A 72,089-nucleotide genomic window follows, 5' to 3' on the forward strand; every position below is an offset into this window, starting at 1 on the left:
GCCCATCATCGTTGCAGTAGGTGCTTGCTGAAGCAGGAGAGTGTCTCCTTCATCCCAAGGGAGATTCTTTCGCTCTTCTGGTTCAGGCTGAAGACAGGCTGTCTTCAGAGGATGCACGACTGGGAAACAGTTGCAGTTGCTGGCAGGAGCTGATGATACAATGTTGCAGAAGACGTCTTGCTTCTTTGTTGCAGTTTGGAGAGTTCCTGGAGGGTCTAGATGCAGTTACTTTGGTAAGAATTTGTAGTGGAGGATGCAGAGGATTCCTGCTGGAGTCTTGCAATCCAAATCTGAAGAACCACCCAAAGGAGAGACCCTAAATGGCCCTGAAAGGGGGATTGGTCAGCTACACAGGTAAGTACCTATCAGGGGATGGCTGTGACCTCACCTGCTGGCACTGGCCACTCAGATGCTCCCAGAGTTCCCTGCCAACTTGGCCTATAGATATGCTGCAGCCCAAAGGGATCCCTTGGAACCTCAATGCCAAACCTCAATGCCCTGCGTTCCTATGTACCATATATTAGGAACTTATAAGGGGGCACCAGTTAGCCAATTGTGGGTGAAATACTGGGTTTCCAATATGCAACAACCAAATTTAAAGGAGAGAGAGCATAATCACTGGGGTCCTGGTTAGCAGGATCCCAATTAACACAGTCAAGCACACTGACATCAGGCAGAAAATAGGGGTAACCATGGCAAAAGAGAGTATTTTTCGACACAACCCCCCCCCACCAAACGAGGGACGATAATGCTAACCTTCCCCAGATGAGTCTTCATTGTCTAAGTAGAACTATCTGGAGAGTCCATCTGCATTGGAGTGGTTACTCCCAGGTCTATGTTCCACTGTAAAGTCCATACCCTGTAGCGCAATGGACCACTTCAACAATTGTGGGTTTTTTCCTTTAGTTTGCTTGAGCCATAAGAGAGGTTTGTGGTATGTCTGAACAATGAAGTGAGTACCAAAGAGTTATGGTCTCAACTTCTTCAAGGCTCAGGCCACAGCAAAGACATCTCTCTATATGGCTGACCAACGCTTTTCCCTGGGGGTCAACCTTCTGCTGATTAAAGCAACTGGTTAGTCCTTCTGTATTGTGTTGTGAAAGAACTGCCACAACCTCTACGTCTGAAGCATCAGTCTGAACCTTGAACTTCTTGGAGTAGTCTGGGCTTTTTAGGATAAGTGCAGAGCACATGGCCTGCTTTAGCTCCTCAAAAGGTTTTTGACAGCTGGCTGTCCATAATTTCTTTTTAGGCATCTTCTTTGAGGTGAGGTCATTAAAAGGGGCAACCATGGAGTCATAGTTCTTAATGGCCCTCCTGTAATACCCAGTAAGACCTAGAAAGGCTCCAATCTAGGTTTGTGTTATAGTGGGGCAGTCTAAAATAGTCTAGATCTTCTCCGGCAGTGGCTGAATCTGTTCTCCACTTACTAGGTGTCCCAGATGAACCACCTTCCTCTGCCCTATCTGGCACTTTGAGGCCTTGATAGTAAGGCCTGCTTTCTGGAGAGCCTCCAAAACCTTCCATAGGTGGACTGGGTCAGGAGCTAAAGAGAGCTATATCATTTAGAAATGCTGCACTAAAGACTTCCAGACCTTGGAGGACTGTGTTCACCAACCTCTGAAAATTGGAAGGTGCATTTGTCAAACTAAAGGACATAACTGTAAACTGCTAATGCCCTCTAATGGTTGAGAAATCAGTTTTTGGTTTAGCTTCTTGTGATAATTTGATCTGCCAATACCCTGCAGTCAAATCAAAAGTGCTTAGATACTTGGCAGATATTAGTGTATCTATCAGCTCATCTGCCCTGGGTATAGGGTAAGCATCAGTATTAGGGACTGTGCTGAGCCCTCTAGAGTCTACACAGAACCTCATCTCTCTTTTCACATTTTGGGAGTGAGGGTTTGGTACCAGCCTCACTGGGCTAGCCCGGGGGCTGTTAGAGTGCTCAATCACTCCTAGGTCAAGCATTTTCTGCACTTCAGCTTTAATGTAATCTCTAACATGATCAGGTTGCCTTTAATAGGCAAACTGTCTACTGTAGAAATGTTGTGTTCACACCATGTAGTCTGTCCAGGTGCTAGAGAAAACAGTTCAGAGAACTGCCCTAGGAGGTTCCTGCAGTCCTTCATTCAGTAAGGCAGTCTACAAAGACTACTCCATCTACTGAGCCATCAGCTGCAGCATTGGAGAAGAGGTCAGGGAGAGGGTCATTCTCTTCCTTCTGTCCCTCATCAGTGGCCATGAGCAGGGCTAAGTCAGCCCTGTCACATTAAGGCTTTAGGCGGTTCACATGAAGTACTCTGAGAGGACTTCTAGGAGTGCCAAGGTCAACTAAAGAAGTAACCTTACCCTTCTTTTCCACTAGGATGTGTGATCCACTCCATTTATCTTAGAGTGCCAGTTATGCCACAGGCTCCAAGATGCACACTTTCTGCACTGTTTGGTACACTGTCAGGAAAAGACTTCTGGTCATGCCATTGCTTTTGCAATTCTTGGCTTGCCTGAAGGTTCATAGGGATCTTCTTCATGTACTCAGCCATTCTTGATCTTAGGCCAAGCACATAATACAATATATCCTATTTAAAGCGCTTCAAAGGTTTATCCCAACCCTCCTTTACAAGAGCTAATAGATCCCTAACAGCGTGACCAAAGGGGCGGTAGCCCACTCCTTTTTGGGGTACCTCCCTGTAGGCAAAGAGGAGGCATGGTAACAGGACATCCCATCTCCTCCTGAGTTTTTCAGAGTTGATAATCATGTCTTTGAGTGTTTTATTAAAATGCTCAACCAATCCATTTGTCTGGGTGACGGTAAGGTGTGGTGAATTTATAAGTTACACCACACTCTTTCCACATTGCTTTTAAGTATGCAGACATGAAGTTGCTATCCCTGTCTGATACTACCTCCTTTAAACCCACCCTGGAAAAGATTCACAGGAGGACCTTGGCCACTGCAGAGGTATAGCTTCTGGATATCTGGTTGCATAGTCCACCACTACCAGAATGAATCCGTTTCCAGAAACTGTGGGAGTGTCAAGGGGACCAACAATTTCATTCCCTACCCTTTCAAAGTGTTCCCCAACCACTGGCAGTGGGGTTAAGTTGGCAAAGGCCCATGCAGCCCTAAGATGAAGGCTCCCACGCCTCAGGAGAACAACTCAGGAAGCTGTCCATCACAGAATAGAGTGCTGGTGGCCGGAGCTGCAAGATGCACTTAGAACTTTGCGGAAGGATGCCAACAAGCCTTGGCAAATGCAAAACACGTGGTGCACGGGGGTACTGTCTTGCGTGGGGAGGCAAGCTCTTTCCTCTACCAAAGTTGGACCACTTCAGTCCACTACCTCTGATGCAGGATCCATGCAGCTCAGCAGGAGAGGGGATCTAAGCACCCGGTCCTCATTGCAGTAGGTGCGTTCTGAAGAAGGGAAGTGAATCCTTCACCCTAAGGGAGATTCCTTCACTCTTCTGGTGCAGGCTAAAGACAGGATGCACAACCAGGAAACAGTTGCAGTTGCTGGCAGGAGCTGAAGATACAATGTTGCAGAAGGCATCTTGCTTCTTTGTTGCATTTTGTAGAGTTCCTGGAGTTTACAGATGCAGTTTCTTTGTTAAGAAGTTGAAGTGGAGGATGCAGAGGATTTCTGCTGTAGTCTTGCAATCCGAATCTGAAGAGCCACCCAAAGGAGATACCCTAAATAGCCCTGAAAGGGGGATTGGTCAGCTTCACAGGTAAGCACCTATCAGGGGAGGGCTCTGACATCACCTGCTGGCACTGATCACTCAGCTGCTCCCAGAGTTCCCTGCCAACTTGGAATCCAAGATGGCAAAACCCAGGGACTACCTGGAGGAGCTCTGAGCACCACCCCTGGGGTGGTGATAGACAGGGGAGTGATCACTCTACTTTCCTTTGTCCAGTTTCACACCAGAGCAGGGACTGTGGGTCCCTGAACTGGTATAGACTGGTTTATGCAAGGAGGGAACCAAATATGCCCTTCAAAACATTTCCAGTGGCTTAGGGAGGCTACCCCTCCCATGCCTGTAACACCTATTTCCAGAGGGAGAGGTTGTAACACCCCTCTCCCAAAGGAAATCCTTTGTTCTGTCTTCCTGGGCTTCAGCTTTTCAAGCAACAGGAAGACATAAACCTGTCTGAAAGGTGACAGCAGCTGGGATGCTTGGAAGACTTCAGAAGGCTGGAATGGCTATACTGGGGGTCCTCTAAGAAGCCCCTAGAGTGCATGGAATTATACAACCAATACTTGCAAAAGCACTTGGGTATGATTCCAACATGTCTGATACCAAACATGCCTGTGTTCAGAGTTACCACTATGTAGCTGGACATAGGTAGTGAGCTATGTCCAATACAGGTGTAAAATAGCAGCCCTGCATTCACAAAGTCTGGGAAAATGGCCTGGGGGGTAGTGGGGGCACCTCTGCTAGTGCAGGGGTGCCTTCACACACAGGTACTTTGCACCCTGCCCTCAGGGCTGAAGGGCCTGCTATAGGGGTGACTTCTAAGTGACCTGGTGCAGTATAAATGGCAGTGAAGGGGTGCATGCACCTTTTCACGCAGGCTGCAATGGCAGTCCTGCAGAATCCTTTGCGTTGGCTCCCTTTGTGTGGAAAAAGATATGCTGCTGCCCATAGGGATCCACTGGAATCACAATGCCCTGGGTACCTAAGTACCATATACTAGGTACTTATAAGGGGACACCAGTATGTCAATTGTGGGTGAAATACTGGGTTACCAGTATGTAACAACCAAATTTAAAGGAGAGAGCGCGTAATCACTGGGTTTCTGGTTAGCAGGATCCCAGTGGACACAGTCAAGTACACCGGCATCAGGCAGAAAAAGAGGGTAACCATGGCAAAAAGGGATGTATGATGGAACAACTAAAGTGTTTCCAATGCATGCCTTTACAATGCGGTCTTTACAACAACTGTGTCTTCACCATGAATGCCTTTACCATGCATGCCTTTACAACAAATTTAGTTTTAAAAGCATGTTTAGTAAAGTAACATGAAAGGTAAATTCTACTCGACCTGACCCCTAAACCTGACATCATACTCCACCTGCCCAAGCCCTTAAAACTGCCCCCTCCAGCCCCTGCCCAGAGCCCTAACCCCCAGCCTAACTTGCCTGCCTTAAAACCTGTCCCAACTTTTCCTAAAAACTACCGACCCCCCATCCTACCCTAAACTCTAAACCAACCTTGGCCTAAAAATGACCCCACCAGCCCTAAAAACTACCCCTAACACTGCCCTAAACCGTAAAACCTACCCTGGCCTAAAAACCTCCCTGCCCTGCCCTAAAAACTACTCCCACTCTAGCTCTGAAACCTAAAACCTATGCTGTCCTGTCCTAAAAACTACCCCGATCCCCTGCTCTAAACCCTCAAACCTAACCTGTCCTGTCCTAAAAACTACACCTTCACCGACCCAAACCCTAAAAGCTACCTGTCCTAAAACCTATTCCGGTCTGTCCTAAAACCTACCCGAGCCCCCATCTTGAACCCTAAAACCTACCCTGCCCTGTCCTAAAAAACTACTCCACCCTCCTGCCTTCGCCCTAAACCATAAAAGCTACCTGCCCTGCCCTAATACCTACTTCACCCTGTCCTAAAAACTACTTGACCACCTGCCCTAAACCCTACACTATCCTGTCCTAAAAACTACCCCCACCCCACCCTAAACCCTAAAACCTGCCCTGTTCTAAAACCTACCTCGCTCTGCCTTAAAAACTACCAAACCCCACTCTAAACCCTAACACCTACCTTGTCCTAAACCCTACCCCACGCTGTCCTAAAATTGACCCCATTTCCTGGCCCTACACAGAGTCCTAAACCTACCAACCCTGTCCTAAAAACTACCCGACACCCACCTTCTGCCTAAATACTAAAATCTACCTTTCCCCTGTCCTAAAACCTACCCCGATCTGTCCTAAAACTGCCTGACCTCTTATCTAAACCCTAAAACCTACCCTGTCCTAAAACCTACCCCACTCTGTCCTAAAAACTACCCGAACCCCGCCTTCACTTTAAAACCTGCCCTACTCCTGTCTTAAACCTTCCCCGCACTGTCCTAAAAACGACCTGACCCCGCTCTAAACCCTAAAATCTACCCTGTCCTAAAACCTACCCCACCCTGTCCTAAAGACTACCCCAATCCCACCTTCACCCTAACACCCACCCTACTCCTGTCCTAAAACCTACCCCACGCTGTGCTAAAAACTACCCTGACCCCCGCTCTAAACCCTAAAACCTATCCAGTCCTAAAACCTACCCCACGCTGTCCTGAAAACTACCCCGTCCCACCGCCCTGTCCTAAAACCTACCCTGATCCCCCACCCTGCCTCCCCAACCCAGGCCCGACTTACCTCTCTCCTGTGGTCGCTGCTCCTTCCTGCTTGATTCCTTCCTTCCGCCTGACTCCTCTCTCTAAAATTACCAAGCATTTGCTTGGTAAACGCATGCGTAGTAAACGTATATGCGTGGTAACAGAAGCGTGGTCAATGCATTACGTTGCATTGACTGTGTTACTAGTGCTGTTCCCCAGCACAAAGAGGGTACTTTCCTACACCCCCCTCTTTGGTGAGCGGACACGGCCATCTGGGTGGCGAGCACCAAGGAGGGCTGTGATAGAATGGAGGGTGGCAGGCAAAGATGGTACTGGTCAGGTCTGCCACCACTGGGGAGAGGCCACTGGAGGAGGAATCCGATGATGTAGTGCCAGATCCGGTCTCCCTTGTGGGCACTGGGTCCCTCATTTTGGTGGTCTTGTGACCTGAGGTCCTGTGGTCAGCTGCTTCCCCCCTTGGTTCGGCCCAGTCTCCTTCACCTTCCGGTGCTGATGCTGCAAAAAGAAGGTGAAGTAAGGTCATAACAAGTACATGATGACATATCAATCACAACTCTGAGACACAAAACATACCATCATGTCAAGTGGCCTATCGCATGGAGTGACAGCAAAGTGACACCATCATCTGCCTATATAAAACCGTGCATGCCATCTGGAATCACAAAGGTAAGACATGAGCAAATCTTGGTCTCAGATAACTACAATAGCATGGATGAATTCTAGCTACCACACTAACCATAATACGATAGGTGACAACTCCACATCAAACTTGTGCCACAAGCAGCCCACTACATGAAATCAGTAGCCAGCAATTGGATACCACTGTAAGGTGCCCTACCAATTACTGACATAAGCCTATGCTCACCAGCTTGCACCACTATGATATCTCAACAATAAGTGATGTTGGTAATGAATGGCAGACAACACTGGTTCAACAACACTGGTTCAAACATGCCATACCTGGATTAGGTGACATGGACACTTTCATATACTATGGACACCTCACAACAATGTACAGCTCCACAAGTCACGCTATTCCAAAATGACCCAGATGTGCACCACGTGGTTTTGCATGGAACAACAATGAAGTCAGGGGGACATCACAGGATGGGGGACCAATCCCAGATAAATCGTAGTAAATATACTTCTTTTTTTTTTTTCCCTGCTCAGGGGCCCTGACTTGGCACGGCCATTGGGGTGGTCAGCATGGTCTTTACTAAGACAGGAGCCATGTCCATGTGGGTTGTGCGCCAGGAAATGGTGTTACGTTGTTTAGAGGCATTTTTCGGCCTCTAAACAGTGTAGTGCCATAATTTGGCGCACAAGCTCCGGTTTCCCCTACTCCTCCCCCACCCGGTTAGCATCCTTTACAAGGACGCTAATAGGGCATTAGCGCCGGCTACCGCCATTCCATAATTTTGCATGTAAAAGTGTAAATATGGCCCTCTGTTTCTAGCATTGTTCATTATCCTAATCATTGCAGCCCATGCAATTTACAGTAGATTGCAGTCTTATTAATAAAACCTATTGAAAACTTTACTGCATCTCCTTCATTGCCCGTGTGTGAACGAGACTTGTTGCTCATGTGAGAAAGGGGTAATCTCAGTTTAACCCCAAATCCCCTGACATGTCGCACTCTTGAGTCCATGCGTAAAGGTTGCCACAAACCACCTTTTGCTATTTTGGGTTTTTGGTGAGCTACTGCTTTTTAGCCAGGAGGGTTGGGCCGACAGCTGCGACTTGTTGTAGGATTGCCCTAGTTGCCTACAAACAAAAGTGCTTTCATCCCTAAACCAGCAGTCTTGCCTAGAGCAAGAGTCCAACTATGACACTGCATGCTCCACAACCTTGCACTGAAACGTCAGAACCCATATATACCAGATGAGGGGGAGGCAGCAGTTCCAGCGGGTGAGAATGCAGAAGTGCCAAGTGAGGATGACAGTGATGAGGATGACGGTGGAGACAGCCGGGCACATCTCATCAATCAGTACTTCGACTGACTGTAGGTATGTGTTGTTCTGTACAATACTTGAATCAGGGGGGTACTGGGGGGCTTATAGATGTTTGCGAAGGGTCTTTGTATGACCATCAGACAGCTCATTGGTTGCTTAGTTGTACATAGCTCAGGTGTGCACATAAATTTATACATGGAGTTGGTACTATTGTGATGATCTCCTTTGCTAATGTTTGTCACAATGCACAAACAGTGTTACTATTGTATTTAGGACATGTCTTTATAGGTCCTCATTACCATTACCTGCCTATCCCTTTTGTGTTACTTTTTTACTTTTCAGATTTCCTCACAAGGTCATGCTCATGTGGTTAATTCTGAATTTTGTCAGAGGCAGGTGGGATTTGCAGGTCTGACATATGAAGTGAACATGGATAGATACTGTATGGCATCATATTGGTGGTGTCTGAGTTACATGTCCAGACTATCAGGACAGCGGGATGGTAGTGTACTGTTCCACACAATAGACCTGTGTGCCACGTTATATGGGTCATATGTGGGGTCTTTTGTCTCTGACACATGTCATCCAGTGAAATCCATAACCTCAACCTTCCCATTGGTTTGATAATGATACTATTTAACTTGAACTTAACTGTCACTGTGTAAGACCTGGAATCTGCTGCCCATTTCCTTTTATGGGAGTAGTCCTTCTTTATAATGGATTATCTCTTCCAGGACATGCAAGAGACTGGAATTGCACACACATGTGACCACTCTTGTGCAGTCCAGCCATGCGACTCCGCTCTGGGCTTGCAGCTGCCTGGAACTGCTTATAAGTTACCTCTTCCTGAAGCTCCCTGTTTGTGCATTGAAGTTTGTTCCTCTGCGTACCAGACCTCTTGTTGGCCTGTTTTCCAGTCCTGTTCCTGCTTTCTTTCCTAGTTTGTTCCTTCTTTTCCTGGTATCATTTTCCCTTTACTTATTCCTTTTGCTTCTACCTTAGTGCCTGTAATTTCTCTTTTGTGTCTTAGACTTATCCCTTAGTTTCTGTTCTCTTTCTCTGTGATTCTTGCAGTCTCTAGTTCTCTTGTAGTTGGTCTCTTGCTTGTGACAGTTTCCTAGAATTCCTGTGTATATTTGACTGTTCTTCAGTTTTCCTTTCATAGCCTACCCCTAACGATAAGCTTCAGTTCTTAGGCTTCATTCTGGCTCTTGCTCTGTATTGTTCTCTTAGGCTAATATGTCTGGTAAGTGTACTATTAGTCCTCACCTATGTATAAGTGTTTTCCTTTTTACAGGAGTTGGCTCCTGGTTCCCAGGAGGTAATTCCTTCCCCGTCCTTTGTCAATCATTCTATGAAGTCTAAAGTGCTTATCAGTTACAGTGTGCTATTTCTGTTTTCCAGGAATTGCCACTGTGTCTCCACAAGGGCTTGTCTTGTGTATGTAAGTACAATCTTTGTTTGTGCCCTAGGGGTCCAGCAACAGAATCACTTCTGCTGCCTCATTTCTATAGGGCTTGTGGGGTGACTATCTGTAAGAGCATTGACGTTCCCTGTTGCTGTGAGAAGTTCTGAGCCTTATCTGTGTACCATCTTAGTGGTAACCCAGTGTGTTTGTCCATTAGTGGTATGTTCCCTGTTTGTTCACACTAATGTTGCTCTGCTTTCACTATCCTGTTCCTGTTCTTTAGTCTATATCTGTTCATCCCTGGCGTGTGCCTTTATCTGTTCCTCTGATTCGGTACACTGCATCCATAGGGAGATATTCTGCCTGGAGTCCTGAAAATCATACACCTTGCTGCAGTATATCAGATTAACTTGGCAGTTGGATGTCTGTTGATAGACTCATATCGTGTCTGCTTTGTAGCTTTATATTGTTCATGTTACCTCCAAGTTAGCAGTAGTTCAGTATTGAGTCACCAGCCAGCTGCAGAATGTAAAATGGAAACTGACCTGTCCATCAGCTTAGGAGTAACCATTCTTCCTGGCCATATATATCAGTTTACACCTAGTACAGCACACTGCAGATATGTGTGTTCCCCCTCGGTGAGTACCTTTCAATGGGTGATGGGAGGCAAAGCAAAGGACACAGCTGTAGCTGTGTGCTGGTGATATTGTACTGGCAGATGCCCATTGCATTGCTGTCATTGCCCTGGACTGTAAAACTGTAGCTCATTCAGGTGGGTTGAGTCGATTGTGTAGTTGACATAAAAGGATATTTTTATCAATTTTGTTGATTTAGTACACCAGAGACTGTGTGTCGCATTCTCAATATTATACAGGTTTATTATCACCTGTGATAATCATGTCAGACCTACAAGGTTTCAGCTTTGATGAGGACACTGTCCAAGCAATCCCTCAAACCCTGTCAATATTAGGAGAGGACAATAGTGGTCCTTCCAGATGCTCGAAGGAAGATTGGGATCGATTATCATCTTTGAAAAAAGAGCTAATCAAGACAGTTTTGCATGGTACAATTATGACGGAATACCTGAGGGCCAACATTTCCCCCAACGGATTAATTGTTACTAATGTACCCCATATCTTTTTACAAGACTTACCATTCAGCAATGAGTGGGCACAAATATCCTGGAAATGTACTCGTGATTGGCTGGTTTTGATCATCAATACATCTAAACACCTGGCAGATTCCATCGCTATACAAATTTCCACGATGGAAACATCCATCAAGGCTACCATCCAACTGACTCAGTTTAAGTCTCGACTAGCAGAGATAAATTCAGAACTCAACGAGATCAAGGAACATCTTACTCATCAGAAAATCACTAAATTACAGAAGGACATCAAGACATTTAGCAGAGAAAAAGTCTACCCTTTTGCCAAAGAGGATTATCACCTCGATGGTGGCTCAGAGTCTTCAAATGAAACAGGCAACCTTCCACAAAAACCTTGTGCCCATTATACAGTTCGAGTTCAGATGGTTGGAGTAGAGATGAGGAATGGAAGAAGGACCATAATCACCAGTTTTCTCAAATGAATATGGCACCTCCTTCCCTTATCCACAATTTCCAATGTGGCAACAACCTGTATACCCGTTCTTCCAACCGTGACCACAAGTACCTTACAATCCTTTTTTAGGAAGAGACCAGGCCAGGGGCAGAGGCAGAAACGTAGGAAGAGGAAATAATGTACATTGGGCACAAGAAGAACCACAGATGATAACCAGGAATCGCTGCGGTGTACCAACAAAGAAACCTTAGTTGTCAATCTGCCGGGTAAATTACTAACTCCCACTGAACTTTCAGTTCTGAACAAAGGTTTGGAATTTGTTCCCACACCCAAGGAAGAATCTTTCTGACTCAAGTCTGAAATGACTGTACTATTTTGAAAAATGTGTTTGCATTTCTTTTTCAAAGAACGCCCAGCAATGACCTTGACAGGAGACACCAATTTGAGGAATCCATCCACTTTCATGCCCCCACTGACCATGGTACCCATTGAGGTCCTTACCTTTGAGAAAGCAGTACGACATGAAATTGAACACGTACAACCTTTTCCAGCTTTCCAGAATCTATCCAACCTTGAGAGAGCAGCCATTCGCTCCCTGTCCCAGGATCCAGACATTACTATTAAACCTGCCGATAAGGGGGGAGCCATAGTGGTACTGGATACCACATTCTATAAACAAGAATGCCTGAGATTGCTTAGTGACACAACATACTATGAACATATCTCAGTTAATCCCACCCAACGATTACGACGTACTATACGAGGGATGATAATTGAAGCGGAAAGTGCTGGTTGGATTTCACATCAAGAAGCAGAATTTCTTGATACTAAAGAGCCTCGGATTCCATATTTTTACTGCCTCCATAAGAAACATAAAGGCACTCCCCCTCCTGGACGTCCAATTGTGTCAGGAATAGGATCTGTATTGCAACCTCTGTCCAAGTTCTGCAACTTTTTTCTACAACCGATCCGATAGTCCTACAGACGTCCACCTTTCTGAAAGACACTAAAGACACATTGGTTTTATTAGACCACATAAATGGCAGTGGGACTACGAACATGCTGATTTGCTTGGACGTAGAGGCACTATACACCAATATACCCCAGGATGCTACCTTGGAGGCAGTAGAGGACATCCTTGACTTGGACTTATAAGACCCCTATAAGTTTTGTCTTACAGTGTGCCAATTTAGCTCTGAAAGAAAATTTCTTACAGTTTGAAGATCACCTCTTCTACCAGATACAAGGGACATCCATTGGGAGTAGCTTTGCTCTGGGTTTAGCCTGTCTTTATATGTACACCTTTGCGAAACGCCATATCATGTCACCCTCACAACCTTGTTTCTCTCACATCCGACTGTGGCGTTGTTATAGACACGATACATTGGTAGTTTGGAAAGGTGATTCAGATCAGGCCAAGGGTTTTATTAACTGGATCAGTACTTACATTTTAGTGCTACTTTTTCCATCAAGAAAACTTCCTTTCTGGATTTACAGAATATATTGTCAGATTTCATAAGAAGACTGATAGGAATAACCTGTTGCTATTTGACAGCCACAACCCTAAATCTCTGAGGACCAATCTACCTTTTGGTCAGTTTTTAAGATAGAGGCGCAACTGTACACTGTACTGTGTAGATTTTCATACACAAGCTGATACTTTAAGCCAGAAATTGAGGGACCGTCATTATCCCAAACGGGTTATTGTGCAGGCCAAGAAGAGAGCCAACAACATACCCAGAGAAGGTCTTTTGACTGACTCTACATGTAATCCACAAACTTGATTAACATGTGTCACCACCATAACTCCTTTGAGTAACTGTTGCAAAAAGATTATCAATAAATGTTGGCCGATTCTGAATACTACTGAGGAATACCTGGAACGCCCTTTATTTGTGTTAAAATGGGCACAGAATATCAGGGATTTGTTAGTACCCATCAGACCAATACACACCAAGAAGTGTGATACTGCTTCATCTAAATCCTGGTTTGGGGTTGTAGGTCATCACCCCTGTGGAGGATGCAATTTCTGTCCTTTTCTATGAACGCCTCCAAGATTGACTCGAGGGAGACCAAGAAATCAATCAAACACACTAACTGCCGCACAAAAAACTGCATTTATATGATTGTATGCCTTTGTGACCTTCACTGTATTGGAATGACTACAAGAATGGTAAAAATACGGATCAACGAACATCGCAGCACTATTAGATGCCGACGATCCTCCACAAAACTGACTAACCATTACAATGAACAGCATCATACCCCAGATGACCTGAAATCAGACATTCTGGATTGTGTAATGAACAATAGGGAATGTACTAAAAAATTATTTGAAAAAGAACAACGTTGGTTGTATAGATTAGGTACCCACTTGATAGGACTAAATGATGATGTCCCTTGGTCCGAATTTATATAGGTCACATACTGACCTATGACTTTTTTTCCAGCTTTTCCTATATTTATTTATTTTTTAAGATGGGTGATTTTTTACATAGCTCACCCCCCCCCTTAATTACCATGCAATATCCTTTTTGGATGTCATTTCATTCCTTTTAATTAGGGATACACTTATTCATTCAATTTAGTAACTTGATTTTCATCAGATATTGATGTTTACTTCCTAAATTGTGTTGGAAGAGGGCTGCCATTGCATGCTTAAGTCCGTTTCCCCCACTTCAAGATGGCCGCTGCTTTTTTGATTTCACCGTTAGTCCTTCTTTAGTCTTTATCTTTGACGACTGGATTGTTTAAAACCCTGCCCGCCACTCCTTCTCTACACTACAGGGTGCGCAAAGCTGGGGTGGGTGTATTCGACCGGTCGGACTGTGAGAAATTAAGTGCCTTCTTTCACTCCCCTTGTGCTGTTCACAGTTTCGTGTCGGCGACTGCTGACCGGGTGCTGTTTTTGATAATTGTCGGTCTCCATGATTATGACCAAGTGGATAATTTACGATAACACGTACCCTGCACGTAATTTAGAAATCACTTGTTCCATTGTTTGTCACATTATATCTTAGATATGTCCCTTGGTGGGAGCTGTCATATTACCTCAGAAAGATACCATTTATCATAGCAATGACTAACTGGTGATCTATGGTCAGGACTGTTTACTTTATTTTTCTGATTACTAAAGATTATACGACCTTTGTTGGAGCTGTGATATATATTACCACATTGATATAGGTATTTGATTTAGATTCTCTACACTCAGTGCAATACTGTTGATAAACGTGTACCGCTGAGCAATGAGAGGTACTTATATGTTGGTAGCTTTGCGCACTCTACATTACATTATCTAATTTGAGACATATATGATATGATTTACAACTTTATTTATGATGTATGCGTTCATTACATACATTGACTGGTTTGTAAGTGTCAATAATATGAAGGAATGATCTACTAAGATTAATTCTTTACCTCCATATATATGTAGATATCCATAAGTGACTGTACCACTGAAGCTGTTTGCCATCCCTATGGGGCCGATTCTTTAGTGTGAGGAGGGTAAGGATGGTAACTATTAATAATAAGGAGTGAACATTTATTCATACTCATGACAGGTTGATCACATCACGAGGGGTTTGTTCACCAATGTGTTTTCACAAGTGCGCTTGGTATTATTTCTGTACTGTGCCTTATGTTTTGCTTTTTTCTTGCAGGTTCCTGTAACATATGGTTATTTTAGTCTATTAGAAGAGTGAGGATTAGGTAGGTTATTTAAGGTCATGACGAATCGCACCTGATCTCTATTGACTACTTGATCGAGAAACATGTTGACCTATTTTTGGACAGTATAGGGATCTCCGATCCTGCCCTTACCACATCCCCAAATTATGGGGTTTGTGATCACCTGACACCATATGTGAATATGGTAAAATAGACATCATTCTGATTTTCCCCTCACTTATTGTTTTTAATCATGACAGAGGCTTATTTTTTCAATTTATTTTTCTATTGTTAGTTTCCCCTCTAGTCATTTTTAACAGCATATTTTTTACCAATCCCACATAAATTGAACTCACCCACCGGCATAAATCCTTAATAACATATCTCCTGTAAATAGCCCCCTTGAGGGGCCCGTCGGCATTGCAGCGCCAGCCTGACGAGGAGCAAAGCCTGATGATGAAGCATTTCACCATTTGGTGAGTGAGGGCTCTTGTTTCTTATTTAGGATATTCACAGGGACCTGCTCTTTTCTCCTATTTCGGGATTAGCTTTCACTTTTTTTATTGTGTATTCAGTGTTTTGTATTCTCATTACAGTACACTGTTCTGGTTTTCCTAATGGTAGAACAGTGCCTTCTGGGAGTTGTAGTCCTGTCAGTCCCTGTACTACCCATTGCATACACAGTCACTGTGTCCCCATGTGAGTTTAGTTGACATGTGGTATGCCAGAGAGGGATATTTGGACAGTTGGACACAGGGGCGGTGAGTGTGTTGGACGTTAAGATGTCAAAAGGTGATCAATGAGCATGCAAGACAAGACTGTAGGGTGACATTTTCAGTGTTATGACTTACCAGACTCCACTCCCCCAGGTATTCCTGTCAAGCACTCAGGATGTAGGATGTCCAAGACCTTCTACTCTCATGATGTGAACATTGGGAGAGGAGGTGGGGGCCCACCGCCAGTCTTGAGGACTGCCAGTTAGTGCCTGGTGGCCATGGAATGTACCTTCCTCATTGTTCCACTTCTTCCTGATGTCCTCCCTTGTGTGTGGATAGCTGCTTACAGAATTTACCCTGTTGACTATTTTTTGCCACATCTCTATTTTCCTGGCAATAGATGTTTGTTGGACTTGTGCTCCAAATAAATGTGGCATTATTCTGTTGATTTCTGCCACTATGACCATCAACTCATTGTCTGTGAAGCAGGGATGTTTTTGTTGGGACATGCTAGTGGTGGACGACATGATAAGGTTAAAAAAATGGGTGATGAGGTGTGAGCACTGTGTTGTGAAAGGGTGGTGTCTGATGTGTGGTGAAAGGATTGTGTGATATGCATGATGTGCAGGTGTGGAATGAGTTGTATTTTGAGTGGTGAGGGGTGCCTATTCTATGGTTTCTAATTTCTGTGTGTGGTCTCTATCTAATGGTGTGTGGAGTTTTTGATGCAAAAGATTGTGGGGTGTGAAGGGGCATGTTAAATAGTGCTGTTTGTAGGTGTGACTGGGGTACAGATATGTGTCTGGTGTGTGGAATTCAAACTATCTAATGTGGTGTAGGTTATTACTGTGTAGACCACCACGTTTCGCACCACCATTGGTTTTCCGACATGGGAGAACTGCTATCGTGATTTGTGGGTCGTAATTGGTTTGGAGGATTTGTGATGGACTGGCAGTACTGGTGGTGGGACTGCCTCTTTCCCACCCCCCAGACTCCTAGCGGTTTCGGATTTTTGGCTGGGTTTAGCAGTCCTGCCTGTGTAACTTGTAATGTGGTTTTCTGTATGACCACCAACATGGCAGTCTTTTGGGAGCCGCCACTGCGGTGGTCTTATGGTCAGGCCGCCGAACTCGTAATAAGGCCTAAGTGTTTAGATTGTTGTAGCTCTTCTCTACCCTCTAAATCAATTGCAACGGCAGCGTGGTTATGCAACAGTTTGAGAAATAATCAACACACTTCAAATGACTCCTGAACTCAGTCGCTCTGTACAATAAATGCACCCACCAGATTGAAAAAGATGATTTTTACTTTTAGACAATACATATTTGGTTTGATGTTTGTTTTCCATTATTTGAAAAACTGAAAAATAAGAGAAAAAACACGTTATATTTATTGAAAATAAAAATAAAAAGTGCTATTCTTTTATCATTGTAACTGTAGAGAGAAAGAAGGTGTTGTTAATTACCTTATCCTGTTGTTAAAAAAATGTTAATTTGTTCTACTGGAAAAAAGTTATTGATGTTAAATTTACTGTTTGAAATACAAAACTTTTACTATTGTTTTAATGGATATAATTTGAGAAAATATTTGCCTGTTTTTCTCAGGTAGAGTTTTTGAAGAGTGAGTACCACCTAATGAGTTGTTGATCATTCTCATAAATTTATTTTAGGGATATTCTTCTCTTTCAGTGCGATCCCAGTGAAAAAAAGAAATGTTAAATTAATAGAAACCATGCTTTCAGACAAAGACTTGTTAAATGGTTGATTTCTGGTTTTAGCAAAAAAAACTACTGATTAAACTCCTGGTTGTAATTAAATGATTAGTTGATTTATTGACTTGAAATTGTTCAGTATGTTTCTGTTTTTTTTAAAGATCTGTTGACTACTTTCAAGCTGATATTGATGTTTGAATGTTTTGGATTTCTCAAGTTGTTTTCAAAGTTTTTACATATTCATTAAAATAAATGGAAATATTTTTCTAGCTTCCCTGTTTTGCATTTTGCTTTCTTTTTATCTTTTTTTAAAAAGGAAATTTGTTTTCGCTTTAAAACTGAAATTGCTACTGAATGAATACACAGAAATGTTATATACAAAAATGAAATTTGTAATGACTTTTCATTTTTATCGTTTATTTCAAATGCTTTAATTATGCTCTGTTATAACTCTTTTAGTGTCCAGCACTTTCCTTAACTGGAGTTAAAAAAAGTAAATCTGCCTTTTAAGTCACTTGCACCTTCCCTGAGTTGTGCCCTAACTGGAATTGTGAATAATAAATCTTCCCTCTTTAGTGATCAACACCCTCCCTGAACTGGACCTGGCCGGAGTTAGGAAACGTAAATCTGTCTCTTTTACTGGCAGCACCTTTTCCGAGATGGCCATGAGTAGTATTAGAAATAGTAAATCTGCCCCCTTCCTTGACCATGACTGGAGTTAGGAATCTTAAATCTGCCCCATCAGTGACCATCACCTTCCCAGGCATGCCCCTGACTGGTGTTGGAATAGGACATTCCCCCATTCAGTGACCAATACCTTCTCCTAGTTGGCCTTGACTGGTGCAAGTAATAGTAAATCTGCCCCTTCAGTGATCAGCACCTTCCAGAACTTAACTGTGAATTCAGTTAGCAAGAACAATGTCCACCATTCAATGACATCCACCTTCTAGTGTCAACAGTATGTATGATATCACAACTCCTTATTTTATTATAACAATCATGCAGCTATAACAATGTGCTTTCATTTTGAAAATAAAATAGAAAATATATGCATTATACTGCTTACGTCCTGTAGACCTTCAAGCAGTACCTCTAAAACCTTTTGGCCGTTCAGAAAATATATTTATTTTACATTTCAAATGTATTATCATTATTTATAGTGGTTGGTGTGTGTAGAAAGAAAGGTATTTTAGTGTGTTCATTTAATATGTTTTTACTGATTGTAGTGCAGATTGTATTTCATTTAAAAAACGAGTCTAAACAAATGAGTAGTAAAGAGGTATAGTAACAGTATGCATGAGAAAAGTAGTTGTAATGTTATTAAATGTAAATGCATGGTAAAGGCATACATGCTAAAGGCATGTGTTGTAATGTCATACAGCTGGGTGCTGGAGCTGCCGGGGATGTCTTATCAATGGAAAATGACAGGGGAGCTTACCCTGAGCTCTCGCCCATCCAGGGGCGAGAACTAGAAATCAAACTCCAGAAAAAACATAACTCGTTACAGCCATGAATGCCAAAAATGAGCATTCCTGGAGGCTAAAGCCTTCCACCAAGAGGATAAAATCTGAAAACCCAATCCAAGTCGGCTTAGATGGGCTGGTGAAAACAGCATTTCTTACCTCTATTTGTGGAGGAAGCAACCCAGTGGGCCTGAGTGCAGCAGAATCCTCTGCTGCATTCTCTGGATATGATAGAGTTCCTGGGGAAGGCTGGCACCACAGGGGAATTGCAACTGGGGGCATGCATGACATTCCCCTATTTCGATTTCGCAATTCTGTTTCCCAGTGTAGTCAGGGCCATGGAGAAAAAAATGTCCCAGGGTGTGCATGTGATGCTTCCCTCCTCAGAATCTTCATAGCCTCCAGGGAAGGCTGGGCCTTGCTGGCGAATGGAGCCTAAGTGCATTGGACACTGGTACAGCTTTTATCCCCAGGAAAGACCAGCAATCCTTGGGTAGTGTGGAGCACTGCTGTACTTTGTAAAAGAGCAACTGTGGCTAGAGCCCTGAGAGTGGTGCTGGCACTTCCGTTTCCCCTGTGCCCATGAAGAGCAAGGAGCTAACAGTGAGGAGGACCCCACCTGTGCTAATTGCCGGTGGGATAGATAAAAGGACGAAAGTTTTGTCACTGGTTGAGTAGTACTTCTCTGAACATGGATAACCAGAGCTGCAGGGGCTTCGGGGCTCTAATTGGTGAAACCACTTGGGGCCAACCACCCACAGCTAAACAAAGTGCCAGGGAGTGCCTTTACTTTGCAAAAATAAAAGTAAACAAAGTATGTAAGACCATGGCCTGAACATAAAGAACATTGTGGGCTACAATATTGCACCATAAGGCCTAGTGGGCCAGAGGTAAATTGGCATATTGGTGAAGATGACCCCATCTACAATTAGTTATGGCGATAAGGGCAGAAGGGAGAGCAACAGGGCCACCAAGAAGCCTTATTGTGAACTGAGACATGCCACTCTGTGTCTCCCAGGTATTGGTAAGAGCAACCTGGTGAGTTTTTTAAATGTGTTTGTGAGCACTCCAGGACCTCAGATTCCCAACTCTATGACTTCAGGGTGCATGAATTGTATTTCATAGGTCCTGTGGTGGCTTACTACAAATGTAAAGATAGAACTAAGGTTCATAGATTGTGTAATAGGGAATATTGAACTCTTTGTTGATAGTAGCAGAGAATCATTGCACATACTGTTGAAAGTTATTGAATGGTGGACTCATCCTGAAATATTTTAATACAAATTGCATTGCATTTAGATTATATAATCCTGCCTTTCTCCATTGTGCTGATAACCTCACAAAGCCAATAGGACTGACATTTGTTTTCTGTAGCCAGTATTTTACATTCAGCAAAAAGGCAGGTAATTTGGTTTTGGTGTTCAGGGCCTTCTACAGATCAATAAAGGTGCCTCCAAGGCGAAAGGGACAGGGTACATTTAGGCTGTTAGCTGACCTGTGAGACATTCTTTAGTGTGCAGTCCTTATCAATGTGTGGTCCTTACTACTTACTATATTGTATACTTTTTAAACTGTGTGCATAGTATTTAGGAGTGTGAGTAAGAAACAAATTTTCCTTTTTAAAAGAAAAAGTACTGATTGAACTGCAAATCACTTGGGGCTAATTATGACTTCGGCAGACAGAAAAGGCTGTCCGTGAAGTCCCGCAGACAGGTTACCGCCAGTGCGGTACCTTTCTTGCAGGACCTATTATGAGTTCCCCACTGAGTCAGCGGGCGGAAACAGAGTTTGCGCCCGCTGGCCCAGTGGGAATAGCCCACCACATTGGCAATGATGCCAATGTTGTGGGAAAAGCAGACAGTGAAAAGCTCAAGCGGGCTGGCCATGGGGGCCCCTGCTCTGCCCATGTCAAGTGCAAGGGCAGTGCAGGGCCCCCAATGGAGCCCCGAATACACTGTCTCCGCCGTCCTTTACATGGCAGTCCTATCATCATGTAATCGCCGGTGGAGAAGGGACTCGTAATCCCCAGGGCAGCGCTGGTGGATTAGGACCGCCAGCACCACAAACACTGCCATCATCGACAGCCCCTCCAGTGGAGGAAAACTGGCAGTGCTGGAGGTCTGGTCTTAATGTGGCTGTCAGACTGCCACCAGCAGGGTTGTAATGAGGCCCTCAGTGTTGTTTGTGCTGATTCTCTAGCCCACAGCACCTCCCCGGTAGAAGCTTCAGACCAGTCTGCCCCTCAATTAAGGGCTTCACATATGACGGCTCTTGGGCACCAGTTGTGAAAGACCCCATCACCCAACGTCTGTCTGGTCCCTCCTCCAGATTCCTGCCATTCAGATTTAGAATTTTTTTGCATTAACACAATTTAACATTCGGATACATAGAAAAACTATTTTTTGTCTAATCTGCACATTACTAGATTGAAACATCGCCTTTGTATACGGGTCCCGTGGCCAGATGTGTGCGTATAATAGGTATACATCCGTGGCTAAATTCATATATGAATTTCAACATTTTTTTTTCTCGACTTACCCCTGGAAAAAGGCTTGGCAAATCAGGATCATAATGTTTGTAGTGCTTCTCAGGAAAGGATCAAGCCAAAATCCCAAATACACTGAGGTCAGGGTTTTAGTCAGTCCATCAATCTTCTTCTATTTATTCAACCTCCTGTAAGGACATCTACCAAATTGTTCTCAACCTGAATAACAGAGGCGCGACAAATACATCATTTCTTAACCTTTTTATGCAACTGCATTTTTAGAACACGAAAATAATTTGTTGATATACATGGAAATATGTTCGAAACTACCGTTTGAGTAGGTTTATAATAGTATTTGCTTTTCTTTCTAAGACAGCAGCGGGGGCTTTCAGCCCTTCAACCAGTTGTAAATAGATTTCGTTTTTAACTGTCTTTTTCATAGAGACATTTATTTTCTTAAAATATGGGACTCATTTTAAAGCTTGTTTCAGACCATCTTAGTACTAAGCCATGGCCCATTCTGTTTGCAGCATGGCTTTATATCTCAGTATCCTGAAGACAAATGAAAAGAGTAAACAATCCACAGCTCAGTCACAGGACGTCTAATTACTGGTCTGAATACAACCTTGCCGTGTCCTTGAAGCATATGGGCTTTAGAAAACAACCCAAAGGAAACCCTCCTCCATGTAAAGCAGATGGAAACCTGGTAAGCCAAAATTAACAGAACAAGATGTCTGAAAATGTAATTCAATTATAATATGCAAATTAGATTTGTGAATGCAGAAATGTTAATAAATTGCACGTTTGAAAATAATCAGTCTGCCACCAGAGACATAACTGATGACACTGCAAACAATTCAATTTTGAATCAAGATAAATTCTTTCAGGAACTTGAAAGTATGTTTCAGTCATAAAGATGTATTAGCAAAAGTAAAACCTGTTTTATTAAGATGAAACTGAATTAATTGACGCTTCTGTGCGTGTGGCTGGAGTGATTGGTGGGTGTGTGACTGCAAAAATGAGTCAAATATTTTATCGACGCATGGATTAGTAGATGGATGGTATGCTGGTGTGCTAAATGAGTGTGTATAGGGATGGATGGGACAGAGGTGAATAAATTAATCCGTAGATGGATACCTAAGTACAATGATGTCTGAGTGCATGGATGGCCAAGACTAGGTTATAGTGGTCCTGGTTTTGTCTCCCATCCGTTTAGCCATTCATTTACTCAGTCATTCACCCATTTACCCTTACATAACCTCACAATTCCCTTCATACACGCATTAACTCATTATTAGATTAATCTATTCACACAAACAAACTTGCCTATTAATATATAAGCACTTTCTGATATAAACAGTGAAACACATGCAGCTTTATTACGGCTTGGTTTTCTAATAACTTGTTTTATATAGTGCTTAATATTGTTTTGCATTCTTTAAACATGTTGAATAATAGGTGTAATTATCACACAGTCTAATGGGGTTTAATGTATTAAAGACACAGGTCCGTATTCGCAAAGGTAAATTTACATGTGTAGATTTACTCAAGTGTAAATTTACTGTTTCGCATAGGTGTAATTCTGCACGTTTTTGCTATTCGACATTTGTAACTGTAGATTTACATACAATGCAGACTTACATGTCTCCTCCTCCTGAAACGATGGGGTGGATACAGAAGGTGAAGACATCTAAGATTAAATTATAGGAGTGAAGTTAATATTGGTAACTTTTCACACGTAGGTGGAACTTTCTGCCACTGAGGGGGAGATCTCTCTTTGGAAAACTATAGTTTTTTTTTATTATTATATTTTAAATATCATAAATGTTCTGATGTACAATGAAAATGTGAATTAAATGAAAATAAATATTTTGAACATAGAACTATAGAAATTATATGTGTATTAAATAATTATTCAGTGACTGATATAGAAAGGTAAGCTTAAACATTTGGGCAAGTTTACAAGCAGCCTTCCCGCCTCCCCCAAAAGAATTAAATATTTATGCTGGGCCACACACCAGGCCCTGAAGCCAACCTCTCCCTCCCCGTGCACAGCCAAAGGCCATATGCAGCGCACGGTTGGGTGGGTATAGAGGTTGGCCGCTGGGACTGGCCACAGGTAGTGGTTGGAGTAACATATAGGGGGTCATTCTAACCGCCAGGGCTAAAATGACGGGGGCACCGCCAACAGGTTGGCGGTGCCCCGCTGGGCATTCTGACCGCGGCGGTTCGGCCGCGGTCAGAAGTGGAAAACCGGCGGTCTCCCGCCGGTTTTCTGCTGCCCAAATGAATCCTCCATGGCGGCGCAGCAAGCTGCGCCGCCATGGAGGATTCTGACACCCCAGGAACAGGATGGCGGTATGGGGTGTCGCGGGGCCCCTGGGGGCCCCTGCAGTGCCCATGCCAATGGCTACATTTCAGTATGCAGATTATGCTTTTGCTTATTTGGTGTAAATCTGTATTTTTTGAGCAATTTAGGGAACTTCAAATATGCATCTCACTGGCCTTGAAGTATTTGTAGACAGAGACAAGCTTGTGCAGGGAAATGCACAGCTATGATTGGCTGCCAACACTTCAAACCAGGCAGTGTTGGCAGCTATCTTGGGACTCGGCTTCAGGGGGCAGTAACAGACCCCCATTAACCCTGGTTACAATCCCCCTCCTTGGGGGGCTCCTGCTATGTCCCTGGGTGCCAAACTCCAGGACATAGCTGTTTGCTGTTGCTTTGCTGCAGCCCTGCAGCCAAGCCACAACAAACACCCTGCAGTTTGGCAGTGGGAACCGTAAAGCAGGTCCTGCTGTCAAACAGTGGAGCTTTCATCTTTGTCCCCTGAACACGTGCAGGGGACAGAGATGAAATGCTTAGCAAGCAGGGAGCTGCTGTTGAAGCAATGGCACCACCATGGAAGGCTTAAGGCTTCACCAAGGTTCCAGATAGTTAAAATAAAACAATAAAAATAAATAAATAAATAGGGACTGCGGGGGAGCCTTTGAGGACTATCTCCGAGTTTGGCAGTCGGACCGCCAGACTGCAATGTTGGCAGTCCTGAAAATAATTCCCATTTGGGGGTCTTCCAGACTGCCCTATTATGAGTCATACAGGCAGGACCGCAGACCTCCAACTGAAAAAGGCAGACCGTCAGCAGCGCAGAGACCCTGAAATAGGGGTTCCAACTTCCAGCAATAACAGTACCGTGACCAACCACTGACTGTATTACAAGCACACAGTCGACATGGTGGCCTGCCATGACAGTAAGCCAATGGCAGTCTGAACCACAGTGGTCCATGGTCACAAAAGTCGTTCACAACTACACATTGGATGAATTTGAAATCAACACAGCTGACACACGTGGTCACATTAGACAAACCTGCAAACGACACTGTAAAATACACCCCTTCACGGGCCTCAAACCTTTTTATTTATACTGCAACACAAACAAGCCACATTATTTACCACACAGTACAAATATTAGGCACTACTTTTTTTAACATCTCACACGAAACCCGGAACACACTTTTGTCCAGTCACATCCTTTTGCCCTTCCCCTCTTTAGTGAGTCACTTTCACCCATTTTTTTTCCCACCATGGCAAGTTTAAAAAATCTCCGTCATGGTGGTTGAAATCATAACAGTAGAGCCACAATAGTTTTGAGCACAAGTCCAGCTTACTTCTCTCAGTAGGAAAATGGAAATGTGGAACATGATCATCGAGAGAGTCAATGCTGTAGGCAACACCGTGTGCACAAAAGAGGACATTAGGAAGAGGTGGCATGACCTCAGGGGCAAGGTCCGTTTCCTGGTCTCCAGCCACCAGTTGCAGGTGAAGAAAGCTGGCATTGGCCCTCCCAGTGCCCTATTACATCTTTTTCTCTGGGAGGAGAAGGTCTTGGCCATCTTGCATCCTGAGGGCTTGCCAGGAATACCTGGGGGAGTGGAATCTAGTAAGTCACAACACTAGAAATGTCACCAAAATGCTATGTCGTGCATGCTCACAGCTCACTCATTTACTGTTACTCAACTCACCAGCCCCATGTTCACCTATCTAAAGATCTTTATTGGGCAACTCACGTTTAAAGTATATTTACTTGGGGAGATGACATTTGTATAGTGTGTGTAGTACAGGAACTGACATGACTACAACTTCCAGCAGGCGCTGTTCTATAACTCCAAACACCAGACCAGCGATCACTTTTCCAAATGCCCCAGGTTTGTACATATCAACTTAAGGGTATATACCTGGGGAGATAACTTTTGTATAGTGTGTGTAGTACAAACACTGAAATGACTACAACTCCAAGCAAACACTACTCCTATAACACTAGTACAGTGGCCACATGCTACAATACATCTGTTAGTGCGCTCTCAATTGCATTGTACTGACCTGTGGGTAGAACATTGGTCAAGTGTGTATACTAGAGAGAGTGACATGACTGCAACTCACAGGAGGCACTGTTTCAGCAACTCTAAATACCAGAACAGTGGTCACTTGTCTAAAGATCACTGCCTGGCACCTCAAAACTTAAATTTACTTAGCTGGGTGGATGGCATTTGTCAAATGTGGGAAGTAGAGGCAGTGACATGACTACTAAGGCCAGGAAGGCCCTGTGTCTGTAAAACCAACCACCAGCCCAGTGTTCTCTTGTCCAAATACCACTATTTGGTAACTCTCAATTGAAGTGGACTTGCCTGGGAGGATACCATTTGTATAGTGTGTATAGTACAGTGAGTTACATGACTGTAAGTCCCAGGGGGCTCTGTTAATGTGTACTCCAACCACCAGCCCAGTGTCCTCTTCTCCAAAGACTCCTGTGCGGTAACTCACACATGAAGTGTACTCACCTGGTGGGATAACATTTGTAGGGTGTGTGTACTAGAGAGAGAGGGACATGACGGTTAATTCCAGTAGGCCCTGTTTCTTTAACTCTAAACAGCAGCACAATATTCTTATATCCAAGGACCCCTGTATCTTAACTCTCAATTGAAGCGTACGCACCTGGGAGGAAACCATTTGTATAGTGAGTTACATGACTCTAACTCCCAGGAGGCTCTCTTATTGTTATTCCAACCACCAGTCCTGTGTCCCCTTCTCCAAAGACTCCTGTTTGATAACTCACAGATGAAGTGTACTCACCTGGGGGTGTAGTATTGGTTTGATGTGTGTACTAGAGGGAGTGAAATGACTGCTAATGACATAAGGCCCAGTTTCTGTAACTACAAACACCAGCACAATGTTCTTTTCTCCAAAGCCCCTGTGTCTCAACTCTCTATTAAAATGTATTCACCTGGGTGGATGATATTTGTATAGTGTATGTAGTACAGGGCCTGACATGACTACTAAGGCCAGGAAGCACTGTTTCACTAACTCAAAACACCAGTGCAGTGTTCATGTCTCCAAAGACCCTTCTTTCAAAACTCACAAATGAAGTGTACTCACCTGTGGGAATGACATTTATCAAGTGTATGAATTAAAGGGAGTGGCATCACTGCCAAGGCCAGAAGGTTCTGTCTCTCCAAGTCCAAACACAAGCCCAGTGTTCTCATGTCCAAATACCCCTGTGTCTTAACTCTCAAATGAAGTTTACTCATCTGTGAAGGATAACATTTGTGTGGGGATGGGAAGAAGAGGGAGTGACCGAAATGCTAAGCCCAATAGGCTTCGTTTTTCTAACTCCAACCAAAAAAACAATGTTCACTTGCCCAAATCTATCTATTAATGAACTCTGAAATTAAGGTTATTCACCTGGAAGGATAACATTTGTCAAGTGTGTATAGTATGGAGAGTGACCTAATTGCAACTCCCAGGAGGTGCTGTTTCATTAAATACAAACACCAGAACCGTGTCCAAATACCCTTGTCTGCTAACTCTCAATTGGAATTTAATCATCTGGGAGGGACGAAGATACAGATCATGCTCAACTCTGAGATTTGTCTGGACACCAAGGGCCTGATGTATGAAAAGTTAGTGCCACCTTTGCATCATTTTTTGACACAAAAGCGGGAGTAAACTTCCAAAATATAGTTATATTTTTGTACGTTTACACTGCTTTTGTGTCAAAAAATGATGCAAATGTGGCACCAACCTTTCATAAATCAGGCCCCAAGTTCCATCTTGACCATCCAACCAAAGAAGAAATTATTGAGGGCAGGAAGGAAAACTTACCCGGTGTGTAAAACAGTGATCCCAAATTCCTCAAACTCAAAATGCATCACCAGAATGGTATAGGCAGCAGACACATTAACAATGCACTGACCACATGACAATTCCAGTCACATATACAACAAAGTCCTGGGTCTGACTGAAAAACAATTAACAAGCCTCAAAATGGCCAAATACATATCTTACCAAGCCATTATTTTGCCTGCAGTGGTGGCAAGATGGCATTCTCAGGTCATCCTTCTAAGGGCAAATGATCTGCACATTTTAGCAGCAGCTTGAATTATATGGAACTGGCATCCTTCACAAATGTCAGGTCAATACAACCAATATAATGGCTACTTGCCACAATAAGATTAACTGCAAAATAACTTTGTACAAGGTCTATGCTTAATGTAACTCTAAATTGTTGGAGGTAGAATCCACAATACAACCAGTAAAATTATATCTTTCACATCAAAAGGTCGAACGGCCACTGGGCACACAGAGGACACAGAAGAAACTGCCACTATCCCACTGGATGAAGCCCTTAGTGAAGAAGACACTCCTGGACATCTGGATGTGGAGGACGGTTCTGGCCCATCTGGGCTACCTTGTCAGACACCAAGAGTGAGTCTCACTTTGGCCACATCAACACCTCCTAGCCTGGTTGTCTCAACATCACATGCAACCATTCTCACCCCAACCAGTGTTCTGAGACCAGTGTCCACCATCTTGTGGCCCCCAGTCGTGGATTTTGAGTTACAATGCAACACTTACAGCAATAAGGGTCCAGGACTCAGTGGGAGAGGGCCAACCTGATGGGGTGAGGTACGTGGAAGCAATGCTGTGGGCCAGCATGTGAGGCCACTGGGGCTGCTCCTGGCCATGACACCATCAGCCACATCCTGGGGGGTCTATCAGGAGTCCCAAGGTGTGATGGGTCATATCTTGACTGAACTCTGGGAAATAAAGCAGCTTCAGAAGGACAATCATGGAATATGCGTGAACAGTGGGAGGCTCACAATACCGACATGGCCGCCCTAACAGGGCTGATGAGAGACATTAACACCATCCTTACCAGGACTCTACATCACCACTCTACCCCTTCCTTTGGCGCGTCAACACCAAGCCCTTTTTCATCTGTGCCAGCCACTGGAAGGGAGGACCTGCCAGAGGAACAAGCCCCAGACACCCCAGCCTATGTAGCAGCAGACGCCCCCACCACCACGGAAGCAGGGACATCTGGTGAAGAATCCAGGAGGTGTGGATAGCAAGACACCCGCTACTGCCAGCAAGTGACCTCCTCCTAAAGGAACTCGTTTGTATGTCACACATTCACTCTGTTGACTCATCCTCAACTACCCACCAGTTCAAATGGGAGAAGTACTTTGGACTTTGGACTCCCAGTGGTATGGTATCTACTCCAATGATTTATTTCACCATGACTCTTTAACTATTTTTCTTCTTTTCTATCCAAATTGTATTTACTATACCAGCACTGTAATATATTCACCCGTCACAAACTCATTGTCTGCTTGTTTGCTATGTAGAGATTTAAGACCATTGAACCATAAGATGAAGTCATGACTTACTTGTGCAAGGAGGGATATGTTACAGGTACACAGTGGCTTGCTCAGGATTACAACCATTACACAAGACCACATCAGTACAAGTGCCTAGTCACAACAAATATTTTATTCCAGTGTACCGCACATAGGCTGTCCACATGTCTGGACCTTTGTGAGATAAGAATGTGTGACTCATACTGAGTCAAAGTACATATTCTATGGTACAGCTCCCCAGACCATGAAAGGGAGGGATTTGTCAGACATTGCCCTGTAGAATAGGCAAATATAAAAGTGGATGCTGTCATCAGATTGAGCCTTATCACATACCGCACCAAAGTAATCCAACATCACATAATCCAAGATGCAGCCAGATGGCAGTACAAGAGTACCTGTTCACAGGCCCATTATGATTCAATGACCATACATCTAGTGGCTCACATCTACAGCTACATTCAGGCCCTACTAGAATAGTATTTAGCCAATGTGAAGGGTGAATGCATTGCTTGCAACTGATGGCTACATATTTCATGCCCACATAATAACACACATGATGCAATTGGCCCCAACGCAGCACACAAAACAAGTCCATTGTGCACTTCTGACCTTCCAACTGAACACTGTGCAAACCACCATGGCACAGGTCTCATATACCCCAAATCTGTGACCTACATTACCTGGAGCAATCCATGTCTCTTTTTTATGTCAGAACAGCATCAGATACCTGCCGATATCAAACCTCTGAAATGCCCATATGAGGATGTCTTGGTGAAGGTACCTGTACAAAGACAAAACAAGGAGTATAGGCTTGAAAACATACCTATTACATAAATCACATAGCAAAATACTGTACTGGAATTGTAATGACATGGCAATGGGACTGACACAAACAAAGCAAAATCATCAAGATGGGGATATGTCAAAGGGTAATTCTTCAAGCAGCCTTTGTCTGAATATTGCAGAATTTTAGCTTCCTATATGTTCCTAAAACACTCAACACTACACATTCTCACAGCTACAGTTCATTGTATATTCACATTCATTATATCACATGTCATACTTATACTCAATATTAAAAGTAGCTATTGATGAGATCGTCCTGCAAGCAAGCTCCTTCCTCTTCACCACTGTCATACTCACTTGGCACTTCTGGATTCTCACCTGGTGGCACTACAGGCTCCCCCTCCTCTGTGATGTACTGGATATTCAGCTGCAGGGCGATGTTCTGGAGAATGCAGCATGCCACAGTTATATGATACACTTTTCTGGGTGATTAGAGGAGGGCTCCACCAGTCCAGTCAAGACACCTAAATCTGGCCTTCAGGAGCCCAAAAGCCTGCTCCACTTGTCTTGTTCTTCCATGGGCCTAATTGAAAGAGACACCTACTGGCATGGCTGAATTCTTTAGTGGCATCAACAACAAAGGACAGTTTGGATATGCACAATCTCCGGATAAATAATGGGACATATGTGCAACAATGAGTCACTCACTTCATGATTGTAGCACCAGACATTGCATGCACACAAATAGGAGAGATGAGACTTAACAACCATCCAGGCCCTCTCTGGGTACAATGACATCAGCTAGGGTATGGTGCTGATTCGCATCATGATGGAATCATGGGCTGAACCTGGATAATGGACAGACACATGTAAAATGTAGAGATCCACCAAATGGACAACTTGCACATTGTTGGAATGGGATTTATTTCTGTTGCAGTATACTTGATCATTGCCATAGGGTGGGACAAAGCCAACATGAGTGCCATCAATGGCACCCACAATATGTGGGATGCGAGCAAAACCATAAAAGTCAACCTTCACATGGGCTAAATCCTCATGGCAGGGAAAAGGGATATAGCTGTTAAGGTCTTTCAACATTGCTGAGAGGACATCCTTCAATACCAGTCTGAACATAGGTTAAAACATACCAGCAGATAGGGCCACTGTATGTTGAAGGACAATGTTGCTAGGAAGAGAAATACTGACATCACTGGTACAAGGGTTGGTAAGCTGGATAGATAACTAATAGCTGGCATCGGATCTGGCTTCAACTGACGACATGAGTCCACTATTGTTTTCCCATTCAGATAGTAGAGCATTATGATGTAGCATTTGTCCATGGTCTGAAGGTCTGCCAGTGGATGGCAGACAGGAGGATGTCACATACTCTTTCTCCTGGGGTACCAATGTATGACAAGACATGATTTCTAACACTAGTCAGTGTGTCCACAGCAACATACATGATGCATGTCAATGATATCATGTGACAAGGCATTTCTGAATAGATAGACATGGCAATCAGTACACATCATTGCTGCAAACAACACAAGAGTCACATGTGACCCCCATGGCTTTCCACACATGTGGCACAACATGTATATGGACAAAACTTAGAGATGTGCAACACAATTGATCCTCAAAATGTGACTGGCTATCCCTAGGTCAAAATGACCATTGGCGGTGGTGGACTGTGCTCCACTGTTAATTGCTGTCTATGCCCTGCAACATACTACATTGGGGTTTGAATAGCAGGACCTACATGACAAGACAGGAAAAGCTTGTTTGTGAGGTCAACAATCCTTTTCTGCAGGTGTGACGCTGTTTATATCGCCCAATACAGCATTTCAGGCCACCAAAATGGCAGCTGCCTGACCTACACAACTGGACATTAGAAACCGCAGGCGACCGCCGGTGGAAGTCGACATGGTGGTAGGCAACTGCAAACTCAACGGACACAGTCATAGGCTAACATTGTTGCCAGTGGTGGAAGTGGGCCAATGTTTGTGTCTGCCAGCCGTGACAATCACATACGTGGCAGACGTGACCGCCAAGTTCCGCAGATTCACTCACTTGACTCCTAACACTGCTGCCAGCAGCATTTCCACATCTTGACCTGCTGTGAAGAGCAATCATGCCACATCCAGCAGGTGATAGGGCCCCTGCCATCTCTCCAGAGGAGCTGCAGGGGCTAGTTAATGAGGTCCTACCCTGTATAGACAGATTTATGGCTCACCAGAGCAGCAGGTAAGTACCTCATGTGCATAATTGTATATATCGACAAAGGAAGGAATAGAGAGGTTACTGGTCCAGTGTACGTTCTCCCAAAATGACTGTTCACACAACAATTAAGTACGCTGTTCCATATATCTAGGGAGACATTAAATGTTAAAGTCTTTTGCATCCATGCAGGTCAACGCCTCTCAAAGAAGGAACTAGGGAGAACCATGGCCAAGAAGCTGTGGACCCTGGAGGTCCACAGCTGGCAGAGCGCCCACTCCAGGAAAAGATTGGAGGACATGAGAAGAGGGTCCTGGAAATTCACTGTGTTCCAGCTAAGGCTGGCCTCCCAATGTGGGTAGGGTGCCCGTCAGACCATGACCCCCCTAATGGCCCGCAGTCTGGCAGTGGCCTACCCAGACCTTGATGGGTGTTTGAGGGGAGCAAAGCAGCCACACGGGGTAAGTACATGGCATATTCCTGCCTGTCACATTGCAAAGTGGATGTGTTAGACTCTGACAGCTCCACCTGATAATTAGGGATGAGCCATCTGTAACACAGTGCATGAGTGACTGTTTGTGTAGATATGTCATGATTTGTATACTGATGTGTCTTGCCTATTGGCCCAGGGACCTAGGACACAACTGTGTGCAAGCCCCAAACAACCTGCTCTCCAGGGACAATGCATGGCTATTTACAGTCATCAATCAAGTACTGTTTGTTGTTGCAATGTGTGCAAATTCTGTGCAACAAACAACTACTCCTCAATGTTACAGGTCAAATGTAAGGAAGTTATGGATCACTGTGCTCGGCCAAGTCTCTGGGTAAATTAGTATATTGGCATCTGCCACCCAGAGGCTATTTCTCTTCAGTGTATGATGGGTGCTGGTGACACACTGCAGTCTGTAATGTGACATACATTTGACAGAACATACATTGTAAATTGGGTGCAGCTACAGATCAATACTTCCCTTGGGAAGTGGTGAATGTCCATTGACATGATTTATGTGTCATCACTGTTATTAGCATTCCTTGTGCCTATATGTCAGCACGTGCCCCTTTCCAATTAGCAAAACATTTGTAAGCAGCTGTTTCATATATAGTCTACCTGTGTTGATAGGATGATGTATGTTGTCCCGCATACATATGTGCATAGCAAACTGAGTGTGGAATAAGCCCTTTACAATGGGGGTACATTTCATGTTGTTCCACATACAGGAGGGTGTCACCATTGTTTATTGGCTGACACATTCCCTCATGTATCATAGCATGTCAGTTTGCATGCACAAACTGCAGTAACAATGAAGCACAAGACAGGTAAGCATAGAGTTTTGAGCCACAGTGTGCATTTCTATGCCATCGATGTGGTAGCATGTAGGAAAGTGCAGACACATGTGAAATGGGCAAGGTTTATAACCTGACTGTTGGCATGCATCATGGAGTGACTTGCAGTTATGCTGAAATCGCTTGTGTATGGGTACAGGCATTCATCCACAGACAGACATCTGGGCCTACATTGGCATAATGGAGAATGTGATGCAGCTTCCAATTGGACAACATGTTGAGGGCCTTTAACAACTACTTGCAAAACTCTGGGCCTCTCCAACATCCAACATCCAAGAGACAAATGGTATCTACTGATGCACTCAGAGTATGTCACTGTAAAGGGTATCAGACATAAGTGGTAATTATCCTGGGGTTTGCTGATTCATTGTGTTGTGGATTTTGGGGACATCTTCCCCTGATATATTGCACATGATCTCTGCAGTGTCCATTTCCATGCCACATGTGTAGCCTTTCTGAGCAACATTAGTACTACCCCCCTGGCTCCATTGAGAGAAATATCAATTGGTGAATTGTGCATTGTGGAACTGGTTCCGGTGTGACATGGGAATTTCCATGTCACCTTCTCCAGGCTGTTGGACTGTTGTCAGCAACATGGTAGGATTTTGGAGCATCATTTTGTATTATAGGGTCATAGTGTATGAGACAAATAGATGGATGAATGGCCTTGTGTGGGATTTGTGGGGTGGTGATGGACAGGGGGTGGTCACTCCCCTTTCCATTGTCCAGTTTTGAGCCAGAGCAGGGACTGGGGGTACCTGAACTGGTGTAGTATAGATTATGCATGGAGGGCACCAAATGTGCCCTTCAAAGCATTTCCAGTGGCTAGTGGAGGCTACCTCGTCCAAGCCTGTAACACATATTTCCAAAGGGAGAGGGTGTAACACAACTCTCCCAAAGGAAATCCTTTGTTCTGCCTTCCTGGGCTCGAGCTTTTCAAGAAACAGGAGGGCAGAAACCTGTTTGAGAGGTGGCAGGAGCTGTGGCTGCCTGAGAAACCTCAGAGGGGTGCAATGGCAATAATGGTGGTCCTCTAAGGAGCCCCTGGAGTATATGAAATCTTACAACTAATGCTTGCAAAAGCCTTGGGGTTTGATTCCATCATGTTTCATACCAAACATGCTTATGTTCAGAGTTACCATTATGTAGCTGGGCATGGGTAGTGACCTGTGTCCAGTACACGCGTAAAATGCTGTCCCCGCACTCACAAAGTCTGGGAAAATGGTCCATAGGGTCACTTCTGCTAGTGCATGGTGCCCTCACACACAGGTACTCTGCACCCTGCCCTCAGGGCTGGAGGGTGTGCTGTAGGGGTGACTTATAAGTGACTTGGTGCAGTGTAAATGGTATTGAAAGGGTGCATGCACCTTTTCATGCAGGCTGCAATGGCAGTCCTGCAGAATGCTTTGTATGAGCTCCCTATGGGTGGCAAAAGATATGTTGCAACCCATAGGGATCCCCTGGAACCCCAGTGCCCTGGGTACCTAAGTACCATATGCTAGGGACTTATAAGGGGGCACCGGTATGCCAATTGTGGGTGAAATACTGGGTTACCATTATGCAACAACCACATTTAGAGGAGAGAGAACATAATCACTGGGGTCCTGCCTGGTTAGCAGGATCCCAGTGAGCACAGTCAGGCACACTGACATCAGGCAGAAAATGGGGGTAACCATGGCAAAAAGGGGGTACTTTCCAACAATGAGAAGGCATGGTCAACTGGGCTGGGAGCAACAGAGAGGATTGTGATAGAACTGGGGATGGGGGAAAAGGATGTTACTGGAGTATCTCACTGCATACAGCCCCACAGGCTACTAACATAGTACAGACTTCACCATTACACTTGAGTGACAATCAATGTATGGACATGTGGCCCAACAAATGCAGACTCATCCCACTTCAGAGGGTGGGTTCTGTGGTATGTACCTGTACCATGGAACACTTCTTTCAACATATGTGTCCATCCTATAGAGATGGTGTCCAACATACAAAGGCATGGATTGTACAATATCCTCTATATGACTAAGCTACTGACTCACATATCATGGCCTTCCATTGATTCAACACACTGTCTGCAGTATGGAACTATCATTTGTGCAATAAGCCAGTACAGGACAAATATGACCTGTGTGAAGGTGTCAACTGAGCTATGGGAGTAAGGAACTCGTCAGGGGTCAAAGATACACAGTGACAATTATGCTAAATGTACATATGGACTAAACTAATGATTTAACTCAATACCTTTTCCTAATCTAGTCAATCGACTGCAGCATTCATGGTATTTTTTGCCTCTAGAGCATCATATTGCCCACATACCAGGATCTGCTGGTGTGTAGGGAGTGGGCACAGTGCCACACTTGCATAGCAACAGTGACTCCCCCACAGCCTAGATAAGGTCCCTTACTGGGAAATACATTTGACAGACCCTGGTCTCTTCAGGCTGAGCATATTGAACCTACATGGCAGCCCATTCCCATCACTTGCATGCATGACAGTACATCATATGGCCATCAGCAATTTGGCATGTGGTGTGTGTGGCAACCTGTAGGGCAGAGTGAGTCAGGATATGGATTCCAGACATCAGATTAGCAAAACAAGATGTGGGTGGAAAGACCTGTGGTTATACACACATTGCTCACAAGATTCTCAAATGACAGATACAAGATGCATGCACGGCTCATGCTTTCATGCACATACATGTTGTCCAACATTTACAACAATCATGAAGATTGAGATGTTATTGGACGGCAGTAAAGTCCCCTTACCTCGTTATGTGCATCCAACACAAGGAGGATCTAGGACCCCAAAAACCTCTCGTGACACAATGTGACTGAACTTAACATGTGGTACTGACCACTAATACCTGTACATTGTACATCCCATTTATGCAATACAGACTGCAACAACAGGCACACAGGAAGTCTAACTGGCACACAGGGGCAACTGTAGCCTATGAGGGAAAGGATGGTGAAGTACAGAGAATACTGTGCACATGACGTACGCACTTGCTTCTCTGGTGAGTCATGGACCTGTCCATAAAGGGGTGAAACCTAATTGGCAAGCCTCTCCAGATCCTATCACCTTCTGGTCGTGGCATGATTGCTCCAAGAGGCGGCACACAGCAGTTCAGGTTGCGGAGGTACTGCTGGCAGCAGTGTCAGGTGTCAAGTGAGTGAATGTGCACAACATGGCAGTCACATCTGCCATGTACGCGGTCGTCCCCTCTGGAGGACACAGCCATTGGGCTGTGACCACCCCGCAACAATGTTAGCATATGGCTGTGTCCGCCGTGTTTGCAGCCCCGATAGCGACTTCCCCCAGCATTCACGGGCAGTTCCTAATGCCCAGTGGAGTAGGTCTAAACTGTGTTACTCCTACAATACATGTTTTGTTGCATCACAAACATCCTTATCATGTCTTGGCATGTAGGTCCTTGTATTCAACCACCATTTTAGTATGTTGCTGGGCACAGATGTCATTTTACAGTGGTGCATGGCCCACCACCGCCAATGTTCATTTTGGTGTTCGGAATATGCAGTCACATTTCGAGGGGCAATAGTGTTGCACATCTATGAGTTTTGTCCAAATCCATGTTTTGTACAGATGTATTGAAAACCATGGGGGTCACATGTGACGCTTGTGTAGTTGTTAGCTGTGATGTGCAATGGGTATCATGCATATCCAGTCAGAAATTCTTTGTCACATGATATCATTGCCATGAATCGCATATGTTGCTATGGATACAATGACTAATGTTACAACTCATGTCTGTCACACATAAATATCCTGGGAGAGGGAGGATGTGACAACCTCCTGTCTACCATCAACTGCCAGAGCTCAATGGAAGAACGCCATGTTATCATGTTTTACCACCTGAATAGGCAAACAATAGTGGACTTATGCCGTCAGTTGGAGCCAGATCTGAGGCAAGCTATTAGTTATCCCACCTGCATACCACCCTTTGCATGAGCCACGTTGTTATTGCACTTTCTAGCCACAAGGTCCTGCCAACATAGAATGTCCCTATCTTCTGGTTTGTCCCAACCTAGGCTCAGTCTGGTGTCGAAGGATTTCCTCTCAGCAATGTTGAAACACATTGACAGCTATATCAGGTTTCCACGACGTGGGGATTTAGCCAATGTGAAGGCTGACTTCTATGGTTTTGGCTGCCTCCCACATGGGATGGGGCCAATGATGGCACACATGTTGGACTGTTGCCACCACAGGCCACTGAACAAGCCTGTTGCAACAGAAAGAACTTCCATTCCATCAATGTGCAAGTTGTCTATTTGGTGGAGCTCTACATTTTAAATGTCTGAGTCTGTTATCCGGGTACAGTCCAAGATTCCTTCATTATGCGTAACAGTCCCATACTCTAGCTGGTGTCACAACTAAATCCAGAGAGGGCCTTACTGGTTGGTAAGTCACATCTGTCCTGATTGTGTATGAGCAATGTCAGGTGATACAATCATGAGGTGAGTAACTTATTGTTGCACTTCTGTTCCATTCCTTGACAGGAGACTCATCATGTCCAAACCGTCCTTTGTTGTTGATGCCACTGAGGAATCCAATTACACCAGGAGAAGTCTGCTTCAATGAGGCCCATGGAAGAACACAGAGGCCAGTGGAGTGGGCTTTTGGACTCCTGAAGGCGAGATTTAGGTGTTTTGACAGGAATGGCTCTACTCACCTGGTAAAGTGTGTCAGATCACTGAGGCATGCTGCATGCTCCACAACATTACCCTGTGGAGGAATATCCCGTTCATCCCAGAGGAGGGGGAGCCTGCAGTGCCACCTGGTGAGACTCCTGAAATGCCAAGTGAGGATGACAGTGGTGAAGAGAAAGGACCTGACTTGCGGGAAGATCTCATCAACATCTACTTTTCATGAGTGTAAGTATGTCATGTGATGTCATGACTGTGACTGTACGATAAACTGTAGTTGTGTGGAGTTGAGTGTTTTAGAAACAGCTAGGGAGCTGATACTTTGCAATATACAGACAAAGTTTGCTTGATAAGATAGCTTTTAACACAGCCTCATCTTGACGATGTTGCTTTATTTCTGTCAGTTTTCTTGTAATGTATTTTATTTTCCATTTGCTTTCTATTTGACTTGTGACATAGGTATGGTTTCCAGCCTATACTCTGTGGGCCCGATTCAAAAAGGTAAACTTAGACTTTTGGTCTAAACTTAAACCAAGGGCCCAATTTATAAAGGTAATTCTAAGTTTAGACCAAAAGTTTACTTGTACGATTGTTTGGTATTCACAAAGGTAAGTTACAAGGAGTATCTGAAGGGCCACACTCAGGTAGGAGAACTCGCACTTAGGGCGGGTGGTCCATACTCAGGGCAGAGCATCAGAAACATTATTAATCGTGCCTGCAACCCAGACCCAGAAGCCAGATAGAAGCGTCACATAAGCAAGGCACTGGTTTCACTACAAACCAGACTGTGCCTTGCCACATAACCTAACACCATGCTGCCCACCAGGAGAAAACTAAATTACGCAATAGAGGTGACCACCATGATACTGAAATTTGTTTTGAGGAGCTACAAGAGACTGCATGGTCTCCTGCCCTACAGCAGCAGTTCCTCACAGAAGGCAGCCTTGTGGCAGCACTTGGCCACAGCGGTCACTGCACTGGGGGATGACATGCGGACTGTTAATGACATCAAGAACTAGTGGCAGGATGAGAAGAAGAGGCTAGAGGAAAAGTACACCAGGATAGAGGTGGATAGAACTCTCCCTGGTGTACAAACTGGAACCCACCTCTGACTCACCCCACTTGAGAGGGATGTCCTCTCCACCATAGACCCCCACCTGCTCCATGGGCTGCCTGTGACTTATGCACACAATGCGGTGCCAGGTAAAATGGAAAGCTACAATGACACCAAATGAGTAATGTTTGTGATACTCAATTATTTTTTTACCATGAATGTTGTCCCAGGTAAGTGCAATCTGTATAGTGTCTCTCACCCTCATGTGTCTCAGAAAGTCCACAACACTACAAGTACCAGAATCCTTTTTAATGGCAATTTCAAATTATAATACCTTAGTCACAAACATTGGCCCACCACAGCTACCTCATCCACTTAACCCTGTGCATGGTAATAGATAATGTCCCTCATTCACTTACCACCACTGTTGGCATGTAGATGCAAATGTATAGGAATGTGACTAGTTTCACATAAGCAAATATCTTGGTTGTGTCTGATAACCTTTCAGTTTTGTTACAACACACAGCCAGAGGACACAGGAGCAGAGGTGACTGAACCATCAGGGAGGCAATGTCATGGAAAACAAAAACCCATACCATCAGCACAAATGTAAATATGTAAATATGGCGAGGTGAGGCCATCATCCCCTACATTGTTACCATTTAATCCATAGTTGCAGTGCACATAATGTTGTGTATCGCTTCTTAACTGAACACACACGTATCATTGTAGGCCCTGCTACGTTGTCTAGAAAAGAACAGCCTGCAGTGACATCTGCAATATGTATGGGTGTGACATCTGGTCAGGCACCACACACTGGGCAGATATCAGACACTGGTAAACAAATATAAAAATGACTTTCACAAATGCTCCTAAACTGTGGTATTAATGTCAGCAGTATGTGAAGTGTGTCTAATGTCATTGTTGTCCCTCATCCCCATATGCTCTTATATGGGTCACAACAGTATACCACAACCTGACATGTTGGTTCATGATAAGTCTACCAATAGTACATATATACAGTACTTACCTAAGGGTACATATTGGCCGTCATGTTGGTGGTTATTGGCTGGGTAGTGAAGCAAGTCAATATATAACAAAATTGGATGCCTCACCTCAAAATGTGTAAGGTGTTTGTGCTCTCACATGTATACACAGTTTTATTATTCTGAGGAAGTGTAACAAGTGCCCCCATTGTCATGGAATATGACTTAAGTGCAGAGAAGGGCAACACAATGACTTGTTCAGGCTAGACACATTCCTAAAGGCCTGGCCTCTTAGACATTATTTACTGGTGTGTGCAGCTGGAGTTGCACAATGAGTGAACATCCAATCCTCTGGTGCCTTGTGAGGCTCATAAATCTGTCCCAAGAACATCATGTAGAGGTGGAGGCACATCCTGTTTCTGAGTTCATGACATTGATACTTGCTAAGTAAATCCCAGGACACAACAGCTAATGTGAGGTTGCTGGTTAGTGCACCGATAAAAAGGAGGCTGCTTGTAGTTTGGGAGTGTTGTATTGGCTGGCAAGTTGGGTGTAGAGGGGGGAGGCAACACATATAGTGTTTGTGCTGCATAATGTGAAAGCAGTAAATGTGGGATCAGCCCAGCTTTTCCACTTGACCAATTTGTGGCATCCAAGATTTATATTTATTTTGCCACCATGATCACAAATGGGTGAACTCCTGAATAGAGGACTACAGGTTGTGTGCTGGACATGACTGTATACAGTGTCAAGTAAAATAGACCATGATGTTGTATACATATATTGAAAGCACAGGCCAAATGAGACGTGCACAGCAGAAATGGCTGACCTCACAGTACAAACTTAGCAATGTTAGGGGGGTGTATCAAAATAAATGTAACCCATACATAATAGATAATTGTGTGTGTCATACATGTACTGGTCAATGTATTGAATGAATCTAGTGTGCAAAGACAATACGGTTCTACATGTTCAGGAAGTCTCATATACAAATCAGCAAAACCCACATCATACATATGATGCATGAAGCCACTGGAAATGTAGGTATGTCCAAAGGTAGCCAGTGCAAGATAGCCAAGTTATTATTGTCCCTTAGCTCTCAGTAATGGCCAATTAAATGTTTGCCTGTGATGTGAGGGCTGCCTGTGCTTGCATATCACTGCTCCTTACCTCTGACATGCACATGTAGAATCATCACCACCATGATTTGCTCTCAGTAATGGATATTTATGTTACATTACAGCTGCTGCCAGGACTACTTCAGTGATTCAGATGACACCATCCAGGGGTTTCAGAGACATCTTGGCTGCAGCAGTCAAACCCATTGCCATCCGTAGCTAGGTACTCGGTTTATTTCACTGACCAATATCAGGTGACTTAGATCCCAAATGAATATTAACTGTCACTGAGATGCCCAGACATTACTCACACATTGATATCTGTCATAACTGTGGGTGATATACCCTTCTGTATTGAAAAAGCCAATCCTTCAGCACAATTGCAATACCTAGGCCATATTTTCAAGGTCCATAAAAGCTGTATGTGTGAAATATTGGACAGAATCTTATATTTCCTTGCTAAATTGGTCCAAGGGTTCCCAATCCTCATTACCTAGTCCTTTTCACAATTATATCTGCAAGTGGAGATGGATTACAGTTTGGATGGGGTTGTCCACCCCTAAGTATGAGTATAACAACCCTGTCAAGTGCTGAATTGGTAGTCTCAAACTATCGCATGTTATCTGTGGTGTAGCATGGTTTGAAGCCGCATCAATGCTTGCATGGGCATACATGTAAAAACCAGGCCTTGGTACTGACCTTTGTTAAGCTGTAAGTACATCTATTGGTGGATCCCTGAAAATATGGGGCTGTCCACCCTGAAGTATGAGTATGACAACCCTGTCAAGTACAGAATTGGTAATCTGAAACAATCGCATGTTATCTGTGGTGTAGCATGGACTGAATCCAGATCAATGCTTTAATGGACGCACATGTAAACATCAAGCCTTGGTATGGACCTTTGTTAAGTTGTGGGTACATGTATTGGTGGATCCTAGAAAATATCAGCCAAGCTACATGGTATGTTCCACATTGACAGGTCAAGACAGCCTGGTGTTGCTATACACCACACGGCATGTGTGCAAATTTAGATCAGCTAGCTATATGTTTCATGAGACATACAAGCCACTGTTGTGAAGAGGTGTGATTATTTTGTATGAGAGAAGTATTCCAAAGTCAGCCATTACTACAAGATGCATGGCATTAAACTTCGCACTGACACAACAAAGGCATGCAAGTAACAGTATGTGATACACAATGCGACCTCTTGACGACACAATGGACCATCCCTTTGCTTTTGCAATCAGCAGTGATGAGGCCCTTGCTTCACCAGTCATGGTGTTGGCATTGCATAACTTCATATGCATGCAAGAGGTATGGCTATTTGCCCTGTAGTGTTTTGAACACTACAAGTGCCTGCATGCAATCTGCTCGGTGATTCCAATGTGCTCTAATGGGGCTTTGGATTCATGACTGCAGCAGCAATTGTTTGGATACTGTCAAACAGGGCATGAGAGAAACACATCAAAGGCATGCAATGAACAGCATGCAATACAAAATGTGACCTCTTTACCCCACACTGGACAGTGACTGGACCATCCCTTTGCCTTTGCACTCAGCAGTGACGAGGCCCTTGTTTCACTAATCATGGTGTTGAATTGCATAACTTCATATGCATGCAAGAGGTATCGCTATTTCCCCTGTATTGTTTTTAACACTACAAATCCCAGAGTGCACCCTGCTCAGTGCTTCCAATGTGCTCCATTGGGGCATTGGCATCATGACTGCTAGAGCAATTGTTCAGAATGTGTGCATGGTGACATGTGATACATGTTGGTATAGCTCAGTCACCAATCACACCATGCTACCACACAGAGTATGGTACACATGCACTTACCAGGTCTCTGCTGCTCCAACTCTTCCAGCTGAGCACGGATGGTCAGCCAGGCTGTTCTCAGGACCCTTTTGTAAAGTAGCGTAAGGTGAGGCCTGTGCATGTGGGGCTGGGAGTACTGACCCAACAGTTCTTGGGCCCTCAGTCGGGCCCAATGTTTCAGGTCCTTCCAGTGCTTGGGGCAGGTCCTGGCCCACTGCAGCGCCGCACAATCTTATCCCAGAGCTGGGTGTGCTGCATTGCTCAGCTGGTCCTCTGGGCCCCATTAAAGCTGAGGGTAATGTTTCAGTACCTCCTCAGCTAAGATGTCCAATTCTCAGTCACTGAAGGGGCAGTGCTCTCTCATCAGCTCCCTCAGCAATGTTGGGGGCATTTATGGTCTACAGAGCAACAGGATGGCAGAGAAACCTGTCTGTAGGAGAGGATGACTCAGAATGACTGTGAAATGGCTGCCTGCAACGTCCTATCATGGACTTCCTGCCTTGCATTTCCCTGTGCCAGTTCCTGTTGCCAGTCATTGGATTCCAGCCCAACTCTGGATCCTACGTCTGATTGTGGATGCTCTGCCCTGAGTGCGGATCATCCGCCCGAGTGCGGCTGCTCTGCTTTGTGAATACCGAACAATAATCAACTTACACTTTTGGTCTAAACTTAGACAAAAAGTGTAAGTTTACCTTTGTGAATCGGGTCTCAAACGTCTATGTTTACGACTTTGGGAATTCACAAAGGGCCTTTATGAGTAGTATCTTTACATCCACACTCGGAGCAGAGATGTGGACATAAAGATATTACTCATAAATGCCCTTTGTGAATTCCCAAAGTCGTAAACTTAGACGTTTGGTCTAAGTTTAGACCAAATGTCTAAGTTTACCTTTGTGAATTGGGCCCCTTGTTTTGTTATTTGTACAGGTACCTTCACCATGTCTTCTTCATGTGGGCATTTCTGAGTTGTGACATTGGCAGGTACCTGATGCTAATCTTACATAAGAAGTGGGCATGGATTGTTCTAGATAATGTAGGTTGCAGAGTTTGGATGTATGAGACCTGATCCAAGAGAGTTTGCACAGTGTTTGGTGGGAGGTTCAGAAGTGCATATTGGACTTGTTTTGTGTCTAGTGGTGGGCCTGATGCATCATTTGTGTCCTTGTGTGGTTATAAGATATGTAGTCCTAGTTTTTGACCAAGCCATTTTATCTTCACATTGGCTAAACACTCATTTTGTCTCTGACCTGTATATAGCTGTATATGTGTGTCATCATTGCAGGCCACAGTGCCTGTGCCACAATACTGACATATGTTTGTGTCATACCACCAGATGCATAAGCATTGGATTATAATGGGCCTGTGATCAGGGACTGCTGTACTGCTATCTCTCTGTATCTTAGATAATATGATGCTAGATTAATTTGGTGTGGTATGTGATAAAGCTCAAGCTGGTGACATCAACCACTTTAATGTTTGGCTACTCTACAGGCCAATGTCTAACAAATCCCTTCCTTTCATGGTCTGGGGGTCTGTACCTTGAAATACATACTTTGACTCAGTACGAGTCACATATTCTTGTTTCTAAAAGTCCCAGCATATTTACAGCCTATATACTGTTCACTGGAATTACATTCTTAGTCTGACCAGTCATTTGTACTAATGTGTTTGCGTGTAATAGTTGTCACCTGGGAGTCATCAAGCTCAGATCATGCCCAAATCACATACTTATCTGCTAACATAGATCTATCTTGACTTGCTAACCAAAGGTTAAATTTGAGGACAGAAAAGACACCTTATTCAGTGTGCAGAACAATGAATCCTTAGGCCTGAAAATGCATAAACAGAATGGTATTGGTAGCAGGCACATTCGCACTGCACTGACCAAGATGGCAAGATGGCATTCTCAGGTCATCCTTCTAAGGGCAAATGATCTGCACATTTTAGCAGCAGCTTGAATTATATGGAACTGGCATCCTTCACAAATGTCAGGTCAATACAACCAATATAATGGCTACTTGCCACAATAAGATTAACTGCAAAATAACTTTGTACAAGGTCTATGCTTAATGTAACTCTAAATTGTTGGAGGTAGAATCCACAATACAACCAGTAAAATTATATCTTTCACATCAAAAGGTCGAACGGCCACTGGGCACACAGAGGACACAGAAGAAACTGCCACTATCCCACTGGATGAAGCCCTTAGTGAAGAAGACACTCCTGGACATCTGGATGTGGAGGACGGTTCTGGCCCATCTGGGCTACCTTGTCAGACACCAAGAGTGAGTCTCACTTTGGCCACATCAACACCTCCTAGCCTGGTTGTCTCAACATCACATGCAACCATTCTCACCCCAACCAGTGTTCTGAGACCAGTGTCCACCATCTTGTGGCCCCCAGTCGTGGATTTTGAGTTACAATGCAACACTTACAGCAATAAGGGTCCAGGACTCAGTGGGAGAGGGCCAACCTGATGGGGTGAGGTACGTGGAAGCAATGCTGTGGGCCAGCATGTGAGGCCACTGGGGCTGCTCCTGGCCATGACACCATCAGCCACATCCTGGGGGGTCTATCAGGAGTCCCAAGGTGTGATGGGTCATATCTTGACTGAACTCTGGGAAATAAAGCAGCTTCAGAAGGACAATCATGGAATATGCGTGAACAGTGGGAGGCTCACAATACCGACATGGCCGCCCTAACAGGGCTGATGAGAGACATTAACACCATCCTTACCAGGACTCTACATCACCACTCTACCCCTTCCTTTGGCGCGTCAACACCAAGCCCTTTTTCATCTGTGCCAGCCACTGGAAGGGAGGACCTGCCAGAGGAACAAGCCCCAGACACCCCAGCCTATGTAGCCGCAGACGCCCCCACCACCACGGAAGCAGGGACATCTGGTGAAGAATCCAGGAGGTGTGGATAGCAAGACACCCGCTACTGCCAGCAAGTGACCTCCTCCTAAAGGAACTCGTTTGTATGTCACACATTCACTCTGTTGACTCATCCTCAACTACCCACCAGTTCAAATGGGAGAAGTACTTTGGACTTTGGACTCCCAGTGGTATGGTATCTACTCCAATGATTTATTTCACCATGACTCTTTAACTATTTTTCTTCTTTTCTATCCAAATTGTATTTACTATACCAGCACTGTAATATATTCACCCGTCACAAACTCATTGTCTGCTTGTTTGCTATGTAGAGATTTAAGACCATTGAACCATAAGATGAAGTCATGACTTACTTGTGCAAGGAGGGATATGTTACAGGTACACAGTGGCTTGCTCAGGATTACAACCATTACACAAGACCACATCAGTACAAGTGCCTAGTCACAACAAATATTTTATTCCAGTGTACCGCACATAGGCTGTCCACATGTCTGGACCTTTGTGAGATAAGAATGTGTGACTCATACTGAGTCAAAGTACATATTCTATGGTACAGCTCCCCAGACCATGAAAGGGAGGGATTTGTCAGACATTGCCCTGTAGAATAGGCAAATATAAAAGTGGATGCTGTCATCAGATTGAGCCTTATCACATACCGCACCAAAGTAATCCAACATCACATAATCCAAGATGCAGCCAGATGGCAGTACAAGAGTACCTGTTCACAGGCCCATTATGATTCAATGACCATACATCTAGTGGCTCACATCTACAGCTACATTCAGGCCCTACTAGAATAGTATTTAGCCAATGTGAAGGGTGAATGCATTGCTTGCAACTGATGGCTACATATTTCATGCCCACATAATAACACACATGATGCAATTGGCCCCAACGCAGCACACAAAACAAGTCCATTGTGCACTTCTGACCTTCCAACTGAACACTGTGCAAACCACCATGGCACAGGTCTCATATACCCCAAATCTGTGACCTACATTACCTGGAGCAATCCATGTCTCTTTTTTATGTCAGAACAGCATCAGATACCTGCCGATATCAAACCTCTGAAATGCCCATATGAGGATGTCTTGGTGAAGGTACCTGTACAAAGACAAAACAAGGAGTATAGGCTTGAAAACATACCTATTACATAAATCACATAGCAAAATACTGTACTGGAATTGTAATGACATGGCAATGGGACTGACACAAACAAAGCAAAATCATCAAGATGGGGATATGTCAAAGGGTAATTCTTCAAGCAGCCTTTGTCTGAATATTGCAGAATTTTAGCTTCCTATATGTTCCTAAAACACTCAACACTACACATTCTCACAGCTACAGTTCATTGTATATTCACATTCATTATATCACATGTCATACTTATACTCAATATTAAAAGTAGCTATTGATGAGATCGTCCTGCAAGCAAGCTCCTTCCTCTTCACCACTGTCATACTCACTTGGCACTTCTGGATTCTCACCTGGTGGCACTACAGGCTCCCCCTCCTCTGTGATGTACTGGATATTCAGCTGCAGGGCGATGTTCTGGAGAATGCAGCATGCCACAGTTATATGATACACTTTTCTGGGTGAGTAGAGGAGGGCTCCACCAGTCCAGTCAAGACACCTAAATCTGGCCTTCAGGAGCCCAAAAGCCTGCTCCACTTGTCTTGTTCTTCCATGGGCCTAATTGAAAGAGACACCTACTGGCATGGCTGAATTCTTTAGTGGCATCAACAACAAAGGACAGTTTGGATATGCACAATCTCCGGATAAATAATGGGACATATGTGCAACAATGAGTCACTCACTTCATGATTGTAGCACCAGACATTGCATGCACACAAATAGGAGAGATGAGACTTAACAACCATCCAGGCCCTCTCTGGGTACAATGACATCAGCTAGGGTATGGTGCTGATTCGCATCATGATGGAATCATGGGCTGAACCTGGATAATGGACAGACACATGTAAAATGTAGAGATCCACCAAATGGACAACTTGCACATTGTTGGAATGGGATTTATTTCTGTTGCAGTATACTTGATCATTGCCATAGGGTGGGACAAAGCCAACATGAGTGCCATCAATGGCACCCACAATATGTGGGATGCGAGCAAAACCATAAAAGTCAACCTTCACATGGGCTAAATCCTCATGGCAGGGAAAAGGGATATAGCTGTTAAGGTCTTTCAACATTGCTGAGAGGACATCCTTCAATACCAGTCTGAACATAGGTTAAAACATACCAGCAGATAGGGCCACTGTATGTTGAAGGACAATGTTGCTAGGAAGAGAAATACTGACATCACTGGTACAAGGGTTGGTAAGCTGGATAGATAACTAATAGCTGGCATCGGATCTGGCTTCAACTGACGACATGAGTCCACTATTGTTTTCCCATTCAGATAGTAGAGCATTATGATGTAGCATTTGTCCATGGTCTGAAGGTCTGCCAGTGGATGGCAGACAGGAGGATGTCACATACTCTTTCTCCTGGGGTACCAATGTATGACAAGACATGATTTCTAACACTAGTCAGTGTGTCCACAGCAACATACATGATGCATGTCAATGATATCATGTGACAAGGCATTTCTGAATAGATAGACATGGCAATCAGTACACATCATTGCTGCAAACAACACAAGAGTCACATGTGACCCCCATGGCTTTCCACACATGTGGCACAACATGTATATGGACAAAACTTAGAGATGTGCAACACAATTGATCCTCAAAATGTGACTGGCTATCCCTAGGTCAAAATGACCATTGGCGGTGGTGGACTGTGCTCCACTGTTAATTGCTGTCTATGCCCTGCAACATACTACATTGGGGTTTGAATAGCAGGACCTACATGACAAGACAGGAAAAGCTTGTTTGTGAGGTCAACAATCCTTTTCTGCAGGTGTGACGCTGTTTATATCGTCCAATACAGCATTTCAGGCCACCAAAATGGCAGCTGCCTGACCTACACAACTGGACATTAGAAACCGCAGGCGACCGCCGGTGGAAGTCGACATGGTGGTAGGCAACTGCAAACTCAACGGACACAGTCATAGGCTAACATTGTTGCCAGTGGTGGAAGTGGGCCAATGTTTGTGTCTGCCAGCCGTGACAATCACATACGTGGCAGACGTGACCGCCAAGTTCCGCAGATTCACTCACTTGACTCCTAACACTGCTGCCAGCAGCATTTCCACATCTTGACCTGCTGTGAAGAGCAATCATGCCACATCCAGCAGGTGATAGGGCCCCTGCCATCTCTCCAGAGGAGCTGCAGGGGCTAGTTAATGAGGTCCTACCCTGTATAGACAGATTTATGGCTCACCAGAGCAGCAGGTAAGTACCTCATGTGCATAATTGTATATGTCGACAAAGGAAGGGATAGAGAGGTTACTGGTCCAGTGTACGTTCTCCCAAAATGACTGTTCACACAACAATTAAGTACGCTGTTCCATATATCTAGGGGGACATTAAATGTTAAAGTCTTTTGCATCCATGCAGGTCAACGCCTCTCAAAGAAGGAACTAGGGAGAACCATGGCCAAGAAGCTGTGGACCCTGGAGGTCCACAGCTGGCAGAGCGCCCACTCCAGGAAAAGATTGGAGGACATGAGAAGAGGGTCCTGGAAATTCACTGTGTTCCAGCTAAGGCTGGCCTCCCAATGTGGGTAGGGTGCCCGTCAGACCATGACCCCCCTAATGGCCCGCAGTCTGGCAGTGGCCTACCCAGACCTTGATGGGTGTTTGAGGGGAGCAAAGCAGCCACACGGGGTAAGTACATGGCATATTCCTGCCTGTCACATTGCAAAGTGGATGTGTTAGACTCTGACAGCTCCACCTGATAATTAGGGATGAGCCATCTGTAACACAGTGCATGAGTGACTGTTTGTGTAGATATGTCATGATTTGTATACTGATGTGTCTTGCCTATTGGCCCAGGGACCTAGGACACAACTGTGTGCAAGCCCCAAACAACCTGCTCTCCAGGGACAATGCATGGCTATTTACAGTCATCAATCAAGTACTGTTTGTTGTTGCAATGTGTGCAAATTCTGTGCAACAAACAACTACTCCTCAATGTTACACGTCAAATGTAAGGAAGTTATGGATCACTGTGCTCGGCCAAGTCTCTGGGTAAATTAGTATATTGGCATCTGCCACCCAGAGGCTATTTCTCTTCAGTGTATGATGGGTGCTGGTGACACACTGCAGTCTGTAATGTGACATACATTTGACAGAACATACATTGTACATTGGGTGCAGCTACAGATCAATACTTCCCTTGGGAAGTGGTGAATGTCCATTGACATGATTTATGTGTCATCACTGTTATTAGCATTCCTTGTGCCTATATGTCAGCACGTGCCCCTTTCCAATTAGCAAAACATTTGTAAGCAGCTGTTTCATATATAGTCTACCTGTGTTGATAGGATGATGTATGTTGTCCCGCATACATATGTGCATAGCAAACTGAGTGTGGAATAAGCCCTTTACAATGGGGGTACATTTCATGTTGTTCCACATACAGGAGGGTGTCACCATTGTTTATTGGCTGACACATTCCCTCATGTATCATAGCATGTCAGTTTGCATGCACAAACTGCAGTAACAATGAAGCACAAGGCAGGTAAGCATAGAGTTTTGAGCCACAGTGTGCATTTCTATGCCATCGATGTGGTAGCATGTAGGAAAGTGCAGACACATGTGAAATGGGCAAGGTTTATAACCTGACTGTTGGCATGCATCATGGAGTGACTTGCAGTTATGCTGAAATCGCTTGTGTATGGGTACAGGCATTCATCCACAGACAGACATCTGGGCCTACATTGGCATAATGGAGAATGTGATGCAGCTTCCAATTGGACAACATGTTGAGGGCCTTTAACAACTACTTGCAAAACTCTGGGCCTCTCCAACATCCAACATCCAAGAGACAAATGGTATCTACTGATGCACTCAGAGTATGTCACTGTAAAGGGTATCAGACATAAGTGGTAATTATCCTGGGGTTTGCTGATTCATTGTGTTGTGGATTTTGGGGACATCTTCCCCTGATATATTGCACATGATCTCTGCAGTGTCCATTTCCATGCCACATGTGTAGCCTTTCTGAGCAACATTAGTACTACCCCCCTGGCTCCATTGAGAGAAATATCAATTGGTGAATTGTGCATTGTGGAACTGGTTCCGGTGTGACATGGGAATTTCCATGTCACCTTCTCCAGGCTGTTGGACTGTTGTCAGCAACATGGTAGGATTTTGGAGCATCATTTTGTATTATAGGGTCATAGTGTATGAGACAAATAGATGGATGAATGGCCTTGTGTGGGATTTGTGGGGTGGTGATGGACAGGGGGTGGTCACTCCCCTTTCCATTGTCCAGTTTTGAGCCAGAGCAGGGACTGGGGGTACCTGAACTGGTGTAGTATAGATTATGCATGGAGGGCACCAAATGTGCCCTTCAAAGCATTTCCAGTGGCTAGTGGAGGCTACCTCGTCCAAGCCTGTAACACATATTTCCAAAGGGAGAGGGTGTAACACAACTCTCCCAAAGGAAATCCTTTGTTCTGCCTTCCTGGGCTCGAGCTTTTCAAGAAACAGGAGGGCAGAAACCTGTTTGAGAGGTGGCAGGAGCTGTGGCTGCCTGAGAAACCTCAGAGGGGTGCAATGGCAATAATGGTGGTCCTCTAAGGAGCCCCTGGAGTATATGAAATCTTACAACTAATGCTTGCAAAAGCCTTGGGGTTTGATTCCATCATGTTTCATACCAAACATGCTTATGTTCAGAGTTACCATTATGTAGCTGGGCATGGGTAGTGACCTGTGTCCAGTACACGCGTAAAATGCTGTCCCCGCACTCACAAAGTCTGGGAAAATGGTCCATAGGGTCACTTCTGCTAGTGCATGGTGCCCTCACACACAGGTACTCTGCACCCTGCCCTCAGGGCTGGAGGGTGTGCTGTAGGGGTGACTTATAAGTGACTTGGTGCAGTGTAAATGGTATTGAAAGGGTGCATGCACCTTTTCATGCAGGCTGCAATGGCAGTCCTGCAGAATGCTTTGTATGAGCTCCCTATGGGTGGCAAAAGATATGTTGCAACCCATAGGGATCCCCTGGAACCCCAGTGCCCTGGGTACCTAAGTACCATATGCTAGGGACTTATAAGGGGGCACCGGTATGCCAATTGTGGGTGAAATACTGGGTTACCATTATGCAACAACCAAATTTAGAGGAGAGAGAACATAATCACTGGGGTCCTGCCTGGTTAGCAGGATCCCAGTGAGCACAGTCAGGCACACTGACATCAGGCAGAAAATGGGGGTAACCATGGCAAAAAGGGGGTACTTTCCAACAATGAGAAGGCATGGTCAACTGGGCTGGGAGCAACAGAGAGGATTGTGATAGAACTGGGGATGGTGGAAAAGGATGTTACTGGAGTATCTCACTGCATACAGCCCCACAGGCTACTAACATAGTACAGACTTCACCATTACACTTGAGTGACAATCAATGTATGGACATGTGGCCCAACAAATGCAGACTCATCCCACTTCAGAGGGTGGGTTCTGTGGTATGTACCTGTACCATGGAACACTTCTTTCAACATATGTGTCCATCCTATAGAGATGGTGTCCAACATACAAAGGCATGGATTGTACAATATCCTCTATATGACTAAGCTACTGACTCACATATCATGGCCTTCCATTGATTCAACACACTGTCTGCAGTATGGAACTATCATTTGTGCAATAAGCCAGTACAGGACAAATATGACCTGTGTGAAGGTGTCAACTGAGCTATGGGAGTAAGGAACTCGTCAGGGGTCAAAGATACACAGTGACAATTATGCTAAATGTACATATGGACTAAACTAATGATTTAACTCAATACCTTTTCCTAATCTAGTCAATCGACTGCAGCATTCATGGTATTTTTTGCCTCTAGAGCATCATATTGCCCACATACCAGGATCTGCTGGTGTGTAGGGAGTGGGCACAGTGCCACACTTGCATAGCAACAGTGACTCCCCCACAGCCTAGATAAGGTCCCTTACTGGGAAATACATTTGACAGACCCTGGTCTCTTCAGGCTGAGCATATTGAACCTACATGGCAGCCCATTCCCATCACTTGCATGCATGACAGTACATCATATGGCCATCAGCAATTTGGCATGTGGTGTGTGTGGCAACCTGTAGGGCAGAGTGAGTCAGGATATGGATTCCAGACATCAGATTAGCAAAACAAGATGTGGGTGGAAAGACCTGTGGTTATACACACATTGCTCACAAGATTCTCAAATGACACATACAAGATGCATGCACGGCTCATGCTTTCATGCACATACATGTTGTCCAACATTTACAACAATCATGAAGATTGAGATGTTATTGGACGGCAGTAAAGTCCCCTTACCTCGTTATGTGCATCCAACACAAGGAGGATCTAGGACCCCAAAAACCTCTCGTGACACAATGTGACTGAACTTAACATGTGGTACTGACCACTAATACCTGTACATTGTACATCCCATTTATGCAATACAGACTGCAACAACAGGCACACAGGAAGTCTAACTGGCACACAGGGGCAACTGTAGCCTATGAGGGAAAGGATGGTGAAGTACAGAGAATACTGTGCACATGACGTACGCACTTGCTTCTCTGGTGAGTCATGGACCTGTCCATAAAGGGGTGAAACCTAATTGGCAAGCCTCTCCAGATCCTATCACCTTCTGGTCGTGGCATGATTGCTCCAAGAGGCGGCACACAGCAGTTCAGGTTGCGGAGGTACTGCTGGCAGCAGTGTCAGGTGTCAAGTGAGTGAATGTGCACAACATGGCAGTCACATCTGCCACGTACGCGGTCGTCCCCTCTGGAGGACACAGCCATTGGGCTGTGACCACCCCGCAACAATGTTAGCATATGGCTGTGTCCGCCGTGTTTGCAGCCCCGATAGCGACTTCCCCCAGCATTCACGGGCAGTTCCTAATGCCCAGTGGAGTAGGTCTAAACTGTGTTACTCCTACAATACATGTTTTGTTGCATCACAAACATCCTTATCATGTCTTGGCATGTAGGTCCTTGTATTCAACCACCATTTTAGTATGTTGCTGGGCACAGATGTCATTTTACAGTGGTGCATGGCCCACCACCGCCAATGTTCATTTTGGTGTTCGGAATATGCAGTCACATTTCGAGGGGCAATAGTGTTGCACATCTATGAGTTTTGTCCAAATCCATGTTTTGGACAGATGTATTGAAAACCATGGGGGTCACATGTGACGCTTGTGTAGTTGTTAGCTGTGATGTGCAATGGGTATCATGCATATCCAGTCAGAAATTCTTTGTCACATGATATCATTGCCATGAATCGCATATGTTGCTATGGATACAATGACTAATGTTACAACTCATGTCTGTCACACATAAATATCCTGGGAGAGGGAGGATGTGACAACCTCCTGTCTACCATCAACTGCCAGAGCTCAATGGAAGAACGCCATGTTATCATGTTTTACCACCTGAATAGGCAAACAATAGTGGACTTATGCCGTCAGTTGGAGCCAGATCTGAGGCAAGCTATTAGTTATCCCACCTGCATACCACCCTTTGCATGAGCCACGTTGTTATTGCACTTTCTAGCCACAAGGTCCTGCCAACATAGAATGTCCCTATCTTCTGGTTTGTCCCAACCTAGGCTCAGTCTGGTGTCGAAGGATTTCCTCTCAGCAATGTTGAAACACATTGACAGCTATATCAGGTTTCCAGGACGTGGGGATTTAGCCAATGTGAAGGCTGACTTCTATGGTTTTGGCTGCCTCCCACATGGGATGGGGCCAATGATGGCACACATGTTGGACTGTTGCCACCACAGGCCACTGAACAAGCCTGTTGCAACAGAAAGAACTTCCATTCCATCAATGTGCAAGTTGTCTATTTGGTGGAGCTCTACATTTTAAATGTCTGAGTCTGTTATCCGGGTACAGTCCAAGATTCCTTCATTATGCGTAACAGTCCCATACTCTAGCTGGTGTCACAACTAAATCCAGAGAGGGCCTTACTGGTTGGTAAGTCACATCTGTCCTGATTGTGTATGAGCAATGTCAGGTGATACAATCATGAGGTGAGTAACTTATTGTTGCACTTCTGTTCCATTCCTTGACAGGAGACTCATCATGTCCAAACCGTCCTTTGTTGTTGATGCCACTGAGGAATCCAATTACACCAGGAGAAGTCTGCTTCAATGAGGCCCATGGAAGAACACAGAGGCCAGTGGAGTGGGCTTTTGGACTCCTGAAGGCGAGATTTAGGTGTTTTGACAGGAATGGCTCTACTCACCTGGTAAAGTGTGTCAGATCACTGAGGCATGCTGCATGCTCCACAACATTACCCTGTGGAGGAATATCCCGTTCATCCCAGAGGAGGGGGAGCCTGCAGTGCCACCTGGTGAGACTCCTGAAATGCCAAGTGAGGATGACAGTGGTGAAGAGAAAGGACCTGACTTGCGGGAAGATCTCATCAACATCTACTTTTCATGAGTGTAAGTATGTCATGTGATGTCATGACTGTGACTGTACGATAAACTGTAGTTGTGTGGAGTTGAGTGTTTTAGAAACAGCTAGGGAGCTGATACTTTGCAATATACAGACAAAGTTTGCTTGATAAGATAGCTTTTAACACAGCCTCATCTTGACGATGTTGCTTTATTTCTGTCAGTTTTCTTGTAATGTATTTTATTTTCCATTTGCTTTCTATTTGACTTGTGACATAGGTATGGTTTCCAGCCTATACTCTGTCGGCCCGATTCAAAAAGGTAAACTTAGACTTTTGGTCTAAACTTAAACCAAGGGCCCAATTTATAAAGGTAATTCTAAGTTTAGACCAAAAGTTTACTTGTACGATTGTTTGGTATTCACAAAGGTAAGTTACAAGGAGTATCTGAAGGGCCACACTCAGGTAGGAGAACTCGCACTTAGGGCGGATGGTCCATACTCAGGGCAGAGCATCAGAAACATTATTAATCGTGCCTGCAACCCAGACCCAGAAGCCAGATAGAAGCGTCACATAAGCAAGGCACTGGTTTCACTACAAACCAGACTGTGCCTTGCCACATAACCTAACACCATGCTGCCCACCAGGAGAAAACTAAATTACGCAATAGAGGTGACCACCATGATACTGAAATTTGTTTTGAGGAGCTACAAGAGACTGCATGGTCTCCTGCCCTACAGCAGCAGTTCCTCACAGAAGGCAGCCTTGTGGCAGCACTTGGCCACAGCGGTCACTGCACTGGGGGATGACATGCGGACTGTTAATGACATCAAGAACTAGTGGCAGGATGAGAAGAAGAGGCTAGAGGAAAAGTACACCAGGATAGAGGTGGATAGAACTCTCCCTGGTGTACAAACTGGAACCCACCTCTGACTCACCCCACTTGAGAGGGATGTCCTCTCCACCATAGACCCCCACCTGCTCCATGGGCTGCCTGTGACTTATGCACACAATGCGGTGCCAGGTAAAATGGAAAGCTACAATGACACCAAATGAGTAATGTTTGTGATACTCAATTATTTTTTTACCATGAATGTTGTCCCAGGTAAGTGCAATCTGTATAGTGTCTCTCACCCTCATGTGTCTCAGAAAGTCCACAACACTACAAGTACCAGAATCCTTTTTAATGGCAATTTCAAATTATAATACCTTAGTCACAAACATTGGCCCACCACAGCTACCTCATCCACTTAACCCTGTGCATGGTAATAGATAATGTCCCTCATTCACTTACCACCACTGTTGGCATGTAGATGCAAATGTATAGGAATGTGACTAGTTTCACATAAGCAAATATCTTGGTTGTGTCTGATAACCTTTCAGTTTTGTTACAACACACAGCCAGAGGACACAGGAGCAGAGGTGACTGAACCATCAGGGAGGCAATGTCATGGAAAACAAAAACCCATACCATCAGCACAAATGTAAATATGTAAATATGGCGAGGTGAGGCCATCATCCCCTACATTGTTACCATTTAATCCATAGTTGCAGTGCACATAATGTTGTGAATCGCTTCTTAACTGAACACACACGTATCATTGTAGGCCCTGCTACGTTGTCTAGAAAAGAACAGCCTGCAGTGACATCTGCAATATGTATGGGTGTGACATCTGGTCAGGCACCACACACTGGGCAGATATCAGACACTGGTAAACAAATATAAAAATGACTTTCACAAATGCTCCTAAACTGTGGTATTAATGTCAGCAGTATGTGAAGTGTGTCTAATGTCATTGTTGTCCCTCATCCCCATATGCTCTTATATGGGTCACAACAGTATACCACAACCTGACATGTTGGTTCATGATAAGTCTACCAATAGTACATATATACAGTACTTACCTAAGGGTACATATTGGCCGTCATGTTGGTGGTTATTGGCTGGGTAGTGAAGCAAGTCAATATATAACAAAATTGGATGCCTCACCTCAAAATGTGTAAGGTGTTTGTGCTCTCACATGTATACACAGTTTTATTATTCTGAGGAAGTGTAACAAGTGCCCCCATTGTCATGGAATATGACTTAAGTGCAGAGAAGGGCAACACAATGACTTGTTCAGGCTAGACACATTCCTAAAGGCCTGGCCTCTTAGACATTATTTACTGGTGTGTGCAGCTGGAGTTGCACAATGAGTGAACATCCAATCCTCTGGTGCCTTGTGAGGCTCATAAATCTGTCCCAAGAACATCATGTAGAGGTGGAGGCACATCCTGTTTCTGAGTTCATGACATTGATACTTGCTAAGTAAATCCCAGGACACAACAGCTAATGTGAGGTTGCTGGTTAGTGCACCGATAAAAAGGAGGCTGCTTGTAGTTTGGGAGTGTTGTATTGGCTGGCAAGTTGGGTGTAGAGGGGGGAGGCAACACATATAGGTGGTCATTCTGACCCTGGCGGTCTTTGACCGCCAGGGCGGAGGACCGCGGGAGCACCGCCGACAGGCCGGCGGTGCTCCAATGGGGATTCCGACCGCGGCGGTAAAGCCGCGGTCGGACCGGCACCACTGGCGGGGTCCCGCCAGTGTACCGCGGCCCCATTGAATCCTCCGCGGCGGCGCAGCTTGCTGCACCGCCGCGGGGATTCCGACCCCCCCTACCGCCATCCAGATCCCGGCGGTCGGACCGCCGAGATCCGGATGGCGGTAGGGGGGGTCGCGGGGCCCCTGGGGGCCCCTGCAGTGCCCATGCCACTGGCATGGGCATTGCAGGGGCCCCCGTAAGAGGGCCCCTACAAGTATTTCACTGTCTGCTGCGCAGACAGTGAAATACGCGACGGGTGCAACTGCACCCGTCGCACAGCTTCCACTCCGCCGGCTCGATTCCGAGCCGGCTTCCTCGTGGAAGCCTCTTTCCCGCTGGGCTGGCTGGCGGTCTGAAGGCGACCGCCCGCCAGCCCAGCGGGAAAGTCAGAATTACCGCCGCGGTCTTTCGACCGCGGAACGGTAACCTGACGGCGGGACTTTGGCGGGCGGCCTCCGCCGCCCGCCAAGGTCAGAATGAGGGCCATAGTGTTTGTGCTGCATAATGTGAAAGCAGTAAATGTGGGATCAGCCCAGCTTTTCCACTTGACCAATTTGTGGCATCCAAGATTTATATTTATTTTGCCACCATGATCACAAATGGGTGAACTCCTGAATAGAGGACTACAGGTTGTGTGCTGGACATGACTGTATACAGTGTCAAGTAAAATAGACCATGATGTTGTATACATATATTGAAAGCACAGGCCAAATGAGACGTGCACAGCAGAAATGGCTGACCTCACAGTACAAACTTAGCAATGTTAGGGGGGTGTATCAAAATAAATGTAACCCATACATAATAGATAATTGTGTGTGTCATACATGTACTGGTCAATGTATTGAATGAATCTAGTGTGCAAAGACAATACGGTTCTACATGTTCAGGAAGTCTCATATACAAATCAGCAAAACCCACATCATACATATGATGCATGAAGCCACTGGAAATGTAGGTATGTCCAAAGGTAGCCAGTGCAAGATAGCCAAGTTATTATTGTCCCTTAGCTCTCAGTAATGGCCAATTAAATGTTTGCCTGTGATGTGAGGGCTGCCTGTGCTTGCATATCACTGCTCCTTACCTCTGACATGCACATGTAGAATCATCACCACCATGATTTGCTCTCAGTAATGGATATTTATGTTACATTACAGCTGCTGCCAGGACTACTTCAGTGATTCAGATGACACCATCCAGGGGTTTCAGAGACATCTTGGCTGCAGCAGTCAAACCCATTGCCATCCGTAGCTAGGTACTCGGTTTATTTCACTGACCAATATCAGGTGACTTAGATCCCAAATGAATATTAACTGTCACTGAGATGCCCAGACATTACTCACACATTGATATCTGTCATAACTGTGGGTGATATACCCTTCTGTATTGAAAAAGCCAATCCTTCAGCACAATTGCAATACCTAGGCCATATTTTCAAGGTCCATAAAAGCTGTATGTGTGAAATATTGGACAGAATCTTATATTTCCTTGCTAAATTGGTCCAAGGGTTCCCAATCCTCATTACCTAGTCCTTTTCACAATTATATCTGCAAGTGGAGATGGATTACAGTTTGGATGGGGTTGTCCACCCCTAAGTATGAGTATAACAACCCTGTCAAGTGCTGAATTGGTAGTCTCAAACTATCGCATGTTATCTGTGGTGTAGCATGGTTTGAAGCCGCATCAATGCTTGCATGGGCATACATGTAAAAACCAGGCCTTGGTACTGACCTTTGTTAAGCTGTAAGTACATCTATTGGTGGATCCCTGAAAATATGGGGCTGTCCACCCTGAAGTATGAGTATGACAACCCTGTCAAGTACAGAATTGGTAATCTGAAACAATCGCATGTTATCTGTGGTGTAGCATGGACTGAATCCAGATCAATGCTTTAATGGACGCACATGTAAACATCAAGCCTTGGTATGGACCTTTGTTAAGTTGTGGGTACATGTATTGGTGGATCCTAGAAAATATCAGCCAAGCTACATGGTATGTTCCACATTGACAGGTCAAGACAGCCTGGTGTTGCTATACACCACACGGCATGTGTGCAAATTTAGATCAGCTAGCTATATGTTTCATGAGACATACAAGCCACTGTTGTGAAGAGGTGTGATTATTTTGTATGAGAGAAGTATTCCAAAGTCAGCCATTACTACAAGATGCATGGCATTAAACTTCGCACTGACACAACAAAGGCATGCAAGTAACAGTATGTGATACACAATGCGACCTCTTGACGACACAATGGACCATCCCTTTGCTTTTGCAATCAGCAGTGATGAGGCCCTTGCTTCACCAGTCATGGTGTTGGCATTGCATAACTTCATATGCATGCAAGAGGTATGGCTATTTGCCCTGTAGTGTTTTGAACACTACAAGTGCCTGCATGCAATCTGCTCGGTGATTCCAATGTGCTCTAATGGGGCTTTGGATTCATGACTGCAGCAGCAATTGTTTGGATACTGTCAAACAGGGCATGAGAGAAACACATCAAAGGCATGCAATGAACAGCATGCAATACAAAATGTGACCTCTTTACCCCACACTGGACAGTGACTGGACCATCCCTTTGCCTTTGCACTCAGCAGTGACGAGGCCCTTGTTTCACTAATCATGGTGTTGAATTGCATAACTTCATATGCATGCAAGAGGTATCGCTATTTCCCCTGTATTGTTTTTAACACTACAAATCCCAGAGTGCACCCTGCTCAGTGCTTCCAATGTGCTCCATTGGGGCATTGGCATCATGACTGCTAGAGCAATTGTTCAGAATGTGTGCATGGTGACATGTGATACATGTTGGTATAGCTCAGTCACCAATCACACCATGCTACCACACAGAGTATGGTACACATGCACTTACCAGGTCTCTGCTGCTCCAACTCTTCCAGCTGAGCACGGATGGTCAGCCAGGCTGTTCTCAGGACCCTTTTGTAAAGTAGCGTAAGGTGAGGCCTGTGCATGTGGGGCTGGGAGTACTGACCCAACAGTTCTTGGGCCCTCAGTCGGGCCCAATGTTTCAGGTCCTTCCAGTGCTTGGGGCAGGTCCTGGCCCACTGCAGCGCCGCACAATCTTATCCCAGAGCTGGGTGTGCTGCATTGCTCAGCTGGTCCTCTGGGCCCCATTAAAGCTGAGGGTAATGTTTCAGTACCTCCTCAGCTAAGATGTCCAATTCTCAGTCACTGAAGGGGCAGTGCTCTCTCATCAGCTCCCTCAGCAATGTTGGGGGCATTTATGGTCTACAGAGCAACAGGATGGCAGAGAAACCTGTCTGTAGGAGAGGATGACTCAGAATGACTGTGAAATGGCTGCCTGCAACGTCCTATCATGGACTTCCTGCCTTGCATTTCCCTGTGCCAGTTCCTGTTGCCAGTCATTGGATTCCAGCCCAACTCTGGATCCTACGTCTGATTGTGGATGCTCTGCCCTGAGTGCGGATCATCCGCCCGAGTGCGGCTGCTCTGCTTTGTGAATACCGAACAATAATCAACTTACACTTTTGGTCTAAACTTAGACAAAAAGTGTAAGTTTACCTTTGTGAATCGGGTCTCAAACGTCTATGTTTACGACTTTGGGAATTCACAAAGGGCCTTTATGAGTAGTATCTTTACATCCACACTCGGAGCAGAGATGTGGACATAAAGATATTACTCATAAATGCCCTTTGTGAATTCCCAAAGTCGTAAACTTAGACGTTTGGTCTAAGTTTAGACCAAATGTCTAAGTTTACCTTTGTGAATTGGGCCCCTTGTTTTGTTATTTGTACAGGTACCTTCACCATGTCTTCTTCATGTGGGCATTTCTGAGTTGTGACATTGGCAGGTACCTGATGCTAATCTTACATAAGAAGTGGGCATGGATTGTTCTAGATAATGTAGGTTGCAGAGTTTGGATGTATGAGACCTGATCCAAGAGAGTTTGCACAGTGTTTGGTGGGAGGTTCAGAAGTGCATATTGGACTTGTTTTGTGTCTAGTGGTGGGCCTGATGCATCATTTGTGTCCTTGTGTGGTTATAAGATATGTAGTCCTAGTTTTTGACCAAGCCATTTTATCTTCACATTGGCTAAACACTCATTTTGTCTCTGACCTGTATATAGCTGTATATGTGTGTCATCATTGCAGGCCACAGTGCCTGTGCCACAATACTGACATATGTTTGTGTCATACCACCAGATGCATAAGCATTGGATTATAATGGGCCTGTGATCAGGGACTGCTGTACTGCTATCTCTCTGTATCTTAGATAATATGATGCTAGATTAATTTGGTGTGGTATGTGATAAAGCTCAAGCTGGTGACATCAACCACTTTAATGTTTGGCTACTCTACAGGCCAATGTCTAACAAATCCCTTCCTTTCATGGTCTGGGGGTCTGTACCTTGAAATACATACTTTGACTCAGTACGAGTCACATATTCTTGTTTCTAAAAGTCCCAGCATATTTACAGCCTATATACTGTTCACTGGAATTACATTCTTAGTCTGACCAGTCATTTGTACTAATGTGTTTGCGTGTAATAGTTGTCATCCTGGGCTGGACACTGGGTATGTGTAACATACCCCTCCTTGCACAATTAGCTTGTGTCTCCATAACATGGTTCAAATGGTCTTATATCTCCACATAGCAAAAAGTTGAAAATTAAGCAAGCAGGCAATAAGTTTGTGAGGGTGAATTTATTACAATGCTAATGAAGAAAATATATTTGGGAGAAACAAAAAAGTAAAGTGAAGGGGTCAGTCATGGTAAATGAAAACATTGCAGTAGATGCCACACCATTGGGAGTCCAAAGTCCAGAGTACTCCTCCCATTGGAAATGATAGGTGGTCCAGGATCAATCAACAGAATTAATGTATGGCACACAAAGGAGGTTCTTTAGGAAGAGGTCACTTGTTGGCAGCAATGTGTGTCTTGCCTCTGCATCCCCTAGACTCTTTGCTGGATGTCCCCGCTTGCGTGGTGGGGGTGTTTCTGCTGCTACAGCGACAGGGGTGTCGGGAGCTGGTTCCTTCCAGTGGCTTGCATCAATGTTGATATGCCTGGTGTTGATGAGTCAAAGGAAGGGGTAGAGTGTTTTTGAAAAGCCTTACTTATGGTGGTGTGAAAGTCCCTTAGCACCCCTGTTAGGGAGTCCATGTTGGTATTGTGGGCCTTTATCTGTTCCTGCATGTCTCTTTGCATGTCCCTCCGTAGCTGCTGGATTTCATGGAGTTCGTTCAAGACCTGGCCCATCACACCTTGGGGCTCCTGACAGACCCCCAAGATGTGGCTGATAATGTCCTGGCCAGGGGCATTCTGGGTGGCCTTACCCTGCTAGCCCACAGCATCCCGCCTATACACCCTACCTCCACAGGCCTGTGTCTTTGCCATAGGGTTCCCTCTCCAACTGGGCCCTGGAACCTCATTGTCGGAAGTGTTGTGCTGCAACTCAGGATTGGAGTCACAAGATAGTAGACACTATGCTAGGGACACAGGTTGGGGGCAAATGCTTGCCTGTGATGTTGAGGAAACCTGGCTGGGAGGTCTTAATGTGGCCACAGTGAGTCTCACTGTTGGTTTCTGACCAGGTTGCCCATATGGGCCAGAACTGCCCTCCATTTCTAGATATCCAGGTGTGTCTTCTTCACTGAGGGCTTCATCCAGAGGGGTACTGGCAGTCTCTTCTGTTGCCGCTGTGTGCCCAGTGGCAGCGCAAACTGTTGATGTGAAATGTTCAATGTTACTGGCTGTATTGTGACATCTATCTCCAACAGTTTTGTGTTACAGTAAACAGAGACCTTGTACAAAGTTAATTTGCAGTTAATCCTATTGTGAAAAGTACCCATGGTATTGGTTGCATGTCAATTCCATTTAATTCAAGCAGCTGCTGAAATGTGCAGATCATTAGCAGTTGGGAGGATGGACTGAGAATGCCATCTTGCCACCAGTGCAGGCAAAACAGTGGCTAGGCAATATATTGCTTTGGCTATTTTGAGGCCTAGTTGATTGTGATGCAGCCAGACCCATGACTTTGTTCTATATGTGACTGGAGTAATCATGTGGTCAGTGCAGTGCGAATGTGCCTGCTACCAATACCATTCTGTTTATGCATTTTCAGGCCTAAGGATTCATTGTTCTGCACACTGAATAAGGTGTCTTTTCTGTCCTCAAATTTAACCTTTGGTTAGCAAGTCAAGATAGATCTATGTTAGCAGATAAGTATGTGATTTGGGCATGATCTGAGCTTGATGACTCCCAGGTGAGTATACTTCATTTGAGAGTTAGCAAACAAATGTATTGTAGCATGTGACAACTCTGCTAGTGGTTAGGGATAGCGAAACAGTGCCTCCTGGTAGTTGCAGCCATGTCACTCTCTATACTACACACATTTGACAAATGGTATCCTCCCAGGTGAGTAAATGTAATTTGAGAGCTAACAAACATGTGAATTTATGCAAATTAACACTGAGCTAGTGATTGGAGTTAGAGAAACAGTGCCTTCTGGGAGTTGCAGTCATGCCACTCTTTATACTACAGACACTTGACAAACATTATACTCCCAGGTGAGTAAATGTCACTTGGGAGCTAGCAGACAGCTGTATTTAGGCAAGTGAATACTGGGTTGGTGGTTGGAGTTATAGAAACAGTGTCTCCTGGGAGTCACAGTCATGTCAATCTCTATACTACATATGCTTGACAAATGTTATCCTCCCAGGTGAGTAAACGTCATTTGAGAGCTAACAAACAGGTGTATTTAGGCACGTTAACTCTGGGCTAGTGATTGGAGTTAAAGAAATAGTGCAACCTTGAAGTTGTAGTCATGTCACTCTTTATACTACACACACTTGACAAATGTTATCCACCCAGGTGAGTAAATGGCATTTGAGAGTTAACGGACAGGTGCATTTAGGGAAGTGATGACTGGGCTGGTGATTGGAGCTAGAGAAAAAGTGCCTCCTGGGAGTTGCAGTCATGTCACTCTGTATACTACACACACTTGACAACTGTTATCCTTCTAGGTGAGTAAACTTCACTTGAGAGTTAACAAATAGGTGCATTTAGGCAAGTGAACACTTAGCTGGTAGCTGGAGTTAGAGAAACAGTGCCTCCTGGGAGTTGCAGTCATGTCACTCTCTATACTATGCACACTTGACAAATGGTATCCTCACAGGTGAGTACACTACATTTGAGTGTTAACAAACAGGTGTATAACTGTGTGGTGGTTGGAGGTTAGAAACAGGGACTGCTGGGAGTTGTAGTCAGGTCGCTCCTCTACTTCCCACCACTTGACAAATGATATCCTCCAGGGTGACTAAACTGAATTTGAGAGTTCACTAACAGATAGATTCTGAAAAGTGAACCCTGGTTTGGTCTTTGGAGCTACAGACAAAAGGCCTCCTGTCGTTAGCAAACATGTTAGTCCCTGTACTACACTCACTATATAAATGTTATCCCTCAGGTGAGTACACTTCATTTGTTGGTTGCCAAACAATTATATTTCAAGAAGAGAACACTGGTCTTGTGTTTAGCATTATAGAAACACTGTCTCTTGGGAGGTGCAATTATGGCAGTCCATGTACTACACACACTATACAAATATTATCTCTCCAGGTGAGTGCACTTGAATTGGGAGTTGCCAAATAGGGGGCTTTGGACAAGTGAACAATGGGCTGGTGAGTGGAGTAACAGAAAAAGTGGCAAAAGGTGAGCTATGAGCATGCATGACATTGCATTTTAGTGACATTTTTGTGTTGTGACTTACCAGGCTCCACTCCCCCAGGTATTTCTGTCAAGACATTGGGATGCAGGATTTCCATGATCTTTCCCTCCCAGGGAAAGAGATGTAATGGGGCACTAGAAGGGCCACCGCCAGTCTTTTTGGCCTGCAGCAGGTGCCTGGAGACCAGGGAATAGACTTGCTCCTGGGGTTGTTTCACCTCTTCCTGAAGTCCTCCTTTGTGGGCAGGCGGTGCCTTTAGCATTCACTCTGTCAATGAGCCTGTCCCACATTTCAATTTTCCTACTGAGAGGAATATGCTGGACTTGTGCTCCAAACAATTGTGGCTCTACTCCTTTGAAATTCATCCACCATGACTCTTAACTCATCTTCTGAAAAACTGGGATTTTTAGAATTTGACATGGGGGATACAACACAGGTGACAGTGACTTACTAAACATGGGAAGTGTAAAAGGGTATGAATGGACATGTGTGCAGAGTGTTCTATGAAATGGTGAAAAAAGTGTGCCTAATCCATGGAATGTTTATGAAAAAAGTTGCTCTGGCTACTATGTGTTGTGTTAGGAATGCAAATGAATGTGGTATGTGAAGGGGTGTGTTTTATACTGTGCTTTACAGGTGTGTCCACTGTGGCAATGTGTGTCAGCTGTGTTGTTTTCAAATTCATCCAATGTGAAGTTGTCTATTGCTTTGTTGACCCGACCACTGTGGTTCAGACCACCATTGGCTGACCGCCATGGGGACCACCACGGCGACTTTGTGCTTGTAATATACTTGGTGGTTAGTCATGCTGCTGTCGGTGCTGGCGGTTGGACCACCTATATACAGGCCACTGCACCACTGCCTTTTTGGCATTTTTGCTTGGTGGTTGCCGGTCCTGTCTGTATAACTGGTAGTGTGGCAGCCTGAAAGACCGCCAACATGGTGGTCTTTTTGGGACTGACAACATGGTGGTGTGGCGGTCTGACCACCAAACTCGCAATGTGTAAAGTATTCTTATAGCACTTCAAACAATAATAAGTGAAGCACAACACAAGAAAAAACCTACACCAGTTTAGAGTAAGATTCAATAAATAATTTATGACCAAAAAATAACATCTAATCAGTAGAACCAGAGATATGCAATTTTAAAGATTGAAGTGAATATAGTGCCAAAAAGCACAATGTGACAACTGTGGATATCTGTCCACATTAGACCACACAAGGTCACAGGCTTAGACCAACCACGATGGAGTGCAGGCAAGCTACAAGAACCCAGTTAGGCCAACTGAACAAAAGTACCTTGAATCCTAGTTGCAGATAGTTGCAGAATGCCCCATTAAGGATGCATCACACAGCTGCGGTGATACGAGGTCCTAGTCAGAGATACATTGCTCCTCCTTGTTTCAGAGTTGCTGCAAGGCTGCAATGCAATGGTCCTGTGTCATAGTCAAGGAGGCCATTGACGAGTGGGCTTGTGATGCAAAGTCCTTAGATGAGGATGTGTTGCGTACTGACAGGTTTCTATGATGCTGCTGTCCTGGTGATAAGGAATTCTGCATTGTTGTCAAGGCTGCCATCAATGAGAGGCTTGCAATGTGAGGGCCTGCATCGTGCATGTGTTGCACTGCCGCTGTTCCAATGAGGCTGTGTGCTGCAAGGGTGGTGCAAAGTCCTGGCACCAACAAAGTCCGTGCAACAGAGGCGATGCATTGATTCTGCTCAGGATTGCGCTGCACAGCAGAGGAGATGCCTTGGTTCTGCAGGGTCCACTGATGGGCTAGCAAAATACCTTGAGGCCCACTTCCAGGGGTCATGGAGTGGGGTGGCTCCACTTAGCTGGGTCAGACCCACCGATAGCAGAGTGCAGGTGTTGGGTAAAAGGTTGTTTGAAGCCTGTTATTTGCCTGAGGCTTCTAATTGGGAAGCAAGCTCTTGGAGTCATTCTGAAGTCCTGAGTTTTGGAGATACATGTCCAATGGTTCTCAACCAGGCAGTAGGGCAGCAGGTTAGAACAACAGGGCAGCAGCCCTTGAGAGCAAAAGTCCAGCAGAGTGTTAGTCCTTTCAGCAGCACAGCAGTCCTTTTTCCTGGCAGTGTCCAGAGGTCCAGCTGTATATTGAAGTGTTGGTGTCTGAGGTCCAATATTTATAGCTGGTGTCCATTTTGAAGTGGAAGATGCTTCTAGACAATTCCAACCCACAGGCGTGCTTGGAATTTCCTACCTCAGTGTCACAGCCATAGATTGACTGGGGTCACAAAAAACTAGTCTCAAACTACTTTGTAAGAGTACCCAGGGAGTGTTTTTGTGATGGACAAGTGTGGTAGATAATAGCTGCTCTCCTTCGTTACCTAGCTTCTATTTGTCTCACTGTCTGGGAGCAATACACAAAGACCAACTGCCAACTTCACTTAGTCATGTGACCCAGTGTTAGGCTTGTCAGTTCCTATCATGGTTTCCCTGTACTTACTTGCTTCTGACCCTCTATTTTTGGATCCTGTGCTGTAATTCATTTTTGTTGGTTTTGATACTTTGGGTACTTTACCACTGCTAACCAGTGCTATAGCCCCTTCTGTGCCGCAGACGTAATGGTTACGTCCTGTGGCACAGTGCTGCTGTGCCCAGGACGTAACCATTACGTCCTGGGCACACAGCCCAGAGGGAGCGCTAGCGCTCCCTCTGTGGGGTTCCCCCCACCTCCCCAAGTCAGGGATGGAATGGGAAGCCCTTCCCCTTCCATCCCCGACCACCCCCAACCCCCACTGTGATGTCAGCGCGCGAGCGCGTGCTGTTTGTCACAGAGCCTCCTCCCATCGCGCTGGAAGCTCAGGCCGAGAGAGGCTTCAAAGGGAAGGAAAATTATTTCCTTCCCTTTGAAGTCTCTCTCTGCGTTTTGGCAGCCGGATTGAAAGCAATCCGGCTGTCAAAACACCCACTAGTCACCAGGGATGTCTTGGGCAAGGATCGCTCCCAGGGGGGGCATTTTTTTAAGGCCTTTTCTGACCCGCTGGGTGCAGATCAGACTATTATGTTTTTTTAGAGGTGGGGAGCGATCCCTTAGGCAAGTGTCGCTCCCATAGGGGTCAAATTATATTTAGGCCATTTCTGCCCCCGTGGGGGCAGATTGGCCTATTTTTATGAGGCTAATCTGCCCCCAAGGGGGACAGAAACCAATAGACACCAGGGAGTTTTTTTTTTCTTCGTGAATTTCACATAAGGGGAGCGACCCCTTACGCAAGGGTCGTTCCCCTGGGGGGCAAATTTATTTTAGGCCATTTCTGCCCCCCAGGGGGACAGATCAGCCTATTTTAATTAGGCACCAGAATTTTTGTTGTTGTTGTTGTTTTACAGATGGGGCAAATTGTATTTAGGCCATTTCTGCCAGCTTTGGGGGCAGATTGGCCGATTTTAGGTCAATCTGCCCCCCAGGGGGGCAGAAACCACTAGGCACCAGGATCTTTTTTTTTGTGCCGTCACACAAGGGGAGCAACCCCGTAGGCAAGGGTCGCTCTCTGGGGGGGGGGGTGGGGGGAGCAAATTTATTTTAGGCCATTTCTGCCCCCCCGGGGTCAGATCGGCCTATTGTTATTAGGTTGATCTGCCCCCGGGGGGCAGAAACCTCTAGGCGCCAGGGCTAATTTTTTTTGGTTTTTTAAATTTTTTTTGCTTGTTTTTTTAGAGATGGGGAGTGACCCCTTAGGCAAGGGTCGCTCCCCTGGAGGGGCAAATTGTATTTAGACCATTTCTGCCCCCCCTTGGGGGCAAATAGGCCGATTTTAGGTGAATCTGCCCCCAAGGGGGGACAGAAACCACTAGGCAACTGGGATCTTTTTTTTTTTTGCCGTCACGCAAGGGGAGCGGCCTTGTAGGCAAGGGTCGCTCCATGGGGGGGATGTGGGGCAAATTTATTTTAGGCCATTTCTGCCCCCCCGGGGGCAGATCGGCCTATTGTTATTAGGCGATCTGCCCCGGGGGCCGGCTGAGCTAGAGGCCAAAATCCACAGGTAGGCACTTTGCAAAAAACACCTCTGTTTTCTGTGAAAAAATGTGATGTGTACACGTTGTGTTTTGGGCCATTTCCTTTTGTGGGCGCTAGGCCCACCCACACAAGTAAGGTACCATTTTTATTGGGAGACTTGGGGGAACACTGGGTGGAAGGACATTTGTGGCTCCTCTCAGATTCCAGAACTTTCTGTCACCGAAATGAGAGGAAAAATTGTTTTTTTGGCTAAATTTTGAGGTTTGCAAATGATTCTGGGTAACAGAACCCGGTCAGAGCCCCACAGGTCACCCCATCTTGGATTCCCATAGGTGTCTAGTTTTCAGAAATGTGCTGGTTTGCTAGGTTTCCCCAGGTGCCGGCTGAGCAAGAGGCCAAAATCCGCAGGTAGGCACTGTTTTCTGTGAAAAAATGTGATGTGTCCACGTTGTGTTTTGGGGCATTTCCTGTCGCGGGCGCTAGGCCTACCCACACAAGTGAGGTATCATTCTTATCGGGAGATTTGGGGGAACGCTGGGTGGAAGGAAATTTGTGGTTCCTCTTAGATTCCAGAACTTTCGGTCACAGAAATGTGAGGAAAATGTGTTTTTTAACCACATTTTGAGGTTTGCAAAGGATTCTGGGTAACAGAACCTGGTCAGAGCCCCACAAGTCACCCCATCTTGGATTCCCCTAGGTCTCTAGTTTTCAAAAATGCACAGGTTTGGTAGGTGTCCCTAGGTGCCGGCTGAGCTAGGGGCCAATATCTACAGGTAGGCACTTTGCAAAAAACACCTCTGTTTTCTGTAAAAAAAATGGGATGTGTCCACGTTGTGTTTTGGGGCATTTCCTTTCATGGGCGCTAGGCCTACCCACACAAGTGAGGTACCATTTTTATTGGGAGACTTGAGGTAACGCTGGGTGGCAGGAAATTTGTGGGTCCTCTCAGATTCCAGAACTTTCTGTCACCGAAATGTGAGGAAAATGTGTTTTTTTAGCCAAATTTTGAGGTTTGCAAAGGATTCTCGGTAACAGAACCTGGTCAGAGCCCCACAAGTCACCCCATCTCGGATTCCCCTAGGTCTTTAGTTTTAAAAAATGTGCTGGTTTGGTAGGTTTCCCTAGGTGCCGGCTGAGCTAGGGGCCAAAATCTACAGGTAGGCACTTAGCAAAAAACACCTCTGTTTTCTGTAAAAAAATGGGATGTGTCCACGTTGTGTTTTGGGCCATTTCCTTTCGTGGGAGCTAGGCCTACCCACACAAGTGAGGTACCATTTTTATTGGGAGACTAGGGGGAATGCTTGGTGGGAGGAAATTTGTGGCTCCTCTCAGATTCCAGAACTTTCTGTCACCGAAATTTGAGGAAAATGTGCTTTTTTAGCCAAATTTTGAGGTTTGCAAAGGATTCTGGGTAACAGAACCTGGTCAGAGCCCCACAAGTCACCCCATCTTGGATTCCCCTAGGTCTCTAGTTTTCAAAAATGCACAGGTTTGGTAGGTGCCCCTAGGTGCCGGCTGAGCTAGGGGCCAATATCTACAGGTAGGCACTTTGCAAAAAACACCTCTGTTTTCTGTAAAAAAAAATGGGATGTCTCCACGTTGTGTTTTGGGGCATTTCCTTTCATGGGCTCTAGGCCTACCCACACAAGTGAGGTACCATTTTTATTGGGAGACTTGAGGTAACGCTGGGTGGCAGGAAATTTGTGGCTCCTCTCAGATTCCAGAACTTTCTGTCACCGAAATGTGAGGAAAATGTGTTTTTTTAGCCAAATTTTGAGGTTTGCAAAGGATTCTCGGTAACAGAACCTGGTCAGAGCCCCACAAGTCACCCCATCTTGGATTCCCCTATGCCTCTAGTTTTCAAAAATGCACAGGTTTGGTAGGTGTCCCTAGGTGAGCTAGTGGCCAAAATCTACAGGTAGGCACTTTGCAAAAAACACCTCTGTTTTCTGTCAAAAAATGGGATGTGTCCCCGTTGTGTTTTGGGGCATTTCCTGTTGCGGGCGCTAGGCCTACCCACACAAGTGAGGTATAATTTTTATCGGGAGACTTGGGGGAACATAGAATAGCAAAAAAAGTGTTATTGCCCCTTGTCTTTCTCTACATTTCTTCCTTTCAAATATAAGAGAGTGTGTAAAAAAGACTTCTATTTGAGAAATGCCCTGTAATTCACATGCTAGTATGGGCATCCTGGAATTCAGAGATGTGCAAAAAACCACTGCTCCTCAACACCTTATCTTGTGCCCATTTTGGAAATACAAAGGTTTTCTTGATAGCTATTTTTTACTCTTTATATTTCAGCAAATGAATTGCTGTATACCCGGTATAGAATGAAAACCCAAGGCAGGGTGCAGGTCATGTATTGGCTCTGGGTACCTAGAGTTCTTGATGAACCTACAAGCCCTATA

Source organism: Pleurodeles waltl, chromosome 5 (genome assembly GCF_031143425.1).
Source record: "Pleurodeles waltl isolate 20211129_DDA chromosome 5, aPleWal1.hap1.20221129, whole genome shotgun sequence".
Lineage (NCBI taxonomy): Eukaryota > Metazoa > Chordata > Amphibia > Caudata > Salamandridae > Pleurodeles > Pleurodeles waltl.